Source organism: Gopherus evgoodei, chromosome 14 (assembly GCF_007399415.2).
Source record: "Gopherus evgoodei ecotype Sinaloan lineage chromosome 14, rGopEvg1_v1.p, whole genome shotgun sequence".
Lineage (NCBI taxonomy): Eukaryota > Metazoa > Chordata > Testudines > Testudinidae > Gopherus > Gopherus evgoodei.
The window spans coordinates 6,463,555-6,523,339 of record NC_044335.1 but is presented as its reverse complement, the minus strand read 5'-3'; the positions used below and the strand labels follow the sequence as shown (position 1 = coordinate 6,523,339).

The 59,785-nt window shown below is 43.4% G+C and overlaps 1 protein-coding gene across 1 annotated transcript; it reads right to left on the bottom strand.

Annotated features, from left to right (window-relative positions):
- Nucleotides 1–7,240: 7,240 nt before the first annotated feature.
- On the bottom strand, nt 7,241–42,398 carry CHRNA4 (cholinergic receptor nicotinic alpha 4 subunit). Its single transcript, XM_030533646.1, is given in 7 exon segments — nt 7,241–9,277; nt 20,299–20,477; nt 20,480–21,678; nt 33,951–34,060; nt 34,158–34,202; nt 40,308–40,459; nt 41,914–42,398. Coding segments are annotated over 7 exon segments (1,872 nt in total). The 5' UTR covers nt 41,975–42,398; the 3' UTR covers nt 7,241–9,151.
- Nucleotides 42,399–59,785: the final 17,387 nt, after the last annotated feature.

Sequence of the window (59,785 nt, the reverse complement as noted above, 5' to 3'; positions counted from 1 at the left end):
ATGACAGCGGTGGGAGGGGAGTGGGGAAGGGAGGGAAGCTCAGTTAGTGGTTATTTCTCCAGGATGCTGTAGCTGTATTCATATAAACCATTCTTCAAAAATAGTTATCCTGCTTTTAGCATAAACTCATTGCACTGCAACTGAAAGCCTCACAGAAGGAAACTTTTCCATACTCTGTGCCAGTAGCACAAGTCAGATTCCCGACCCTCAAGGGAGATTTTTTTTTGGCTCAGCAGGAAGCAGGTCCAGGACTGGAGCTCCAGAGTTCTACAATAATACAAATCAAAAACAATGGCAACACATGGATTTCTGTTAATTAGGAGCCAGATTATAACGCACTTACAAGTGAACAGTCCCTTATACCACAAGCAGTTGCATTGAAGTCAGTGGGGCTATTAGAGGAGTAAGGCATTACACTCTGAGTACAGGAGGGTGGGAAACTTTTGAGATTTTGGAATTTTTTTGCTCTGAAATGAGACAAAATTGAGACCTTCAAAGTTTTTCAAGAAATCCTCCCCTAGAATAACCAGTAGCCTGGTGATGATGGCACTCACCCTGGGATGTGGGAAACCCAGCTTCAAGTCCCTACTCTTTATACCACCTTACGGCTGCAGTTCATGCTTTAAGAGCAGCAGGGTAGGAAATCGTTCTTGTACTGTGTTGGCTATTCTGTGGTTGGGGTGCAGGGGGTGGGAGGTGTCTCCCTGCTGTTAACTAGAAATTCCATTCTGGACTAGAGAAACCTTCCTAATGCAGGTTTCATCAAAACAGATTCTTTCCTGCAAAGTGTTTATTTTCCAATGAAAAAACACATTTACTCAAAAAATTCCTGACCAGCTTAAGTGTGAGTGTCTCAATTCAGTTCTAATTTGTAAAAGTTATTAACTGGCCAATGACTACATTTCTCTAGCTATGTACATGCAGCATTTCTTTATGACTGACCTGTGTGACTACACACTGAATCTCTACATGTCCTGATTTCCAACACAATAAAACAACTTTATTTGGGATATTTCCCATGGAAGGGGGATCACACAGCTACACAACTAATAACGGCAGGTCAAGAGAGAGAAGAAGAGGGATGGGCAAGCGAGACAAAGGTATTCCAGTGAGATCAGAAAATTTGATGAGATAGCTAAAGCTGTTCCAGATGGTAGGAGCTGCAGAGGAGAAAGCTCTCAAACCAACAGTGGCAAAATGATATGGAGAGAGAGAGAGAGAGGGGAGTTTAAAGGAGCAGAGGGGGGCAGTGATGTAGACAAGGGAAAGCGTTAAAAAAGAAACCCATCCACGATTTTGCCTAGTTACTTTTAGCTGTTAATGAAAATAGATGCCACTCACTCATCTCTCTTTGGGGAGCACAACCAATCACTTCCCCTGCTGGACTTTCCTTTAGTAACCTTTGTACTTTTCTGGCCTAGTTTGTCATTTTTAAAGTAAACAGCTGTTAAAAATAATCCCATGTTTTACAAGTGCAATGCTGAAAACTTCCCTAGCAAGCTTTTCCAGTAGGGACCTCATCCAGCAAAGCTTTAATCAGAACTAATCCTGTCTCAGGCAAGCAGCTCCACTGAAAGAGATCAAACAGTGAATTTGACAGGTGATTTTATTGTATAGCTCACTCAAAGCCTAGGTTTCACAGCAGAGTGGGACTATAGCCTGATCTCATTTGGAGAATGCTGAAAGGTGTCTTGTGGGGACAATCTCTTGTCCTTGTGTATGGGAAAGTTTTAATTACCACTTCACTCAAACAAAAGAATTTAAAAAAAAAAAAAAGACTTTTGCTAGCTTGCTGGGGCCTCATGGTCTTCCCATGCACAGAGCCATTTTTTGCTAAACCCCATCTTTCTAGCTGCATGATATATGCTAAAGAAACCCTGGTTCCCTGTGGTCAGCCGTTTGAGGTCACATCTTTACATTCACTTTCTCCCAAGCTAATGGGGCATTTGGGTTGTGATGTTTCATTTGTGTTTTTAGGCATAGTTTGATGCTGCATACTGCAGTTGGGCACTGGCTAGAACAGAGATGCTTTAAAAAATATTTAGTCAGCTTAATTTTTTTCATTGCTCCTACCCCCAGTTGTTGGAAAAACTAACTCTGCTGTTCTCACTAATTCCACCTCCAAACCAGCCCCCCGCTACTCCATACTGTTGTTAGTGCCACATGCTGCCTTTAATAAATGCTTTTTCCCCATGGCATCCCAGTGAGAGTAAATAAGACTGCATAAAAAAAGAGATTTCAAGGAACTAGAGGTGAACAGCACTTTGGCAATTGCCACAACCCCACTTAATGGGGCAAAAATAGCCCACTTTTACTCCACACTCATAGGTCACAACAAAAAACTCCTGGCATGTGTGAGGGTTTGCCATCTGTTTAGAAAAGAAAAGAGGAATACTTAAATGGGGGTAGAGGAAATGAAAGAAACACAAAGAATTCACCAGCTGGAAGGAAGATATTGCAAGTAGCCATTAGTTATAAAATGGCTACCTTAAAGTCTGTGTTGGCTGGCTCTGCCCAATTTAAAGGACCAGAAGCAGAAAGGCATGCTGGGGTGGGGAGGAGAGTTCCTATAAGAGGGCAGCACTGATGTGGGGGTGGAGTCAAAAGGAGCTAGGTAATTAGAGAGGAAGGTCTGTTAACTGGGTCTCTGCTCAGAGTGGTCCCTTATCATTATATTACATTGTCTATGTACTTCCTATTAGAGGCATGTCTGTCTATGTAGCACTCTCTTAGTGCAGTTCCAAGGTGTTTTATCTAATACCCTTTAGAGAAAGAGTATGGGAAGGGAATTGATGGAAGCTTCATTGATTGGGATACTGGACAATGTGTGCGTGTGGCTGGGGAGGATGACGTGGCAATAATTGCCAGATGGTATGCAAATTAAAGTAGTAATTCAGGAGGTCACAAGCAGACTAGATTTCCAGGACCTGATTCATTCTTACTTTTTTGTAAATTAGGAGTAAGTTCACTGGAGTCAATGCAACTGCACTAGTTTAAAAGTGAGTGAGAGGCAAAACCCTAGATATCTGTTTGACTGACCACAAACTCCTTAACAGGGGTAGTGACCTGCTCTCTCTCATGAGGCTATAGCCAAAACATTGAGACCTATTTTGGAGACGGAGGAGGTATTGTGTGTGACATATCAGTGTTTCTTTTGAGTACAAAAGGTTTAGCCACACCCTACACACTGGTCATTTTGCCTTAAGAGACTCAAAGCAGTGTGTAGTGCTACCACTAAGTTACCATCCTGGATTCCTATTTTTTTTCCCTTATATTAATTTGCCCAGCCAATATGAATCAGTTCTGAGCAGGGCCATTAAAAATATTAATAGGATGGCTGGATTCATCTTCTGAGTTTTTCATATGCTAAAAAATCTCTTTATATTTCATCTCATCCATTACTAGGCAGAGGGGTTAGAATAACTCATTATTCTATAGTTATATTCTGTCTGATGTCCTAGTTTTATTCTGGTCAAACTCTTTAGGAAAGTTCTGAATGTCTCACATTACTGCTCTGGATAAATCAAGCAAACCTGTAGCAACCTGTGCAGTGTGATGAGGTACATAGGAAATCCAGTGGTTGGAGTTGAATCCTACTAGCTACGTCTTTGGTTTTACCTGGACACATGTCAGCACAAGTTAATGATTTTTTGAACTTAAGGATTTCTGGGCAGGATGTACAGACTCAGGATTTTCCCCTTTCCCTGCACTAAAAACTGATACAAAGTATCCTACATTTTCAATGAATTGCCTGAAGCAGATAATGTCAATTACAAAACTGAGAGGTGGGATGGAGAAAAGCATCTGTGTGAAATGCATTCTTCATGGGCACTCTGCAGGGCTTGATAGAATCATGTTGTTCTGAGTCCCAGCAAAGATATGACCGCAATCCTAAAGAATTTATGGCCAGTGTAAAGAAATGGAGTTACCACTATCTGAAGAGTCTTATGACACCAGCAAAATGGGGAGAGACAGTGACCTGCATTACAAAACCCCTAAGGGATCTTCAAAGGCACTTGAATTTCTCCCAGAATATAAGCAACATGTTTGTAACAAGTTTAAGCTGTTTCATTTTCCACTTTTTTGTATTTTTTATTTTTTTGCCACCTTCCTGAGGCCGAAGTGCTGATTCCTAAGGGTGTTCAAATGTTCTAGTGGCACTGGCTGAAGTGTTGATGTGAGTCAAAATATTTGTTTTATTCTGCACTGCAGGACAATTCTGTGACTGAGATTAATTGAAGTTTTGTGTTCCTGCCAGTCACTCCCAATTCAATTTGCTGTAATAGCGGCATGATCCCCGTGAGACATCAGGATTTCAGCCACGTGCACTGGGCAAAGTCACACTATCCGCCACTTTTGAAGTGCACTTAATCAAATGATAGTCTAGGAGAGCTGAGAGAGTTTGGGAATTCCCATCTGGTGAGCAAAGGGACCCCAAAGCTCAGAGGGGTTAGTTCCTGAATCCCTGCAGTGATCCTCTTGTCTGTAACTGGACTATTGTTCCCTTAGGGAGGCCTCATGGTCTGGTATGGTACCCTGGCCTCCTAGGCTGAATGGACAGAATTGAAGCTCATGCATACCAGCAAAGCCCCACGATCCTCCCTGTTGAAATTTAAAAGGGCCCTCCTTTATCCTTTTTTAAAATCCCTCCTTTAAAGCTACATCCAATGTGATCCCTACAACTCACTCCCGCCTGGTTTCGGTTGAAAAAGTGCCTTCTCTTTTTCTGCTGTGCTCCTTTTGTTACCTGCAACCCCATTTGTCCGGCTTGTCCACTCGTCTGACACCTTGTCTGTGTGCTGTCTGGGGGAGGGGCCATCATCTTTGTTGCCAAGGAGAATGGGGCCTTGATCCCCAGTCAGCCTGCAACACAAATACATCATCATTCCTGTTGGTAGGCCTGCAGGCCACTACTCCTAGGAGAAATGTGAAAGCCTCTTGGAACAGCTGTGAATTCTGGAGTGAGTTAATATTCCTTGGAGGAAATACTCATAGAGGAATGACGATGTAAGCTGATAAAACTGCTCCCAGACCATGCTACCTCCGCTGCCTAGAATAAGCCTGAAGTCTGGCACTCCATGGGCAAAGCCAGACTTGTGATTGACTGTCAGGCATTTCCTTCCTATGCCCTCTGAGAAGCTAGAAGAATATAGATTTCTGGGGAGAGAGGGAAATGTACACAGATGTACTAAGAACAACCAGCGCTGTTCTTAAACATTTCCATTATGCTACGTTGCCTTGAATGGAGGTGCACCCATTTGAATGGTCTCGTGGGTAGCTTTTCTATGCAGAGTCTGCTTGAAGCAAACTATCTGATGGCTAATTACGTATGGGGAAATTATTAGCAGAGATACCAACTTAATGCATCAGTTTTCCTGCAAGGGTTTATGGAAGCAGAGTGGTTGGGTGCAGATGTCTATTACAAGTTCATGATGTGAAACATGACTTTAAAATCGCCACAGGTCATGGGATTAAAATTCATTTAACTCAGAGAGGAAAGAGATCGGAGGATTTAAATTTTCAACCACCTTCAGTGTGACCTCTGATTTTGTGCATCCAGTTTTGAATGTCCAGTGTGTCTGTCCCCAGGTTGCTCAGTAAAATTTGTGTGCAACAATCAGGGAGCTGCATGACGTGCCTTTTACTGAAGCTGTAGCCTGTGAATTGTGCAAAACTGGGTGTGCAAAACATGATGGAGGAGCAACCGTGAGGGAAAACACATTCCAAATGAGAGCTCTTTGGTCTCATTGAATTACTATTTTGTAATTGTATTAGTTAAGCATGGTGCAAAGCTGAAATCTGTAGCTGTAGATGATTGGGAAATCCTTGTCTAAGTTTCAATATATTCCACTTGCAGGTGAAATTCATCCCTTTTGAGATTGACAGCATGAGTCTTGTGCACTACTTAAGTCCCACTCAAACCCTATTGCCGTGTTTCTCAAACTGGGGTCGCCGCTCATGTAGAGAAAGCCCCTGGCGGGCCGGGCCAGTGTGTTCACCTGCCCTATCTGCAAGTCTGGTTGATCGCGGCTCCCAGTGGCCGTGGTTCACTGCTCCAGGCCAATGGGAGCTGCTGGAAGTGGCATGGCCCGAGGGACATACTGGCCTCCGCTCCCAGCTGCTCCCATTGGCCTGCAGCAGCGAACCATGGCCAGTGGGAGCTGCGATCAGCTGGACCTGCGGATGGAGCAGGTAAACAAACCGGCCCAGCCCGCCAGGGGCTTTCCCTACACAAGCGGCGACCCCAGTTTGAGAAACACTGCCTTATTGAGTCTGCGGGATTTGGGTCTGTGGACTTAGTGTTTCCAAGCCCACGCTTGAGTGTCCACACTGCATTGTAAACCTGGGTTTACAATTGCTGGACCTGGGTCTCCCAGCTGTGCTAATGTGTCCACGCTGCACTGCGCAGACCTTCTGACTCAAGTCTGTGGCTTGACCTGCGTCCACACTGCAAAATGCCAGGACTTGGAGCCAAGTCACAGCAGCATTCTGGCGCTGAACCACACCCCTTGCAGCATCCTAGAACCTGGGTCCTGAGTTCTTGCTGCCCCAACTCAGACTGATTTATGTGCGATGGAAGTGGAGCTTGGGCTCAGACCTGAGGCACAGCCTGAGCTTAGTATGCAGTGTAAACATACCTGAAACTAAGTATAGGACATGCATTGTGGCTCTGCCCATCAGTGAATTTCACCCTTTTGGTAGAATTAACTAGGGAATTGCAGACGCGCACGATCCTGGATAATTTTTCAGCTCACAGATCTGAGAGCACACTGAATGACTTGCATCTGAGTTCTGAGTGTGAGTTGCTGGTGGAAAAAACATGAAAGGATCTGTCTGCATTCAGCCTCTGTATCTTTCTTTGAATACAATTTTCTCTGAGGTACAAACTGCAAAAAAATAAAGTCCATCCTTTTATTGAACTGAAAGTATTTAAGGGCTTAGGTTTTAACACTGTCAATGGGACCTTATGAGGCTTATCCATGGGGTGCCTTTTTTCCCACCACCTTACATAGTTTGAGAAACCCAAGGGAAAGGAGAGCGAGACCTTCTGAGACAAAATGTGCTCCTCATCCCATTACTCAATCCCTCATTGAGTAATGGTCTCAAGTTGCAGTGGGGGAGGTTTAGGCTGGATATTAGGAAAAACTTTTTCACTAGGAGGGTGGTGAAGCACTGGAATCGGTTACCTAGGGAGGTGGTGGAATCTATTTCCTTAGAGGTTTTTAAGGTCAGCCTGACTTATAACATCCCCATCTCGCCACTGATGAAGTGGGGCTACCAACAGCGTGGTTGGTCCTGTGGACAAATGGGGACTTGTGTTAGACCACAACATTCATTTCAATTGTGACATAAGCCCCAGGTCTTCAGGGGTAAAAAAGTAACCACTGTGGCAACTCAGCCACCTCATTAACTGGCTTCGCTGTCAAATTACTGAGCCATCCAGCCTTCGCTGATCCTCCTGTGCATTCAAAACATAGAAACCATCAGGTCAAACTAAGGCCATTGGCTCTGTTTTGCACCAATGAAAATCAACATGACTCCTCAATAATGTTTCCTTTGAAGATTGACCATAGCACTGACCAGTCTCTGTGCCTGACACTTCTGTAAATTGATCCAGCTTCAGAAGATGCTGTTGCTGAACTTGACATTCCAAAATGGTGGGTTTTGAGCCTTATCATATGTTGATGTTTGTGCCAGATGCAATAAAATCCATGCTCCCTCCCTACGTCTATTGTGGCTATTCAAATAAATGCTGTATTTAAGTTCTGATAACCCACTAGGACTTGAAACTGCTGATAGTGCCAGCATGCACTAAAAGGTATATTTTTTAAACTACCTTCAACTTGAAACTTTGCAGGCATCCTGGTGACACCCTGAACCATCCAAGACACAGTCTTGTCAGATTTTCTCAAGTCTTGGCGGTTGTTAAAGTGAAGTGCATGTAGAAAGAGAACCTTGATACAAAGAGGAAACAGTCCTGTATAACACAGGCCTTCAATAACATTGACTCTATCTAGATGGACATTTACTTCTGTACATAGGTCAGACTTGTCAGAGGTAACTAATGTTCATGGGTAACCAACGTCTCAATTGGGGCATCCAGAATGGCATTTAGGAATTTAGTCCATAATGCCTTCTTTAGCTGGCTCAATGCCAGTCCAAGCCTCCATATGTGGGATCTAGGTATCCTGTTCAAGTGTCTGCATTTAACAACTGGCCACTATGTATGACTGCCTCCCCTTCCCTCATATACTACTCAAAGCATTACTGCACAAGTGCCAAGCATTTCACGCTTTGCTGACAGACACAGAGACAGAGTCCAGCTTATAGGCCTTGTGCAGCAGCCGAAGTCTGTGAGCAAGCAGATGTCCAGGAAGAAAAGCAAACCAAGCCAAAGGCTAATGGGGATGGATCGAAACACACTTTGAGCCAAATCATGAGGTCCTTGCTTAGGTTTTATGCAGTCCTTGCTCAAGCCAAAATCTTACTCCTGCAGTTTTGCATGAGTAAAGACGTCAGCGCTTGGCCCATACACTTTGATAAGGGTGCCGCTGCTGCTGCTGGGACTTTGATCAGGGTAAACTGTCTCCAGAGGCTCAGAAGGGACGGGCTGATGCACAACCTTTGTGATCCGGCCATCTGTGACTACAGCTGCTCTGCCTGACGCACAGACAGTCTCTTGCCCAGAAAGCCAAATTTGAAACTTTATTTATTAAATGGCTCTTACAGGGACACACAGTGCTGGACTGTTCCATCCTGATGGCGTGACCCTACTACGTAGGACATACTGAAACCCCTCAAGACTAATGGGCCTAATTGGCCAGGGATAAGTCTGTAAATAATGCTTTGGTTAGTACTGCTTTAGGGACCAAGCTTGCATTCTTACATTGTAGCATATATGTCAACAAATGCCACCATGCTATGTATAAATTTTAATAACAATTTCCCCCTTAAAATAGATATAGAAGATGAGGATGGCTTGACGAATAATGTAAACTTGGAAGGTGTCCCCAGCACCCTCTGAACAATTCATGCGCAGATACATAGTAAATTATTCAATGAGACTGTCTCCAGCTCTCTCCTCTTGTCTCCTTCCAGATGGACTAAAATCCATAGAATGGGATGCACTTTGTTCTTTCCACAGCTATTCTTAGATCATTCCTGCCAGCCAAGGAGGAAGGAAGAGACCAACGGTGCCCAGTAAGCAGACTATGATGAACATCCAAAGGAAGATTCTGTCAATCACCATTGCAACGTACTTCCAGTCTTCCTTCACCTGGGAAAACAGAGAGGCAAGAGATGTTACTACGGCTCTTATGGTGAAAGGACAATGTCTCTTTTTTACCTAGACAGAGAGTGCCTGTTTTCCATTCAAGCACCTCGTACAATGGCAGGAATTCATTCTATTAAATATGACCAAGGGATGGATTTTCAGACAGTTCTGATATGCCTAGTTTGCACATGCAGTTACAATTGTGCACACACTGCATATGCAAATAGTTCATTAGGCTTATTTGCACATGCAATAACCCATTTTCCATGGGCCAAAACTGTAGGCTCAAATTAGGCAGAGATTTAAACTGGGGGGAAATGTTTATATCCCCCCCCTGCTTAAACATCTTCACGAAGGCGTTAACACATCCTAATCCATCCCAGGAAGCCTTTGCTGAGTCATAAGTGAAAAAAGCCAGCAGGTAAGAGAAATGATCATGCCTGTTCCCTTTTGGCCCACTCTCATGTGGCTGTGGAAGGATTTACCCATCTTCTCCTCTGCCATACAGAAACCTATTTGGCCTCCCCAGAGAGAAGGAGTTAATGTTCCTAGATGAACATTTCTTGGAATAAAGACCCACATGTACATCACAACCTTGTCTACTATACTGCAGCCATGATTTTCCCCCCAAAAAAGAGGTCTGAACAGACTGTAAAGTCTTGATTTATATGGATGTGCCCATTAACATTTCCTATAATATTCTGCTTGCTATTTGATATTCTCACCATATTGCAGGACTCAGGGCTGAAATATGGCAGTTTGGCTTGTTGTTTGCTGTCAATTGTAGTGCTGGTGACAGGCTCAACCCTACAACCCTAACCAATGAATAAGACATTAACACTGCACTGCTTCTCATCCATCAATCTCAATGCACTTTTCAAAAGTAGGTAAGTGTAGTTATGCCCCTTTTCATGGATACAGAAACTGAGGACTATTGAGGTTAAGTGATCTGCTGAAGGGAATGCAGCAAGTCATTGGCAGAGGTAGGAATAAAACCCAAGTGTCTGAAGTCTCAGCACTCACCCATCTCCACTGTCCTAAATCTTTGAAGAGTTAAAATGATACTGCAGCATTATTTAAAAAGGGGAACAGAGTTAAGGCGGAGCTGAGTGCTTTGGAAAATTCCTCCTTTGGATTACCAGTGCTTTATCGAGCTGGTCAGGGCCTCATGTCAGGAAAGAGGTGTACTGGATACCTTCATGATCTGGTGAAGGGGACGTGAGATCTTGCTTTGATTAACTTCAGTATTTACTACTTCATGGAACTAAACTATGGTGAAAAGAGCTGTGGTTTTAACCCCAGGTTAATCAGTAACAACTCTATGTACATGACACTGTTTTAAAATAAATGTTTTTACAAGTTGCTGTGAGCAATTATTAGTACAACTGAAACAAAAAGTGATTGGTAGGAGACCTTAAACGAGGTTGCTCAACGTTAAGGGATTCCTAAATTTGCTGGAAATGCTCTTAAGCAGGTTGACGGTAAAGGAAGCTATTCAAGTGCCAACGAATCCACCATTTCAGCTGAGCAAGGATCATGGTTTCACTGTCTTAGTGACATCATAAATATCATTCTAGTTACCATGTAACACAATGTTATGATCTGACATACAGCCAAACAAAACAGCTCCCATGAATGCAATGGAGTCACTATGTTAAAACATCTCTATCACCTTTTCTTTCTACATTAGTCATGGTTTCACCAGAGAGTTTTAGTTTGTCATAAGCTACGAAGTTTGCAGATAAATCATGACATGTCATAGACTGAATGAAAGTTTAAGTTTGGTGTGGAATACATTGTGATGTTTGTAGAGCTGGTAGAATTATTCATTTTAAATAAGTTACCTGCATTTAGCTCCTGTTTTGGCTCACAAATCCTTTGCAAACTAATCATGAATCTTCAGGTATGTTTATAATTAATAAATGTTCACTGAATGGCGCATGCAAAAAAATTTCAGCCTATGGCACACTCGTAAACTGTTCACATCTTTGTTTATTTGCTATTCCTATTACTTGCTTTTGTTGCTGTGGCAAATTGCCGGTACTATTTTGACAGGTCTTGTGCTTTCTCTTCTTTGGGGAGGGGTCAGGGCACCATTTCTTGCCCCTGCAGTGGAATGTTAACTGCCCCACTAGTGTCCTAGAGGAGGGGAGTGGAGAGGGAGGGACCTGGGCCCGCCCTCTGCTCCAGGTCCCAGCCCAGGGGCCCTGAGGATAGTGGTAACCACTTGAGCTGACACTTCCTCCCCCTGGGCTACTTCCCTCTCCTGCCCTTCAGCTTGCGGGGGGCTTCCTGCCCTCCCTCTGTACAAGCCGGGTGCCCCTTTACCTAGGGTCTTGGACTTCTTAGCTCACCTCAGCATTTCTCCAAATTGTTCTCTCCTCCAGCACCAATTCCTCTCTGCTCCAACTCCCACACTATCTGATTGAAGCAGGGGGTTTTATCATGTGACTGGCCTCAGGTGCTCTAATTGGCTTCTGGTGCTCTAATTAATCTATAGCAAATTTCTTCCCCTTACAGGGAATAAGGCTCCCTTCTAACCCTCTCCTGCTGCCCTCTGGCCATGCTGTATCACATTGCCCAAATCATCCAGTATTACTTCTGCAATCTGAATGGACAACCAGCTTTTTACATAGGAGAATGATAAGAAGCGAATAAGAAATAACACACGTTTCTTACATTGTTCTTTGTACTAAGATTCGTGAAACATCAGGGATTCATAAATGTTCTCACAAATGGACACTGGAATATTTCCAAACAGTGGTTAATTTCATCTCATTGTTAGCATCAGATAGAACTCATCACATTTATTCACATGTTCCTAAATCACTTTGTGTCCTCTTTGCCCAGTTCCAATATTTTGTGACATCAGATGGTACAACTCTGCAATGAGATCATGGCATGTAATTCTCCAACTTGAGTTATTTGAGAGGAGCTTTTTTGTTTCCTTGTGATGGATCATCTCCCTCAAACAACTTTGAGTGGCCCTCTAAAATTAGCCAAAATACAGGTCAAAATCTGAGTGCTAGAGGTGCACAGTTGAGTGCATGTTGCTGATGATCCAGCCACTAGAACAAAACACACAAAAATAACTTGGATTACTACTGCCTACACTTTCATAGATCTCAGATCCCTTAAAAGGAATAAAAAACTGTGCATGGAATCTAACATATATTTCGGTGACTATATATATTCATTCCCCAGGAGTCCGATTAAAGTGATATCAAGCAGTCTGCGAATAAATTCCATTGGGCAGTTAAAATCCTTGCTCGTACTCACTACTGAAATCAGTTCAAAGGGAAGAAAACAAAATATTTACATTTCATGAGGCGGACTGCTCTGAACCCAATCCAGACATTATACAGGCCAGTTTTAACCCCAACCCAGACTAATAAACCTGACTCAGTTGCTAGGAGAGGAAATTTGGGTGGGCTCCAATTTTCAGGTGGATGGGTAATGACAGATTGTGTTAGTTCAGCTTCTCCCATGACACCACACTGTCTTCCTTGCCCTGGTGCCCCCAGCCACAGGGCTTCACCGGCTGAGCTGTGCATGGGCATGAGCGGCTCAGAAAATGGCAGGGCAGAGCTGCCGGAGCGTAGCTTTCTGAAGGACAGGCGCATAGCTCCATCCTGGATTTCAGGTGCCTGAGTGATGCTCCAGGCCAACATAGCAGCACTAAACCCCTCTCAGATTTGGGTGGGCCTGGAGGCTAGGTGGATGGGTCATGGCCCACCCAGGCCCGTTGCTACGCTCCTAACCTGACTAGAGGCAGATTACAGAATGTAACCTCATGAAGCAATGATTACTGAGAGGAGATGGGGCCTCTAAAGCTATATAACTCTCCTACTGTGCACGTGCCCAGTCCATCCACCAGACAAGTACCTCGTACACTATGCTGACAAATGAACATGACTGGCTGGTATGCTTGACCCACTGCTGTGGGAGGTCTGTTTAAGACGACATGCTGGTGATATGTGAGAGAGAAGGATGCAGAAGTAAAAGGGCGAAGCACCACAACTGAATTTGGCACAGATTGTTGATCAGATGGTTTCAACTAATTATATCCTTCCTACTCGTCAATGGGTGAATGGGTGTCAACATAGCAGTAGCTACTCCCCCGCCTCGCTCACCCCGAGCCTCATCCCTGCCATTAAACAGGCCCATTTCAGGCTCAGTCCTGCCAGGTATTGAACGCACTGGCTCTGATTCAGCAAAACCTCTTAAGTATGGGAGCTGTCCCAGCCACTTCGATGGCAGTAGACATATGATTTAAGCTAAATATTCTTAAACGCTTTGTTGGACTGGGGCCAAACTGCTCAGCACCTTGCACAGTTGAGCTCTTAATGGTGGTATGAAGACTGTTTAATGCTCAGAATCACTTTCAAATACAAAATTGAGTGAATAAGTCTTGATCCTGCAACTACTGGAAGCCAGGGCAAAATTCCCACTGAGTTTGGGATCAGGATGATAATTTAGACTATGAATTTCATTTCCCGCCCCCCATCGTTCATCAGTTGTCCACAAGCAACTCATGAGATTCTCTGATTTATTCATTATTTGATGACAGCCAATGTTGGACTCTGAATTGGATTGTGATGCTCATAGTTTGATATTCGACATTTGTCCTATGTGGGAGAGCTAGAGAAGTTCTGGGGGATTGTTTCTGTTTCATAATTTGATTTTAGATTTTAAAATCACAATTTTAGGTTGGATATTAGGAAAAGCTTTTTCACTAGGAGGGTGGTGAAGCACTGGAATGTGTTACCTAGGGAGGTGGTGGAATCTCCTTCCTTAGAGGCTTTTAAGATCAGGCTTGACGAAGCCCTGGCTGGGATGATATAGTTGGGGCTTGGTCCTGCTTTGAGCAGGGGGTTGGACTAGATGACCTCCTGAGGTCCCTTACAACCCTGATATTCTATGATTCCATGATTCTATGTCTTATGTATGTAACCAACAAAGCACAGATTTTGACCTTCACCATCCAATGCACAATTGGAAATCACTTTAGCAAACATTCTAGCATCCAAGGTAAAAATGAGCTTGATGTAGTTGTGCTAGTAAAGCGTTAGGTGCGTGATTTGTTCCAGGAAAGGAAACATGAGGGGGTTGTAAGCAGCCTAACTGAAATTTGCTTCTAAATTTGATTGTATCTTCACTGAATACTCAGCTCTTCTGGAAAATGGATTTGCATCAAATATGGTCAATTGGCATTCAGCACCACAGAGAGCACAGAAGAGATAAATGAGAAAGGATGAGAGGAGACCAAAAAAGAATAAGAAGAAAGGGAAATTAGATGTTTTTAACTGTGCTATAGTCTTTCCCTCTGACTGAAATTCCCCTTCAGCCTGCCCTCTATACAGCAATTCCCATGCAGTGCAATCTATAGAGACGTCACCAGCAACTTGCACACAGATGTCAATACCTGGCACAGAACCACTGCTCTGGATTTTACCTAGATTTAACAGGCTCTCCCAAGGTTGAGGGAAAGGATTAGGGGATATAAAGTAGCTAGATCTCCCCATCAAAGACTCCCTCCAGGTAAGAGGGAGTTCACAGGTGAACCTATCTAGCCAGTTACTATGCCAGCTCCATTCAGCCCCTGGCATATGGGATTGGTGTGAGGAAGAGGGATGGAATGTTGATGTGCTCCAGGGATCTCTATCTGGCAGATGGGCCATTGACTGTGGCATAAGTTAGAGCAGTCCCAAGAGTGTCTGCTATACGCTGTTAGAAATAAAGCTGGAGGAAATTCTGCAACCCTCTCCCACAACAAATAATCATTCCAATTTTATTTTTAAATCACTTCATATCACACCTCCCTTGAATTTGCTTTCTACCATTAACCTTGAAATGAGTTTCCTGGCAATGTTGTCAAAATAGTGACTTTTAAGCAAATATTGCAGAATATATGCAAGAGGCAAATATCCAGTTCAGAAGTGTGAGTATCTGTGCAGGAACTCTGATTCTAAGAGTCAGGATCACCCAGTTAGGATTCAGGATCACAAACAATACCATGGGACATACAAGTAACTCAGAACAGCTCAAATTTAGTGTATTGAATCCTTACAATGAAGAGTTGTGAGAAACCTGTAGGGCAAGAACTAATGGAGACTTTAATGGGCAAGTGATTCTACATTATGAATACATTTTGAGAAAAAGAAGGGTTTCTGCAGACAATGTAGCCCTGATTCAGCTGGGTACCTGATTATAAGCCTCTGAGTGTTCCTATTGACTTCAGTGGGAATACTTGTGTGTAGAGTTAGTCAAGATGAGTTTAATTACCTTGGTGGATCATGGCCTTTATGAACAGAAGAAGCTGCAAAATGTGTTGAATACACTTTTGGTTACAAATTATTCACTCATTTCCAACTGAATATTCACCTCCCTAGCCTTTATGTTCTTTAAAGCAATCGTAAGCATTTATTTGGGTTGGGGGGGGGAAGGTTCTGAATATTTAAATGGACTGGACCATTAACTATTCCATGTTGCAAAAACCAACCTATCATTTCCAAAAAATAGGAACAGTATTAGAATCTTCAGCCAATGGAAAGATCTGGTGGTTTGAATATGAAGGCTCTTTGTCTAACCGTTTTTATTTCACTATAATGCAGAGGATGGTTTTCCTGTCACAATATAATGCTACCTTCCAAGACATGTCAAACGTTTGTTCCTGAAACAAGTATCCTAAATAGTAGGCAAAGAGCAAGTAATGCAGGCTACCAGCAGCGCATCATTTTGGGATACTAATTACTGGTAAAACCTTCATTTGTTGAGAGGAAATAGTGTATTTCTCAAGCAGAAATGGATATCCCTGTGATAACATGAGTGTCTGTGTTTCCAGACCATGCTGTTAATGCATAGGTGGTAATGAAAAGGCAACCTGGTTATTCTAGCTCAGGTTTGACATACAGCTTCTCTTGCTCATCACAGTCTGTAAGAAATCTGATGGCATTTCTATTATATACTGGAGGTATTCAATTTTCAGTCATTTCCCTAAGTGTGACTCTGTGCCTGGATTTGCATGCAGACACGTTTTGTAACAGACTGCTGCTTCCTGGTTTCCTGTTTTTCTTTTGATTGGAACATTTAATTAAATGAACTATTTACTTTTAATTTAGAAATATGTCTCTTGTGGCAATGATACTAAACAAATAACAGCTGGGAGTTTAAAGAGAAACATTCTCCATTGCAATGATGTGCAGGTCTCTAAAAATACTCAAGCATAGGTGCAGTGTCTCTGAAGTAGATAGGCTTGGGGCAGCTGGTGCAATGTTCTGGAAAGCTAATTTCATGATAAATTTCAATGCTTTTGATTTTTTCATCCCAAGTCAGGATGAAAGTAAACGTTGAAATATTGGATGGTCCTATAGAATCCTCATGTTTCCATCAGCTCTACTCCCAAGAATGAATCTTCAATTCACATTTGTAATATCTCTTTCTGCTATTTCCTTTCTGGATTCAGAACAAGAGCAAACCACAAAATCTATTGGGGAAGTGCAGAAAGTCAGTGGTGATAGCTCAGCTGCTCATCCCTAAAAAAAACCCAGGGGTACAGGTCTTCTCCACTAGTCCCTTCTCTTCTATTTTCTGAGGGAATTGCAAGAGTCGCTAAGGTGCTAAACTCTGGTGAAACACGCTTATTTATGTAGCAAGGAATAGAGAAAAAAAATAAAGCAACTTAACATAGTAGATTTGGCATCTATTCCCAGGGAAAGCTAAAGAATCAGTGGTCCTTAGGGTCATAGTTTTCCGATTTGTTTAAGTTCTCATGCTGGATATTTTTTAACCACTAACCCATTAGACTGGTGTGGTGGAATATTCATTTACAGAAGACAAAACTGTTCTTTTCTCTAGTACATTGACAGTCATGATGAGGGCAGCTCTCCCCTGAAGATATCGGACCATTTCACAAGGGGAAAGTGTCACATGGCATCAGAGGAGAAGGCACGCACTAGTGATTTTCATCACACACTGTCTATAATGCAAATGAAAAGGATGGATTACAAGGGATCCAATATAATCACTTATTCAATACTATATTTATACTGATAAGCTTATAAAGAGATTTACATGAAATGGAAGGTATCATTGTTTTGGTAAAAAGTGGGGAATTATGTCTCTTATTAAATCATGGGAAATATATGGGCCAAATTCTATTGATGTCAATGGAAATACTTCTGATTCACATTGGAATACATAAAAGGAGGATTTGACTCATGTATTTTTAACTCACTGTGGCACAGCTGTGGCCCAGAAGAGAAGAGGGATGGTCCAGTGATTAGGGCACTAGCCAAGGACTTGGGAGTCCTGGGTTGGTGTCCCTGCTTCACCAGGGACTTCCTAGGTGACCTTTGGCAAGTCACTTAGGGCTACACGATGCCTTAGTCTGCACTAGTTGGGGTGTGAATTCCAGTGTGAACCACAGTGTCACGCATTAACTGGCCCGTGTGGACCCTGCTGGTACACACTAAAAGTTCCAAGTGCATGTTAGTGTGGTCCTGTTTCAATACGCACTAGGGAACTTTTACTGTGTTCCAGCAGAGCCCACGTGGGCCACTTAGTGTGCAACACAGTGGTGCACATTAGAATTTACACCCCAGCTGAGTTAGACTATAGCACCATATAGGCAGCTCTGAGTCTTTCTGGCTCAGATCCTCAGGACTATTTAGGTTCCTCTCTCCCATTTAACTCAATGGGGTTTAGGCACCTAAATATCTCTGAGGACCTTAAAGACTGTGAGGCACTCAGATACTATGGTAATGTGGGCAAGGGGTATGAGGACATGTAAATACCAGAGGTAGCAATATTTATTATTATTAGGATTCTGGTTCTTTGTCATTTATGTAACTCTGTGCTCAGCCTGTACAGGAGACAAATATAAAGCCAATCATACCCCACGGAGCTTACAATCCAAAAGAGTTAATGGAGATCAATGTACAAAAGCACCACATGTTGCATTGAATTAAACCTTTAGACATTGACATCAAAAGCATAGCCTTAATGTATGTTTGCTACAGCTGATCAACTCCAGTAGCTTTTTCTACCAATGGATGAATTTTCTGGTTCTAGTTATAGCAAGTGATTTTTTCAGGTGATCTTACCCATCACATTCCCATTGCCATCAACCGGTGAAAGAACTACAATAGACGGGAGTTAATATAGTATTCATGCACACGAGAGGTTGCTACAAATAATGGCTTGACACAAACATAGGTTGTGCAGGCTCTGGGTAAGCCTTCCCACCTCAGACCTGTCCTGGCCTAACCATGCTATTCCAGGTCTGATCTTACATGCGGCAGTAGTTGGTTGTCTTCCCTGTGGAATTGTTCCAAATTCTGTTATGCGAATAAGGAAATTATGGGACAAATCACATTTCTCTTGTGGCTTTAGCTAGTATTTGAACCCACGTCTCCATCAGTGAAAGAGTAGGGTTTGATTCCCCACTCCCTTGCCCCTTCGCCATAGCCATGTACAGAGAGTAGATGTAAAATGCTACTAATGCTGGTCTTTACAATTGCTTTGCACTAAGTTTACATGGATGTAAATAATTACCCAGGTTCAGGACAGTGGAGAAGCAGAGAAGCTCCTAACCTCGCAGTATTACCTGGCTGTCATATCAATGAACTACCGTGGTGCTTCCCTTTTCCAGATTATCCAGAGTCAACACTTACTAGAAGACAGAGGGTGATAACTCCCTGTCTAACAGAGGCTTAGCTGCAAAGTATAATGTAGTCAAGTTCCCAATCAATGAGCAGCAGAGACTGCCTTTGAGTTCTCCTTTTTGCTTTTTTATCTGATGCTTTTCCCTTCCCAGATCCTAGGATCATGGGTTACTATGTTCTGCAACAGCTGGGACCTGTTCCTTTGAGGTGCTGAGCACCTTCAGCTTCCACTGAAGTCGATGGGATTTACATGGCCATAGTGGGTCAGAACAATGGTCCATCTAACCCAGTCGTCTGCCTTCTGACAGCGGCCAGTGCCAGATGTTTCAAAGGGCATAAACAGAACAGGTCAATTTCAAGTGATCCATCCCCTGTGGTCCAGTCTCAGTTTCTGGCAGTCCAGTGGTTAGGGACACCAGAGCATGGGGTGTGTCCCTGAACATCTTGGCTAATAGTCATTGATGGACCTATTCTCCATGAACTTATCTAATTCTCTTCTCAATCCAGTTATACTTTTGACCCTTACAACATCCTCTGGCAATGAATTCCATAAGTGACTGTGTTTTGTATGAAGAAGTACTATTTTATGCATGTTCTTAACCTACCACCTATTTATTTCATCAGGTGACCTCCTAGATCTTGTGTTATGTGAAGGCGTAAATAACACTTCCCTATTCACTTTCTCCATCTAGCCATGATTTTATAACTCTCCTATCAAACCTCCAATTACGGTGCTCATCCTCTCATGGGAGGTGTTTAACAACTTGCAGGACCATAGGTCAGGTGTGTAGAGCTCAGCTGAGTTCCATCCAGTATGATTTGCTTTCACCAGGTGTTCTGGTTCTTTGCTGTTATCTATTAGAAAATGGTGTCCAGATCTCTTATTTACGGGCAAGTGAAGCTATAATTCTGAGCTGCAGTACGCTAAGCTTAGAAACAATGGTTATTTAACAGCCCCAGTGCCAGAGGAATAGCACAGTGCATTCCTAAACAAAGCCAATCTGTTGAAAGCTACGTGGTAGCTGCCAAGGTGAAAGAGGAATGACAGATGTGGTTCTCAACAATAAGCTACAAATGTCTCCTGTACGGTCGATCATGAATAGGCAGCAGCAACAGGGGAAGCACTACTGACCTAACCTCAACCCTGCAAGATATGGCAGGGCCCTCAATGCTCATGGCTGATCACAAGGGTATAACTACAGCTGGTTGAGATGTTTCAAAATTTGAAAAGCTTTCCATAAAAATGTGGACATACAAAGGGGTGGAAGGGTTTGTTTGACCTGCTTTTCAGCCAGTTCTAGTTACATGAGTTGTTTTGTCTGACAATCACAATGGGTGGCAGGCAGCCAATTGTACTACTGAGAAATCCGCATCCTCGGCTCTCAAGTGGTCTGCAATGTAATGGACCCCCTCCACTGCCAGCTTCAAGGCAGGGACATCAGAAAAACGTGTTGCTCTTTGGTGCTTGAGAGTTTTGGTTCCTTGCTCCGAAGAGCTGGTTGCCACATTCTTTTTACACTTGCATTTACACTGGGGGCATTTTCTTTGGGGCTGCTTTTCATCAGATGATACCGCTGAGATGCTGGAGAGCCACTGGTCTGGCCGTTGGTCTGGGACGACTCCTCTTGCAGATAGCAGTACTGGATGCTCCTGGATCTGCAGCGGATGCTCCCATCCTCTACTTTATTTGGGCTGCACATCTGCTGGACACTTAATGATCTGCTCTTGGAGATGGACGTGGACTGGGTGTCACTCAGGGGATGGCAGGGGGGCTGCAGGGAGGAGCAGCTAGCCTGTGCTGGCTCTTGGTGTAGCACAGAGTAATGGAGAGAAGGTGACTTGCCGACAGTCTGGGGTTTGACTTGCTCCTCAAGATGGGCACAGAGGGAAGAGGTGGGTGACAGTTCTTTGCTCTGAGGGCTGTCTGAAGAGGATATAGTAAACTTAGGCTCCACTTCGGTCTCGGACCAAAGCTGCGGAGAGGAGGCTATTTTGTGCATGGACTCAATCAGCTTCTTGCAAGAGTTCTTCACCACCGAGGGCCGTTGCATGAAGAGGAGGCGTGGAACAACATTGAGAAAGATTCGCTTCACCCAATCGGGCATGGTGTGGGTGCGGGGGGATCGGTGGTGCACGTTGAGCACAAAGACAGTGATGATGATGGACAAGGTGACAAATATCATGGTGAAAAGCAGATACTCTCCAATCAAGGGGATGACCAAGGAGGTGGAAGGGATGATCTCCGTAATGAGCAGCAGGAACACGGTCAGTGACAGCAGCACTGAGATACAAAGGGTGATCTTCTCACCACACTCTGAAGGCAGGTAGAAGACTAAGACAGTCAGGAAGGAGATAAGGAGGCAGGGGATGATCAGATTAATTGTGTAGAACAAGGGCAGCCTCCTGATAATAAAGAAATAGGTGATATCAGGGTAGATCTCTGTACAGCACTCGTATTTCTTGATATTGTAATTGCCCACAGCATTGATGATGACCCATTCTCCACTCTCCCAGTAGTCCAATTGGTCCACATGGCTGTGCATGCTCACTAAGTCTATCTTGGCTTTGTCATAGGTCCAGGAGCCAAACTTCATGGTGCAGTTTTGCTGGTCAAAGGGGAAGAAGGTGACATCGATGCTACAGGAACTTTTGTAGATAGCAGGGGGCATCCACTTGATTCTTCCATCATAAAAAAGGTGGGCTTTGGTCAGGTGGGTGATTGCAAAGTCCCCATCTGCACTAAGGGGAAAATCAGATAAAAAGGAAATTAGAATCCATTGCTTTAAAATTAGTTCACAGGCCTTGCAAAATATGGCTCACGCTTTCAAAATTTCTGGGATGCTGTTAACTCCCTAACTCTTGCCAAATGTGCAAGGGGATATTTAGTGAATTCCAAGACACTTTTTCTTTTTTGCATTGGCACATATGAGAGCTATAATGGTGCATGAAAATTGGGTATGTGTAGTAAAGCAAGTGGGTTATGAAACCTATTTGCATATGCAAATATCTGATTTGCAGGTGCCAGCTTAGGCAGGCAAACGTCAGGTCTCACCTTGTACAAATCAAGCACTTAAAATCAGAACTGACTAGGGTTTATGCTTTACAGCTCATCCAAAAAAGAAGCCTTCCAGCCGCCAAGTGCCCGCTAGCACAACTGTGGCATTGGTTCAGACCAGACACAGAGAACTGTACCCACTTTTTAGTCAGTAACAACACCTCCTGCTGTACCTAGATTTTCCTTGATGCTCTTCCATCTACCTCCTGACCAGGCTTGAGCTTGTAGGTTGCTTGTAAATCCTACAGTGCTGGTAGCATTATGCCATCAGGTGGCATGGCTGCACACTATGCAGAATGGGATTAATTGTGACGGTTGCTATATGGAAACCTAGGGAGAATATCCTATTAGTAATAGAAACCAAACTCTTGATTCCCCAGTCACTGAGTTCTACACATAGGCTAGAGCTTCCTTATTCAGCTAACACTGACACCGGTAGGCTTCAACTTCAGACAGCTGCAATAAGGAACCATTGTTCAATATGCTATTGTTATGTGGCAATAGTTGGATTTTTGCAGGACTCCAATTTCCTTATACAGCAAGCTTAAAAGCAACCAGGGAGTGTCTCCAGGCAACAATAGGAAATCCATAATTATTATGGAATGAAGTTACCATATTAAGTTGCTCTAAAATATAAATGCTTGTCACGTCAAGGTAACTGGGGCGATGTCCCCATTTAGACTTTGCATAATTTGCAATATTGTTGTATTTCTGGTTTAGTGTGTTTTGGTCAGTCTTGAATTTTCTTTGGATCACAGTTGACCCTACAAAATAACTACTGGAAACAGGCCAGAGCTGAGCAATTCAGAACAGGTTCCAGATCCAAAATTCCACCATGTCTGTGGTTGTTTGGACCTGAGAAGTTGGTCTGGGACCATCTCTACTAACAACACAACAAAGTTTGTGATGAAGTAATCCAGTGGTTCCCAAACTTATTCCGTCGCTTGTGCAGGGAAAGCCCCTGGCGGTCCTGGCCGGTTTGTGTACCTGCTGCGTCTGCAGATTTGGCCGATTGCAGATCCCAGTGGCAATGGTTTTTTAAAAAGTTACCTTTTCACCAACATTTTCTTTCCTCCTGTGGCAGAAAGTAGTGTGCTGCAGACGGGCACTGCAGCATGGGCTGTCGCTGCTCATCTCAATGCTGTGGCTCCTGCTGAGTTTACTTCGAGAGCTCTGTTTCCCTGGCGGGGATGGGCTTACAAAGATGTGGGTCAAACCATTTCTTAAATTGTTCAAGCATTTCAGATTCACCATCTCTGTCTCACTAATAATTCCAGCTGCACCCCCGGCAGTCAGAAATGAGCCCCAAAGAGTCTTCCTTGAGTCACTTCTCTCTCTCTGTCCTAAAGATAAACAAAAGATCTAATCCCCGCACACTAGGCTATTGTGCCACTGCTGTCACATCTCATCTGAGCACTGAAGCAATTGAGCAGGACTGAGGGATCCCTATCCTGGATCAGCTCCAGCTGGGGACACATTGGCTGGAGAAAAACCAGTTTCGCTCTATACCAGATTTAATACTGTAGTTCCAGTTTTTAGCAGAAGATTTCTCCTCTCGGTTTTTTGTTTGTTTTATTAGCTCCATTGCTTGCCACTGGTTTGCATCACATGAAGTTTCTTCCTTGGTAGCCAGCCACAAGAAGACATACCAGTGTCCAAGCCTGATCACTGTCAGAGTGTCATTGTTTCCCTCATTGGTTTCACTGCCACCTTTTTTTACTACTATCTAATCCAGAATGGTAAATAGCAAGATCACATTTTCAAGCAGTTGTGCTTCTGAATTTCCACCTGCTATTTTTAGGGGGCATTAAAAAAAATGGCCAATCTTGTTTAAAAGTGATTTAAAATGCTATTTACAATGTTTTCCCCCAAATAGGATTTCATCGAAAATTAGGGCTGTCAATTAATTGCAATTAATGCAAGCAATTAACCCCAAAAATTTAATCACCATTTAAAAAATTAATCTTGTTTAATCACAGTTTTAATCGCACTGTGAAACAATAGAATACCAATTGAAATTTATTAAATATTTTGGATGTTTTTCTACATTTTCATATATATTCTATTCTATGTTGTAACTGAAATCAAACTGTATTTTTCAATTCACTTCATACAAGTACTGTAGTGCAATCTCTTTGTCGTGAAAGTGCAATTTACAAACCTAGACTTTTTTTGTTATATAACTGCACTCAAAAACAAAACAATGTAAAACTTCATAGCCTACATGTCCACTCAGTCCTACTTCTTGTTCAGCCAATTGCTAAGACAAACAAGGTTGTTTACATTTATGGGACATAATGCTGCCCGCTTCTTACTTACAATGTCACCAGAAAGTGAGAACAGGCATTTGCACGGCACTTTTGTAGCTGGCATAACAAGGTACTTATGTGCCAGATATGCTAAACATTCATATGCCCCTTCATGCTTTGGCCACCATTCTAGAGGACATGCTTCCATGCTGACAATGCTCCTTAAAAAAATGTGTTAATTAAATTTGTGACTGAACTCCTTGGGGAGGAATTGTATGTCCCCTGCTCTGTTTTACCTGCATTCTGCCATGTATTTCATGTTATAGCAGTTCTGGTGATGACCAGCACATGTTGTTCATTTTAAGAACACTTTTACTGCAGATTTGACAAAACTCAAAGAAGGTACCAATGGGAGATTTTTAAAGATAACTACAGCACTCGACCCAAGGTTTAAGAATCTGAATTGAGCTGTGGAGCATGCTTTTAGAAGTCTTAAAAGAGAAACACTCTAATGCGGAAACTACAGAACCCGAACCACCAAAAAAGAAAACCAACCTTCTGCCGGTGGCAGCTGACTCAGATAATGAAAATGAACATGTGTCTGTCCATACAGCTTTGGATTGTTATCAAGCAGAACCCGTCATCAACATGGAATGGTTGTTGAAGCATGAAGGGACAAATGAATATTTAGCTCAACGGTCACGTAAATAATCTGGGACGCCTGCTACAACAGTGCCATGAGAATACCAGTTCTCACTTTCAGGTGACATTGCAAACAAAAAGCGGGCAGCATTATCTCCTGTAAATGTAAACAAATTTGTTTGTCTGAACAACTGCTTGAACAAGAAGCAGGGTCTAAAATGTTACATTTTTATTGTTGAATGCAGTTTTTTTGTACATAATTCTACATTTGTAAGTTCAACTTTCATGATAAAGAGATTGCACTACAGTACTTGTATTAAGTGAATTAAAAATACTATTTCTTTTACTTTTTACAGTGCAAATACTTGTAATTAAAAAAATATAAAGTGAGCACTGTACACTTGGTATTCTGTGTTGTAATTGAAATCAATGTATTTGAAAATGTAGAAAACATCCCAAAATATTTAAATAAATGGTGTTCTAACAGTAAGATTAATTGTGTGGTTAATTTTTTTTCATTGCTTGACAACCCTATTGAAAATATAAATACCTGACCACTAAATTTTTTGGCCATAACCTTAAATGTTCAGTATTTGGCCCAAAACTAAGTTTTGTGGGTTTTGTTTAAAAATTTTCAAGTTTTTTTTGTTTGTTTGTTTTTGACAAAAAGATTTTTTTCCATGCTATTCTACCTTCAGTTCAATACCTCCCAAAAGATTAATGACATCAGGCAATGGTACTATTGCATTTTAGTCTATTCTGACTGAAAAATGCAATGTTGATATTCAATGACTTGAATTTTGCTCTTTGCCTGGGCATTTTCCTTCCAGTTTCCTGACTAGAACAAATCTTTCTGCCTGATTTTACCTTCCTGTAAAACCAGACTGAGCAATGCAACATTCACTGTGTGTGACACTTCAATACACACTACTGTTGTTGTTGTCCTTTAAACTTTGATAAGAAACTGGAATCTCATTCAGCATTTAATGAGATCTCTGAGGCATGAGTAAATCATTCATTAATAGAATAGTACGTTTATAACTGGACTCACATCACAGCTGAGTGATTATGCTAATAATGGTCCCTCCCATGTAAGCATCATTCAATTGGCTAGGTACATTATTGCAGTACCAGGTATTAGTTAATAACAGAGCCAGGTTACCAGGCTAGATGGCCTGACCTGGAAAGGCAAACCTTATGGTCCATTAGGATCCAACGCCTCGGGCAGCTCACAGTTGAGTTTGTGCAATGAAGAATGTTATGCCTCACGGCATTTTAGGGAGGATTGGGTGGAAATTTAGACACTGAAACATTGGAGAGAAGAACATGCAAATCCTTTCACCCTAATGAAGATTATGGGTCCCAGGGGAAGGAGGGAGGCGTCCTGAATATCTCTGCTGCTTGCACACCGGGGTGCCATTCAAGAGGAAGCCCAAGAGCAGCACCACGTTTAAGAGGCAGTAGCGATGGAGCAGTGCAGGTGGCTAGAGCCCTAATGCCAAGACGGCTACCTCTACTAGGAGGTTCTCCAGCCTACCTCTCTTGCCTCTGAGTCCACAGAGGAGGAGAGAGCAGCTTGGAATCCTCTGGACACCTCACTGCTACCAAAAAAGATATAGCAGGTCCCAAGACTCTAACATGCTTCTCCTAACTGACCCTAGGCTGACCAGATGTCCTGATTTTATAGGGAAAGTCCCGATTTTGGGGTCTTTTTCTTATATAGGCTCCTATTGGCTCCCACCCCCTGTCCCAATTTTTCACATTTGCTGTCTGGTCATCCTAACTGACCCAAGCCTCCAAACCTTCCAGGATTCACCCATCACTAGGTTTATATGAATTTACAAGCCAGAAGCTGGGGAGGAAGGACAGAGAGGGGAAGAGACAAGAGGACATTGCTTTATTTCTCTGTTCCTCTGATCTCTGCCTTAATTTCTTCATAACAGAGTAAAAGCACCAAATTCTCTCACTGGATATTGGGCTGAGCATTATGTTGGTGAATGCAGAGTGGAGGACACTGAACAGAAAAAAATTGGCCAGATACTCTGCCAGGGGAAATCAACTTCAATGGAGCAATGCTAATTTACCCCAGATGAAGTTCCGGCCCATAGTCATTATTAAAAATACATCTGAGAATAATAATATTTGCTCATCTACAATCCCCTCCTCAGAGTTACGTAAAGCCATAGGGTTTCAGTCAGACACCATCTCTTAGGAGCAGTTTACCAGTCTACATATTATAGACTATTTTCAGACCTTTTTGTTACTAGAGTTCGATTCCATCTTGAGAAGTGACTTCGGAGAAGTAGTTTGCAATGTTGTGGCCACCATGTCGGTCCCAGGATATTAAAGAGACAGGGTGGGCGAGATATCTTTTAGTGGATCAATTTCTGTTGACAAGGGAGACAAACTTTTGAACTTGGACAGGAATCTTCTTCAGGTCTTGAAGAAGAGCTCTATGGAAGTTCGATAATCCCCCACCTTGTCTCTGTAAGAGTAGCACTGTTTGGTTCTACAGATATCATCTCTCAATTATTTCTACACTGTTTCTGTTTTTTTTCGACATAGAGATAGAAAGATCATTTTTAACTGCCTACCTTGCAAACTCCGCCTTGGAGCCAAGAGTCAGGCAGGTTCTGTTCTGGCTCACTCATTATCACCAGCAACAAAAGGGCTGCAAGACCTAAGTCTGCTCGCAGTGGGATTTCATGTGTGCAGGGAGGAGTGGAGTTCGTTCCTGCAGTTGGAATTTAGTTAACAATTCAGCTGAGGAGTCGCTAACTGGAACTGTATCCAGCTCCTTTTCCCTACCGCTGTCTTGGCTGAGTGAGGCTAATTGGGGTCTGATGCTATTGCATTGGCTTCAGTGGATTTCAGCTTAGACTCATAGTCAAGTTAGCAGGTCTGATTCTGACTACACATTTGGGGATAAACATGTTCAGTAAGAAGGTGCCCTTTGTATATAGTCATTTCTCAGATAACAACCATATTATTGTCTTGTTCAATGAAGACAATTAAGCTGCAATATAGTTTTATAACCGGACAGGTGAAAATCTTCCAGATATACTGGCTAGTATCAAAAACAAAAGTATTTTCAAGACAAATAATGTAGTCAAGAACTCTTAATTGTTCAGGCCAGAAAGGCCTAAATATCTGTCAGTAATAACGCCCCGAAGTCTCACTTTCGTCTATCAAATACTATATCAATATTGGCAGAAGAGAATTGTGGCTTGTTACAGCAGTTGTCCTCTGTAAACATCTTCTCATTGTTCTATACTCCTTCCAGATTTCATTTCTAGATTTAACTTCACTTCAGAGTCTCCTCTTATCTTCTCATTTTATCTTTATCATAAGGTGAATTGAATTGAAATTCAAGAACTGTGTTGTTCTGCTGACAAATATCAGCCGTGCTTCATTAAAAAGCTCTGCTGATGAAGATCCTTTTGCCAGCTTCTCTTTTCCTTGTAGTTCAGATATACATCAGCTCATCAGATTAAATGTTTTCAGAATGCATATAAATGAGGCACAAATTTATTTTAATTTGATATACTATTTTAATTTAAACAGTGCTATAGAAGTCTGAAAATTAGTTCCTTACATATATAGATAGATCGTGGCTCCCATTGGCTATGGTTTGCTGCTCTGGGCCAATGGGAGCTGCTGGAAATGGCAGCAAGTATGGCCTCTGGCCCGCGCCGCTTCCAGCAGCTCCCATTGGCCTGCAGCGGCAAACCGCAGCCAGTGGAAGCTGCAATCAGCTGGACCTGCGGACGGGGCAGGTAAAAAAACCAGTCCAGCCCGCCAGGGGCTTTCCCTACACAAGCAGCGACCTCAGTTTGAGAAACACTGTGTTATCATATCCCCTCTCAGTCTTCTCTTTTCCAGACTAAACAAACACAATTTTTTCAGTCTTGCCTCATAGGTCATGTTTTCTAGACTTTTAATCAGTTTTTGTTGCTCTTCGCTGGACTTTCTTCAATTTCCCCACATCTTTCCCGAAATGTGGTGCCCAGAACTGGACACAAAACTCCAGTTGAGGCCTAATCAGCATGGAGTAGAGCTGAAGAATTACTTCTTGTATCTTGCTTACAACACTCCTGCTAATGCATCTCAGAATGATGTTCGCTTTTTTTGCGACTGTGTTAAACTGTTGATTCGTCTTCAGCTTGTGATCCACTGTGACCCCCAGATCCCTTTCCGCAGTACTCAATCCTAGTCAGTCATTTCCCATTTTGTATGTGTGCAACTGATTGTTCCTTCCTAAGTGGAATACTTTGCATTTGTCCTTATTGAATTTCATCCTATTTACTTCAGACCATTTCTCCAGTTTGTCCAGATCATTTTGAATTTTAATCCTATTATCCAAAGCACCTGTAACCCTTCCCAGCTTGGTATCACCCACAAACTTTATGTGTATTCTCTATGCCATTATCTAAATCACTGATGATACATATATATGCATGTATTTTCATGTCTAATTTGTGTGAAGATTTAGTCTTTTTTATTCTTTGTTCTACCTGTTATCTCAATTTCAGCAATTTGAGGACAAATAAATAATGAACTGGCTGCAACTTCTACCTGCTTCTTTAACAGACTGGTAGACACAGACTATGTCATTCGGAGATATTCTTCAACTGCCAATGATATGGGGAAATAGGGTGACCAGATTTTATAGGGACTGTCCCGATGTTTGGGTCTTTTTCTTATATGGGCTCCTATTACCCTCCACCCCCTGTCCCGATTTTTCACATTTGCTGTCTGGTCACCCTATGGGGAAAAATACCGTATTGCCCCAGTAGTCAGAGTGTTTCCAATAATTTTAGGGAAGATAATTTCTGTTCCAAATGTCCTTCAGGTCAGTCAGGAACTCTGTCTTATTGCATGGGCCTCATCAGTCAAAAAAAAAAACACCAAAAAAAACCAAAGTTTTCAAAAGAAACTATCAATTTCTTGATTTATATTAAGCCATCTACCAGATCATCTTATAACTATGTACAGAAGTCCTTTGTGTCTATATTACAACTGGAAGAATTCATCAAAACATTTCCTGATAATATTCATTGTAATAAATATCTGAACTCATTTCACATGTGATCATGTCCCTTGTGTTAATTTTCTCAGACTATTTTACCAAGTGCTTTTAGCTGACAGGAATTTTTTTTAGAAACAACTAACTTTAGGTGAATATTAGTATTTAGAGAGTGAATTTTGAACTCCTAAGTGCAAATATTCATACCAGAAACTTCCTTTCCAAGTGTTAAACTCATCTAATTATAGAACAGAAATGCTATCACATGTTCAATCAAAACCATCTGGAAAAGCTTGAATTTCAATTATCAAATATTCTCAATGAACTGCTCAATCTGCAAATCCAAGGGCACAGTCCACCAATGATTTGACAGATCTACGTAAGGCTAGTGTTCAGAATTCTCCACTCACAGTCATTGATGATAGCATGTTGCATGTCTCACACAGGTCAAAGAGCTACACATGGTGGCAAAGCCGTGGAAAATCAGAACCCATGAATTATTTTTTGAAACTGTTTGAGAAATAATTTGAATAGCAAATACATGTAGGGAAATTGCAAAATGTTCATGGACAATAAACATGTCAAATAAATGTATTCACTACAAATGATTTGCTCATCTTTATTGAGCTTTGGGTAAGCTACCTTCACAACCATTAAAACCTCAACTATGGAACATCTCGCCTTCTTGAGAAAGAAAATAAAGGAAAGGAGGTTTTGTCTTTTCACTATGAAATCATGTTCCTCTGTTTTACATATGCTTTGTCAGATTCAGTTGAGACAATTTACAGAGTCCTAGAGCTTATCTTATCAAGCCTGCAAAATCCAACCGCATATTAATTTCCTCCTAGGATATTAGTTTTGTTTTAGATTCCTTATGAATGTTGACAACTACATATACTCTGCAGGCCAAACTGGCCAAATTTACTGACTTAATCTGGGCCCCCAGAGTACATAAATTGAAGCTTTTGACAATAATGAGCTCAGATAAGAGAATCGCTGACAACAAGGGGTATGACTTCCTTGAAGATGAAAATCTCAATTTAATTGCAATTGTATCATTTCTATCTATTCCCAGAGGTTAAAAATAAGGAAGACTTCTATGTGGACTCACAGCCAGAAGCTTCCTCCCCCCTACCAAGCATCTCATCCAAAAGAAGAATATCAGAACTCTTTTTGTAAGCACAGTGGGGCCTTCCAAAACGATTCACATTAAAATGGTGAAACACTGAAATAGGACGATTGGGCCTTTTCCGCTAAAAGTTCCGCTAAACCCCCTTTATACCACTCTGGCAGGAGAAAGGGGCCTTATACTAGCCATAAAGTATTGACACCTACTTTAAGGTCCCTTTACACTGTCAGAAAGATAGCATGGGAAAAAATCCCTATAATCATCCTCCAGCCCACTCACGGTCCTGCAAATCCCTTCTTGAAACTTCTCAGCCTTAAAAAACCCACATGGTCAGGCAGCTGATGTCCAGTGCTCTCTTTGTATTCCTCCTGTTCATTCGTTGTAACCTCCTGTAGTCTCTTGCCTTACACTTCGATTGTGGACTCTTTGGGGCAGAGTCTGTCTACTTGCTCTGTGTCGGTACGGTGCCTACCACAGTGGGGTCCATGACTGGTGTGACTGCAATTCCAATGATTCATTCTTATTAATCATAAATTGGTCTTTAACGTAACGGAGAAGCAGGCTCATTATTTCTTATTCCATTGCTAACATTTTCAGGCTCTAATCCCATTCCATTGGTAGCTGGGTTTGCTGCTTTTTCAGGGGCTACCTGAAAAAGATTTGAATGTGGATATTGTATTTTTCTGTGTCTGGCTGGTGTAGAAACAGGGACTCCCATGTGCATGTGAAGGTTGACAAAAAAATATGCGCACCTTTCCTGGGCTGCAGTCTAAGCCACTGATAATCTATTAGTGTTAGCTTGTGCCTGCTTTTAGGATAAGAAAGTCTGAGTGTCCATGAATTAATAATTACATAGGGCTAATCTTCAGAGGTGCTGAGCACACAATGATTTCAGCCAGAGCAGCAAGCTCAGCACTGTTCAGGATCAGGCTTGTGAAGAATGGAAAAGATTGTTTCAATAGGCTGTAAAGCGGCACACCCTCTGGATTTATATATTTACCTCAACCCATTTCTTAGAGAACGTACCAAACTGGAACCATGCAACTGTTAATTGAAAATGAAGACAGTTCCATTGTCAAAACTCAGTCACAAAGTGTTGCTTGTTTAAAAAGCCATTTCTGTTCGCCGTTCCAAGGGCACATTCGGCCAGGGTTGCCACGCAAGGCTATGTGTCCTCCAACAACCAGAGCTCGGATATTGCAAGTACAATAAGTGAAGATGCTCAGAGACCTTGCTAAGCCTTTAAGACCTCAGCCAGTGACAAGTGACTTCATTACAACGAAAGCAGCCAAGACAAAAATGGAAGAACACAGGGAAAAGCAGTCCAGATTAAACATGCTTGGGAAGAACAGAAGATTCTGTGCTTCATATAAAGCATTTTTTGTACCTTGTAACACAGCTGCTTCTTCTGTGCTTTCGTTAGTAATAACATGTACAGGTTGTCTAAGAAGTTAAATATGTGATTGCATGCCTAATCTGTGTATCCAATCAATGCTATTAGCCCACAGAGACTGCTCCACCAACAAAGAACTGGAGAGAGCACTGCATCGGTCACCCTGTTTCATTCCACCCTGATGTGCCCTCAGATATATAGGGAGCATGCAGAGGATGTGAGGAGCTAGGGCCATGTGCTCCAGCTGGTATAATTTACCACAGCCTTTATGCCCTATGTTATGCCAAGTCACATGGTATTGTTTCTAATCTCTGATTAGGCAACTGAAACTTTTAGAAGAGGAGAATGATTAATAGTGACTATCGAACCCTGGATGACACACTTTCCTGTGTGAATTTTTTGGAGAAATAATAATTCATGTTAAAACTTGTGATGCTTTTAGGACTCATGAGGATTGTCATCAGTACCCGGCAACCATCTGAATCGGCACTAACAATGCATAACAGGATCTCACAGTTCACAGCCAAACAAATTCAGTGTTTTTAGTCTCAAAAATATTTTAAATTATTTTGGCAGAGTTGATCAACATTCCCTTGCAATCGGGAATGTGTGAAAATCAAACTCTGATGTTCTCATCACCCATATAAGATACTTTTGAACTGTGCTGATATCTCTTCTCTCTGCCCTTGCTACTCCTCCTTTGGATTCTAGCCCTGGAAAGCCTGACACTGAGCTTGCATAGGGCTCGCTGAGAAACAAATTTGGCTACTACTGTCCAAAAGTGTCAAGTAAAGAAAGCAACCAGCTTCACCTGCCATATGTGTCCATATGACACCCAGATTTCACACACGCAGATCCAGCTGCAACAGTTTATTTACAAACAACACTAGAGGTTTCTTGGAACAATCCCAGAACCTGCATAATGATTCCTAAACAGTACCCAGTCCAAGAAGCTGTAGGTAAGTTTGCAAATAATTTCTCAGGAAACACTCGTCCCTTCCTCCGAGCACTTTCTACAGAGAACCACTTGGGTATAAGTTAGAGGACATGGCACTGTTGCCCAGGAAGGAGAGGTTCTCAAGTGAAACCAAGACCTTAACTCGTTAGCAGTTAGAATCGATAGTGTTAGGGTCCTTTCTCAGCCAATTTTGGACAGAGGGTACATATGACATTCTCCCAGAATATTATCCGAGTATATTTAAAGGATGTGCCTTTAAAACAAAAACAAAACTCTTCCCAAACAAAACATTCCACTGCATGCACAGTTCTCCCCCTTAGGAGAGGAAGAGAGAGAAAGAGAGGGAGAACAAACCAAATGTGACAGATGTCAATGATGTTGCTTAGCGTATGACTTGAAGGTGCTCAGATACTACAGCAATTATGGTAGCATAAGACCCTGGATAGACTAGAATAGTAACAAATAGAATAGAGAGAGAAAATTACAACAATCTCCCCAGAGCAGAGAGCAGAGTAGATTTTTAAAGGAACACAGTCGCCTTCCTGGAGCTCAGACTCACTTATTGTAGAGAACAATATCCGGCCTCCAAATGAGTTCTGAAGGGATGCGAATGGATGTAACGTTCTCATATTCCAGAGGATCCCAGCGCAACTTGTAGTCATACCACTCCTGAGGGAAAACAGATCCATTACCAGGGACTGGGAGGAGTTAGAATTGAAATATACATGGAAAACAATACAAGAAAACACCTTTTGGGCTCACCCACCTGCTTCACCCACATGTTCGTGGTCATCATTTGATTCTTCTCATCCTGAAGAGAAAAAGCCACACGTTCAGAAAGCAGAGGCATGTTCACTGTAGGCCATTTTTGTAATCAGAAATAATCTCAGCAATAAACATATTTTTCAGCTAAAAAAAGCAGATGGTCCTGGAGTTTAGCATGGGATAGAATGCACCTGTCTGATACCACCCAACAGCTGAGGCTAAGACTAGGCAGTTTGGCAGATGATCAACTTGGATTTGTTAAATAGATTTTCCTAGAAATATGTGTACTAAGAAGACTTTTGTTTCGAAGGACATTATAAGGCCCAGCCAAGATGAGATCAGCACCGGGGTGGAGGGAGGGCAGGAGAAGAATCCACAGCCCTTACCACAATGGGGGTAGGATTGTTACATTTGTCCATCACTCCTCCCCCAGTGGCCTGCTGAGCACAGCTTCATTGAGACTTCCAAGGAAGCTGTCCTATTGAGAACCAATCACTTACCACTTGCAACTTCTCCCTTGGCAGGGCAGTACCAATCTGTCTGCAGACGTGGGCTGGGTGCGGGTATCTGGAAATGTCCCCTGCACGATTTACCTTCGAACATGTCCACAGACAGTTCCCCAGCACTTCCTTTCCTGTCTTGTTCTGACTACTTGGAAGTGATGCTTGGTTGCAGATCTGCACTTTCCCTTCTTGAATTTAAGGCCATTATCGATAGGTCTCTGCCTTTAGCTCTGATGTGCAACTCTCCTCTCCAAAGCGTGTTCTAAAGAACACACTATAGTACTGTGCTGGGAAGGAAGCTCCGGTGGTTAAAATTAGAATCAAGGCCCCGCTGGCCCCTAGCCCTTGCTTCATTCCTCCAGACCACGCAGTTTTTCACACATACCTATCACAGACCATAAAGAAATTCCTATAGCAAATTGGTAGCTTTCAGATAGCCTTGTAGTGAGAACTGGTGGTGGGTTTACCTGTATTCAGAGCTTGACACTTTGCCCTGAAAGTGTAGACTCTTAAGTTTTTCTACTAGTTGTTTGTTCACTTCTAAACTATACGCTTTTCCTGACTTAGGGGATATCTCTCAGCTGCAATGATTGCTCACACAACCATTGCCATTTAATTTAAAATGTTCTTCTTTGGAAAACAATTCATATTTTCCTAACCCCTGCTTGTCTCTTTCTCTCATTTATAAAAAATGAATTTAGCACTGATAAAAAGTGACAGCTAAATTGGCAGCTGTTGGACCCTGAAACCCTCTTTATATCCACAAGAGATGCAATGCCAGGGAAATCTTCCCCTTAGTGTCCTGCCAGATCTAACCTGCAGGGACCGTCTAAAGAGATGGTGGCTCAGTCTCCATTGCTTGTTCAATCCTTGGCTTTTCTTATGGAACTGCCAATAAAGGTGCCAACTGGTGCCACCAGTGAGAATAGCATTTGCAAATGGGACATCTGTCCATGGGGATCTTTCATATTGGTCACTGAAAAGCCATCAGGAGGTGACAACTTTTGATTGTTACCAATTTGGGCTGGATTTGAACTGGTCAAGAAGAAATTAAAGGCTTTATATCCTCTAATCTCTTGAGTAATTCACTCCTCTCAAGACCTGTTTCTGAGTGCAACACAGCTTCATTCTTTTTTTTTAAAAAATCTGTCTTGCATTTTTTTATACCTAGAGAGAATTAAGGCTCCAATTCTCAGAAATTAACGTGCATTTTGTGCATCTACTTTGGGCATGTAAGTACTAGGTTGGTTGTTGCTTAGATTCCAGTATAATAAGGACCACAGGTAAAAATTTCAAAAGTGCCTGAGGGACTCAAGAGCAGAACTGGTCAAAACTTTTCAACCAAAACATTTTTTTTTTGGCAGAAAAAGTAGATTCAGTGATGCCAAAATGTTTCACAAATTCATGTCCATTTCGCTGAATTGTTCATTCTGAAAAAACAAACTCCAAATTCTGAAAATATCTACGTTTCATTTTGACATTTTTTAATGAAATGTTTTGATTTTTCAATTCAAAATGGATTTTCATTTAGATAATTTCTTTTGTTTTACTTTTTTTAAGGGTAAATGTTTTAAAGTGCTCTAAACCACAATAAAACATTTCATTTGACCCAAAACAATTTTTTTCAACTTTTCAATTTGCCAAAAATGTATAAACATTTCATTTTTGGTTTGACCTGAAATTATTATTTTAATTTTTCAGAACTTCTAGTGAACTGAAAAATCCATTATTCACCCAGCTCTACTTAAGAGCCTAAGTCCCACTGAAAGATACTTATGCTCATAAGTCACTGGGGTCAAGATTTTCAAAAGTGCCTCAGGGATGTCAAGGGGAGTTAGGTGCTTAACTGTCATTTTTGCCTTTGAGAATTGCCACCTTGTGCACTTTGGGAAATATTTCCTTGTATAAACACAACAGATATTCAGTTGCAGTAAACGCATAAGCACATAGCTGGTTAGATGTATATTTGATCATTTCTGTGTGCATTTACCACATTTGCACACACAAACGCAGTAAGCATGTGTACATGGCCAGCTGCATGTGCAATTAGTCCTTTGTCTGCACAGTTAGCATGTCTTAGTGTGCAATCAAGCAGCGTTCATGTGCATTTTGTATGTGCCGTTCTGAAAACTTGGGCATCTGCAGTATTTACATTTCCACAAATATGTTAACTTAAAACACTACAAATTCATTTTAGTGACAAAACTATGTGAGTCATTCTGCAGACACACAACCTGATGATATCTCTGATGATCTATACAGCTCTGTGTGTGTTTTGGGTGACAGGCTCTTTCCTGTGCTAAACGTGAATGGAGTGTTAAGTTACAAAATATAACTATGTATAAATAAATGAAATCCAATGCAAGGCATGCAGATTGCTCAGCTATCACTAATACAATTTAATTGAACTGTTTAAAGTTTGCTGGTTTGCTTGCATGCTAATTACAGCTTCTGTGTAAATACCCAAAGAAAAGTGCTTTGGACTCCGTTCGGTTCTCACAGTTTAAGGTGCTGCAGCAAAACTAATGATTTTTGTTTGTTTGTTTGGTCTCCTCATTGGCCTGGCTTCAAAAGAGCTCAGATGTCAGTACTTTTTTGAGCGAAAGCAGCTCACTATTAACAGAGGAACAGAGGGGCTGTGGTAGCAACACAGCTGAGGATGAAATTTAACTGCAAAGTCTCTTTTCCCAAGGTGAATATGCTGCACTCCATGCTACCCAGCAGAGAGGGGCGTAGGAGGTAAATGGGTTCTATCTAGTCTGTTCGGAAACCCATGTCTCAGGCTCATAGTCACTTAGTCCAGTACCCAGGGCCAGCTCTAGGCACCAGCATCCCAAGCATGTGCTTGGGGCGGCACTTTTCAAGGGGCAGCACTCCAACTTTTTTTTTTTTTTTTTGGCTTGGGGCGGCAAAAAACCTGGAGCTGGCCCTGCCAGTATCAAATTGACCTCAGCACAACAGGGTGAAGTAAGGATACAGCAGGACAGTGGATTTGATACTGAGTTTTCTGGCTTTTGTCAGACCACGTCAGGATTTGAATATTGATCCTGTTTTGCTTTCTTTGACCTTCTGCCATTGAGATGTGTCTAGAAGAGAAGCGAACTCCATTGAAAAGGGAAGACTGCGCTTTTAACACCATGTCTGACAATCATGCTACGTTTTCTTAAGAAATGCTCCTGTGGTAAGAAGGGGGATTATTAAACAGACACTTAGCTGGACTGGGAACATGATACAGGAATCCTATCAGGGAAAGGGTTATACAGGAACTAGAGAACCTTACTGAAGGAGAAGGGGAATAATTAACTAAATCTCAGCTGCTTTACAGCCCTGCATGTCGACTGCAGTTTTAAACACCAGAATATGACTTTTATAGGTTATATTCTTCCTAGGTAAGACAAGAAAAGCACTTCAAAGCACAAGTATTGATCTCACTGTCCATGATTGGGCAGTTGCATAATAGAAAGTATCTCTTACGCCACCACAATCGTTGATGTACCATCTTTAATCTTATCAATTATTTAGACAAAATGCATACAACCTAATACCACCAATGACAGATTTGGGCTCCTCAGCCTTTTTGTTCTGTGTGTGTACAGCACCTTGCACAATGGGATCCCGGTCCATGACTAGGGCTCCTAGCTGCTATCACAATAATCATATAATAATCAATGCCAAGCTCTGTTTTTTGAAGTTGTTTGAGCAAAGGCTTATATATAAAAAGATATACAACCCCTCATGCACATATGCCATTCATTTCTCAATACCTATATTAAATTGTATACTGCACAGATATCTTTGCCACATATAAATGTGATAAATTGTGAAACCATGTGCATCTATCACTAATCTACAATCCTCTCTCCTGTACTCCGACCACTAATCTAGTCCACCTGTGACTACCTCTAACATCCCAAACATGAATGCAGCTTCAGAGAACTACCCTTCTTTGAAACCACCCACCCCAGAACCATTTTCTAATTTCCACCCAAAAGTAGAATTTACCCATCTAATTTACAATAGCATGAGGCCCAATATGGACTATATTTAACCAGGGAGACGTTTAAGGCCTGAGATCTCATGACTCATGAAGGCTAGAAATTGGACCTTCTTACTACTGGAAAAGGGATCGTCTATTCTTCTCAACAGAACTCTGCAATCTGAGTGGAAGAACCATAGGGGTCAGGATAACATTATGGGTGGAAAAACGATTACAGGTGTTTTAAGAAGTCTGTAAATTGTATTAGCTGGAATATTTATCTGAGTCACATATGGCTGAACCCATGAAACAGGCAGCCTAGCTTCTCAGAGGGAGGAATATGAAAGTTAGCATCAATATTTCTTTCTCATCCATTTAAAAAATAGTGATTCTATTACATAGGTGGCACATAGAGAGTACATGATGGTGTGGTATGGAATAAAGGGTTAATAACACTCATCTGGAATGATCTGTAAAATTTATTTATAGCTTTACTGTTTGCGTATAAGCACAAACTCATGCCAATCATTCTTGTGTACTACACTACACCATTCTGTATTACCTTTCTTCTCTCTCTGTTACATACATAAGAACATACTGCACATATAGTTTTCTATTTAAGAAATAATTCAGACAGCTTCCAAAAATGTAACGTTCAAAACAGGTATGCATGCACACAGACACACACACTGGCATGCAAAATTAGTTATCTGAGTTCCATGTGCAAACTGGTACTTGTGCATACCATCATGCTAGAAGAGTAAACTGCAGATTTTTGTGTGGGTGTAGAATCATGCACCTGTTTTCTTCTTTGAAAACTGAGCTCCAAGTGCCATAAAATCATGTCCTTTAAATACTACACCAATGCATACGCCTGACTTATAGTAAAGATCAATCCATTTTGTATGTCATCTATATTTTGTATACATGTCAATTCCCTTTGAGAAAACATGCAGGAATATTTTCTCTCAACCACTATGCCTCAAAGCAGCAGAAGGACTTTCCATGTGAAGAAAGAACTTTGGGATCCTTGAATAACCTAAGTAATAGATGTGTAAATTATTTGTGAGGATTATGTATTATGAATTCTAATTATAGATCAAATTCTAAACACCTTCCTTGTTTCTTACTCAGCCAAAATTCATTCCCTCAAAACTCCCCTTGAGCTTAATAGATCTATGGATTTTATACACCTCTACTCCGATATAACGCTGTCCTCAGGAGCCAAAAAATCTTAACGTGTTATAGGTGAAACCGCGTTATATCAAACTTGCTTTGATCCACTGGAGTACGCAGCCCCTTCCCCCAGAGCACTGCTTTACCATGTTCTATCCGAATTTGTGTTATATCGGGTTGTGTTATATTGGGATAGAGGCTTACTATGGACTTTCCCTTGGTTTCAGAAAGGGCATCACATTTTTTACTATAATTAATAAATAAATAATACAAGACCACCAGATTGCACATCTTGATGAGCAGTTATCTCATGAGTTCTCCCATTAGTTTCAATAGAACTTATTCATATGGATAACTGTTCTTCAGTGTCAGTAAGATATTCATATTCATGAAATAAGTCCGCAAAAACCGCACACGCTGGCTTGCATCTGGAATCACTCCTCACCCATGACCCCTAAAATCTCCACTGCTTATAGGTACAGTCAATTTTACTTACCACGTCAATGAGCTGCGCGATGGACAATCCGAAATGGACGAGGACCACGTCTGAAATGTTGGCTACAGGTCGGGACCACTTGTTATAGCCAGAGAAGAGTTTCTTCAGGAGTCTCTCCTCTGCGTGGGCTCGGGTTTCCACATGGCTGCACACTGCAGGGAAAGAGTGAGACATGAAAGTGTGAAACATTTGTAAGTTAGGAAGACAGGAGCAGAGACATTTGGTGTGCAGGAGAGGAGGGGAGTGCTTCATCTTCCTCTCTCCTTGAATAGACCCCAGCCCTTCTGTCCTTTGGCAGAGCCACTATGATGCAAGTCTTACTTATATATGTACAGCACCTAGATACCGTGGTGATGGGCACAAAAGAAACGCAGACAGATAGAGGAGGAAAGAATATAGATGGGCATGACATGGCAGTGACATCCCAGTGACAGGACACTCCAGTGGGAGTGGCCTGCACCTTTCAGCATCTACCATGGTTAGTTCACAATGTGGCATGGAACAGCATCTAGGAACTGTCTTGGGGGTGGTGAGATTGTTAAAAAGCACTTGAAATACACTGCCTGGACTGTTCTCCTGTTAAATTGTTTCAGCCTCTTTGTGGATGCCAAGCAGTCCCATTCTTGAACAGCTGGGAGAATATTAGCAAGTGTCAGGCTTTGAAGCATGGAGTGGGGCATATGAAAGGGCTACTTGCTCTGGACAGGGCAAGAAGAGGTGTTCGGAGGGAGGAGGGGAAATAGGACCAGGACATCAGTTCAGGGATGTGTGTGTGTGCATGTGTGTGTGTGTGCCAGAGAGAGAGAGAGTCTGTGATTATGGAGATTAAACACATCAAAAAACGACCATCAGACCAAATTTCAACCCCCTGAGCAAAGCAAGAATTTACTGGACCAGTAACTCGGGGCACTCCCGGCTACAAGATCTGTGCATCTGTAGTACAGACAAAGGCGACGGGGGTCTGGTGCGGGAGTTAGCTCAAGAGCACACAGACCCCCTCACTGATGACTTGGAAAGTTGGAGGCTGCAGAGACTGGCTCCCCCTTCACTGGGGTGATTAAAAATTAAAGCGTCGAGGAGGCAGCTGCCAGGAAAGGTCTCTGGCCGGTGCTGAATGTGCACAAAGGCGAGGGAGGCAGTGGGAGATCTGGGGCGAATGGGGGACTCAGCCCAGGGCTCTCCCGCCCCTCTCCAGCTCCCAGGCACCGTGGTCCTTAGTTATTGTTTTGCCTGCCCTGGGTTACATAAAAACGGGGCACTAGGTGAGCGCCTAGCGCACATCCCCGTCCGTCTGAGCTGCAGCTGGGAGGCATAGTAACCCACCGCCTTTCACCCGGGGGAACCAGCCACCAGCGAGGGAGCGCAGGACTCGTGCGTTTAAATCCCCGGGGGGGGTTAACCCTTTCCCACCCAAGAAGCAGAAAATAAACACAAAGCAAGACAGTATCGTGCAGGGGGGGGGCATCCTCGAGGGATCGGATGGAAAGGAGCAGGTGGTTCTTTGCGTGGGGGGGGGGGGTTCCTTGCTGCAATGGGACAATCTCCAGCTGGGGAGCAGTGGGGGGGAATTGACCAAGGTCGCAGGGAAACCTGCTCTGAAACTTACCGGGGAAGACGTTAGCACAGAGGAAGAGGAGAAGGTTTTCTTTAGAAACCAGAAAGCCCATCGCGGAGCAAAGCTCAGTTTCTAGACTGCAAAGTCCCCGTTGGCAGCAACTTTTCTTCTCGGAGTCTCGGGATCTTCCAGCTTCATTCCCTCCAACTCCTTTCTCCCTCACACGGACACACCGGGTTCTTGGAGGGGGTGGGAGGTTTATTGGCCTCCTGCTCACAGCAATTTCCAGCTCTTCCTACTGGGAGTTTTTCTCTTCCCGAGGACACAAATCCACGCAGTTACTTTAAGGGGTTCACAGGTGCCCCTGCAAGCTCTTTTTTCAACTACACACCCGCCTTTGATATTCTCCTCCCCGCTTTCTCTTCCTTAGTTTGTTTGCTGCCTGATTTTCATAGCAGAGCTACTGCAGTTTTCCCCTCTTTGGTTTATCTTTGCTCAGATTGGTCGCTGCTGATGGTCCATGCAAGCCAGTGAAAGCCCTTGGCAGAACAGAGGGAGCTGGAACAGTGTGTTTGCATATTTAATCCGCTTGGACCTGCCCACCTCCTGTCTAAAGAAGGGGGAGGAGAGAATCCGTGTACTTCAGCAAACAGCCTGCAGGAAAGGGAGACTTTTAGAATGGGGGTGATTCTCAAAGGCCAGGGCTCCAGACTGGAAGGGAATTTGGTTCAGCCGCAGTCTTTATGGTGCCTGAACACCAATACAGATCTGTATGGAGCAGGCCCAGATCTCCAGTTAATTATTATTTCTTACCCCATAAAATTACCTTTTGATCAGCAGTTCTTTACACTGTATTTATTTTGAAAGCAATAGGGAAAGTAAAGTGTCTGTGGCCTGACCGTTTTTCATTCCTTGCATATTATGATTGTGCAAGAGACCCATAGTGCTAGATGCTGTTCAAACATTTCATTAAAAGAGACAGTCCCTATCCCAGACAACATCCCAATCAAGACTGCGAGTAAGGGGCCCACTTGAATACAACTTTATGCTGCAAACTGTCCTGCTGAAGTCAATGGTGCTACCTATGGAGTAACGGATTATTTGCTGTGAGTAAAGGAGTTGCAATCTGGCCCTAAACCAACTCACTGCTTCTAATGATTTCAGTGATGTTCACCAGAATGCAGAACTCAGCCCATTCTGTTTCACTTTAAGCTTGCCCCTGCTATGATGATATGATTACTTCCACAAGCATAGGAAATGGATTGTATTTGCAGATGTAGCTAATTACTTCCACACTGTAAAGTTAATCAAAGTCTGTTCTAATAATAAATCCATAGTTTTATATATATAGTTTCCTTTCTCCCAAAGCATATCAGGTGCCTTTTAATGTAACACAGAACAAAGATAATACCTAGGTCTTTTATAGTATTAGATTATGTGACTGACAACAGGTAGGTTTAAAGCAACCCAAGACACTGAATCTATTCTAAAAGCACGAGTAAAATCAACATGCAATGGCATACTTCATAGAATCATAGAATATCAGGGTTGGAAGGGACCTCAGGAGGTCATCTAGTCCAACTTCTCTTCTCTTCTCTTTTATACTACACCCATCAGTGTGGCATCTGAACATTATGTGCTTCTTCAGAAGGGGGCTAATTCCATGGGCTTCCTCTGGCAATAATATATGCAAAGAAAGAAGTGAGAGAAAATTACAGAACAGAATGTTCCAACACTGCATCATATATTACTTATTATTCCTTCTCCAGGATCAGGGTTAATATTCAAAGAACCTGGCCAAAGATTCTGGCTTGCTACTCATGATACCTCCTGAATGTCCAGTGCTTCCAAGCACTAAGCACCAGGCTTCCTCATTGGCAGCAATGGAAATGAATGACAGAACCCCCACAGGATCAGGCCCTGATAGGGCCAAGAACTCGCTGTGACATGCACCCTTAGCCAGCTGGTGCCCTTCTTAGTGGAAATGTGGTCATTAGTCTATGAAGCAGCAGTAATTTCCCAATGTCTCATTCTGGACTAAGTTGCCCACAGAAGAAAAAGTCAGCAAGAGTCTATAATATTGACACCTGCAGGTACTCAGGATTCTGATTACTCCACTGTTTCCTTGTAAATTCCTCCAGACAATCAGACACAGTCATTTATCCCTTTGGAGAAATTCAAAACTCCTTTATTTTACCTGGAAATTGCATATTTTCCTCTAGTGTTTAGGGGAAAGGGTTGGAAGATCTCAGCCCCATACCTAGGTAAAATTTTTTCTATCTATCACCTAGATACCTATCTGGCCCCCCTCCCCATATTATCTGAGCAGCTTAGAAACATTATTGAATTTATCCCCACAACACATTTGTGAGACAAGGAAATATTATCTTCATTTTATAGATGGAGAGTGGAGGCACAAAGAAATGTCAGTGATTTGTCTGGGGTCATGTAGAAGTCAGTGGCAGAGGCAGTCACTGACGTCAGGTCTCCGAGTCCCAGCTCTGTGCACTAACCAGGACACCAGACTTCCCTGTATCATGTGTCTTTTGATTCTGAAGAGATCTGTGAAGGTTTCTGCAATTTCCTTGCACATGTGGCTTTACATTGAAATTCTTGCGGTGTCTGTCTGCGCAAGGTGAATACACGCAGGTAAACAGGGAAGTCAGTGATTTCAACAGGTTTAGAGTTTCAATCAACAGATACCAAATATGACTGGTCTCTTCAAATTCCCATTTGAGGAAAAAATGGGACACTAGGCCAAGATTTTTAGAAGAGGCCAGATTTTTAGAAGTTGAGTACTTACCACTATTGGAAAATCATGCTGTTTAAGTTGTGGTTGGCATCTGAATATTTATTATGTATTTATTTGTATTACTGCAGTGCAGGGGAGTCCTAGTCATTGACCAAGTCCCCTTGCGCTAGCTGCTATACAAGAGCAGAACAAAAAGATGGTCCCTGCCCCAAGGAGCTTACAATCTAAGTATAAGAGGAGACAACAGATGAAGACAGACAGGGAGTACAGGGAAGCAATGAGACTATATTGGTGAGAGGCAGTAGCTGAACACTCAGAACTTGAGGCATCCAAAATCACAAGTCACTTTCGAAAATCTTGTCCATGAGTGATACAGTCTCCTTGGCTACAGGAGTTTAAAGTTGATTTAAACTACTGTAGAAATACTCCATCCATCTCCAACACATGTCACAGTCCATGCTGCTTAGCTATGGAGCAGGCTAGCAAGTACGGCCTTTGCGTTAACCCTATAAATAATTTTGATTAAAAATGGATTTCCTTCTTGCAGAGATCAATCACACCTCATCATTCCCTATAAGTGAAGAGTTTATCCCCCTTCCCTCCTGCCCTGTTTTTATATGATGTGGGGAAGGAAGTACATTTTACAAGAATTTCTGCACCTTGAAGTGACCTTGTTCAATCTCATTGCCAATTCCTTTCTCCATCATTGGGCCATAACAAAATTTCCATACACTCTTGTATGTATTCGGAAGACAAAGTTTTCTGCTGGAACTCAGCATGCCTGGGACAAACTATGCACCTTTGAAATAATGATTTTAAATGAATTTCAGTTGAAAAATGGTAAGGATCCCACCGAAAGCCTGATTCTAGTCTAATCCAAGGATGAGAGACTGAGACTGACATTATTAATATCTTTATTTGTTTGCAAAGAATTTAGACCATCACATGGTTCATCTGGGCATTACAAATGTATGGCCAGCTTTACTGACACCGAAGCTATTTGGGGTTAAGAGCTTTGCCAAATGTAATTGAAACAGCATTTTCCCCCTAGCTTTTAATCATCTCAGACTTGAGCTGTGAGCTGGATGGCACAAGTGATATACAAGCAGTCAAACCATAATGTCTTCTGTTGATTTACTGGAATGTATTGAATAACAAGGAGATATTTAATCTTTAGGACTCAGTAATTTCAAAACCGGAATGTATCTACTCTGAACATGCCTGTTCTTTGCCTGAGCAGATCCTATGTTAAGAACAGACTTCATTAGACCACTGATCTGGTCGAAATTAGTCTGGTACCCTGCCTCACTCAATAGTGGCTAAACATTAGCATGTAGCAAATTGTACAATGGTACATGGGGAGAAAAACGTATTTCCTGCTCCTTGCAGCTGATCATTTCACACTCTGAAGCATGAGATTGGATTTACTCTCATCACTTGGCCTTCAAAAAAGTATCTATGATGGTGGGGGTGGGGGGAGAAATCTTAGCAAGTAGAAGCATCCTGGCTACCTGAATTTCTCAGGGAGACTGAAGAACATTGACATTTGACCTTGTGACATTGACGTTGAAGCTAAGGCATGTGGGTAATTACCTACTGCCGCTGTATTCCTGGCTGTGAGTGATTGCTCATTCATCTTCAACTTCTCCCTCCCTCTCTCTCCTTCTCCTTCCACGTCCAGGGTCTCAACTTGCCATGTTTTCCCTATACAATGTTTCTGAAATATGTCCCTACCACCATACTAGCTGTTACCCTAGTTATCTCCTACCTCTTACCCTATTGCAGTAAACGTTTGACAATCAGAAGTTCCTGGCTATTTAGCCAAGCAAAATACTGCTGGTCACATTTTGAGCCATGGCCTCTAATTCTTTTTTAGCTGATGTTTGCACAGAGTGCACTGATTGCACCGTCTAAAGTTGATGTGAAATGGAGGTGTTGAGGGTACATCTACACGGCCGGCAGCAGCAAGCCTCCCAGCTCTGGTCAATAGACTCAGGCTTGCAGGGCTCACATTAGTGCTCTCCAAGTGCAGGCCAATGGGAGCAGCTGGAAGCGGCAGCCAGTATGTCCTTTGGCCCGCGCCGCTTCCAGCAGCTCCCATTGGCCCGGAGCAGTGAACCACGGCCAGTGGGAGCCGTGATCGGCTGGATCTGTGGACGGAGCAGGTAAACAAACCAGCCAGGCCCAGCAGGGGCTTTCCATACACAAGCAGTGACCCCAGTTTGAGAAACATTGATCTATACAGTCTGTATGTATCTATATGGAGAACAAATATTTACTCTTCAACCAAGCAGAGAAAGGAACAACACAATCCAAAGGCTGGAAGTTGAAATTCTAGCTGGAAATAAGGTATCAATTTTAATGGTGAGGGTAATTAACCATTGGAACAACTTACCAAGGGTCATGGTGGATTCTCCATCACTTGAGAATTTTTAAATGAAGATTGGATATTTTTTCTAAAAGCTCTGCTCTTGGAATTATTTTGGGGCAGTTCTATAGCCTGTGTTAAATGGGAGATCAGACTAGAAGAGTGTTTCTCAAACAGGGGTAGCCGCTTGTGTAGGGAAAGCCTCTGGTGGGCCAGGCTGGTTTGTTTACCTGCCCCGTCGGCAGGTCCAGCTGACCGCAGATCCCACTGGCTGCGGTTCGCTGCTCCAGGCCAATGGGAGGTGCTGGAAGCAGTGCAGGCTGAGGGACGTACTGGCCACTGCTTCCAGCAGCTCCCATTGGCCTGGTGCAGTGATCCACAGCCAGTGGGAACTGCGATCGGCCGGACCTGAGGACGGGGCAAGTAATCACATCGGCCCGGCCCGCCGGGGACTTTCCCTACACAAGCGGCGACCCCTGTTTGAGAAACCCTGGACTAGAGGATCATAAATGACCTGACCTTGGGATCTATGGATCTCTGCCCTCCATCTCCACTAAACACCCTCTTACTGAGAGAGTCCCTGTGTCTCCCTTCCTCTCTCCTGCCTTTGTGCCATGCTCCATGCCCTTCATATCTGGAGCAATGTTAGCATAGGCAAGGCTCCGTCACACATCTCCTTCAGAAAGCCCCTTTCAGCCCACCCTGTTCTATGACGAAGATGAAGTCTAGTTATGAGGATCACTTGTCACACCATTTCTGCATTGTGTTGCCCTGCAATCATTGTTGTTCTCCTTTAGCACAGCTTTCCTCTTGGGAAACACCATGTGAGCACTCTACAAAGAACACCTACGAGAACAATGAGCACCGTAGCTGCGGTTACTTAGCGAGAGATCCTATAGGCCTGGAGGGGCAGAAAACACCAAAGGAAAAGGAAGAGCTGCAGTTCTGTTTCATAGAGTTGGCAGAGGAAATTCACTCAAGCCAAGCTGCTAGATGCTTCCCATTTCTCTCAGAGGCATGTCCCCATGCCCCAGAGCCACCAGTACTTAGAACCCAGAATACTCTTGTTCAGGTTCCTTCTTCTAAGCCCTTCTCAAAACCTCCTTCTTGAAGGCAGTTTCTCAGCTATGGGGTGGATTTTCAAAGTCACCAAGGACAGAGGCTTCCCACTCCCACTGAAAGTCTAGGAGAGTCGGGGGCTTAACCCCCAGCCCCAGTAATCTCATGTAGTAACAAAACACATGCACACAGGCTCCCAATGTAACCCTCAAGACACATGCACGCTCCCCTCAAGGGACTGCACAATTAGATTGTCTTTGCTTTTGCGCTCCCTGCTTTGCTGTCATTTCCCGCTCTCATCTCAGCCTGCATTGTGAGCTCTCCAGGGCAAGGCCTTCATCTGTATCTGTTTAGTAAAGCATTGTGCATATCTTTCATGTTACATAAGTAATAATATTCCCTCCATGCAAAGTCTGTTAACTTGGGCTTCACACAAGGGAAGTTTGGAAAACATTCTCCTGGAGTTCAAAGCCTTGTTCCCTGAAGAGACAGTTTTCTTTCTTTTCCTCCCTTCATTCTTTCCTCACAAAGAAGATTTATCTTCCGCAGCAGTCGATTGCTTTGTCACCAGCAAAGAATTCAGACTTCAGGTGAGAAATTAGCAGCAGGAAACAAAGTCAACACTTCAGGGAAGGAGATCCTTGTTCAATGCAAATGTGCTGAGACATAAGCGATGAGGGGAGCGGACTGCAGCGGGCTGTGGGTACAGAAAGGTTTCTAAGCAGAATGGGTGCCACTCCTCATCTGGTGTCAACCAGAAGAGTATTGTTGACCTCACTGGAGCGCCGTTGATTTACACCAGCTGAGTGTATCTGGCCCAGTATTTCTCTTAGTGTGGCCACAAGGCATGAGTGGATCTTGAAGGATATTCCCGAGAGAATCAAACATTGTCCCAGGCAGACGAGGCTTTTGTATAGAAATAAAAATAGCTGTGCTGAAATGACTCGGCGTTATTTCTATTACTCCAGAACAACTGGGTATTTGTCTCCCGTGGAAGAGGAAGCACCAGTGTGGAGCCCAGAGCCAATTTTCACTCAGCCCTTAACCAGAAGAACTGCCATTGACTTCAGAGAGGGCTCCCTACCCAGAACTGAGAACAATCAAAGAGCCAGATCACCTTAGAAATACCCAGGGGAGGGGATCTGGGAGAAGCAGAAGACCTCTGGGAGGATTCCCTTGTGGAGCATCCCTCCACATCATTCTGTAAGGGGTGGGGAAGTGGGGCTGCCCCCGCTCCCACCAATGAGCTGGGGGTCAGCCCCAACTGTGAATCCCAGGAGGTAGGAATCCTAGTGCTCCCTGACAGTACAGTGCCAATGGAGTCACACTACCAGTGCCTCCCCTCCCTGTACCTGTCCGTAGATGGGGGTGTTTCCCTGCAGCAAAGGTCACGGAGCACGTTCACGTGCAGGGGTGGGTGGGGAAGAAAGGAATCCACCCCAGCCTACCCTGACCTGACTCAGCCTGAGGCCCATGACTACCCATGTAGTACCCTGAAGGGAACTGGTCCACGGGTTCCCAGGAAGGGGGCAGATGTACCTAACCCCCAGTGGGAACTGACCTCATGTGGGAGGGGTGAGGAGAGTATGGCTGTGTCCTAAGCAAATAGTAATAATTGGGGAAGGATGATGTGGGCTTGAGCAAGGATCTCCTTATCCTGTAGCCTTACATCAGTAATCTGTTGTAGTATAAATGGTTTAGAACATTGGTTTTCAACCTTTGGCCCACGGACCCAGGGGGTTCACAGACTACATCTAAGATTTCCCAGGGGTCTGCACCTCCATTCAAACTTGTTAGGGGTCCGCAGATGAAAAAAGTTTGAAAACCACTGGCTTAGAAACCTCACATGACATGTGATTAAGCCAATCAGAATCCATAATATTCACAAGTATTGTTCTTTTTAAGGAATGATGATTTTTTTTCTGGGTGGCTGGAATTTCATCCATTTCATTTTTATACCTGATTATATACTGAAACATTTTCATCACAATGCTCAGTGTCTAAGGACAAAGACAGTAACGCAGCTGTACAACAACAGATTTCAGTGTCCGCTTTGAGCCCATGTCCAGACTACCCCGCCATATCGGCGGGTTAAAATCGATTGCTCGGGGATCGATATATCGCGTCTGGTCTAGACGCGATATATCGATCCCCGAGCGCGCTTACATCGATTCCGGAACTCCATCAACCCGAACAGAGTTCCGGAATCGACACGGAGAGCCGCGGACATCGATCCCGTGCCGTCTGGATGGGTGAGTAATTCGATCTTAGATATTCGACTTCAGCTACGTTATTCACGTAGCTGAAGTTGCGTATCTAAGATCGATTTTCCTCCCCTAGTCTGGAGGAGGCCTCAGAAACCAAGTTTTCATTGGTGAAAAATAGCCAGTTATCCAGCAATATGACTGCCTGGCACCAATTCCATCTGATATCATTTATAGGATGCCACTGTACATGCGCTAAAGCTTTTTATATATGTCATCATACTCTCATCATGCCCATAGAGCTCCAGCGTATTATTCCCCTTTAATAATTGCTGTAATTATGCCCCTCTCATTCTTGGCTTCCAGAAGAAGCTGCCAGTGCCCTTCGAGATCACAAAGAGTGTGAACTGAATTTCTTCCAAAGCTGCGTTCATTCCAGCATCATGCCAGCTATGAAAGATGCAGAGAGAATTTCCAGCTGATGCAGCAGCAGCAGAGTCAAGATAAAGATCATTTACCCTCCGGATAAAGGTCTGGTTTTCACTGCCCTTTCCTGCTTGTTAAAGTACAATTGAAATATTTTGTACTATGCTCTCTTTTTAGGGACAAACATCAGGAAGGATGTTTGCAGCTAACTGACTGGGGTAGTGGGACAGCACTCAGCCGCCAAGGAAGAGATTGACACCTGTTGCAGAAAGAAAGGGAATGGCTAATAGTTAAGGATTGACACGGGTCTTAAAATGTAGAGGGGTTAATCTCTGTGCTCATGTTTGGGTGAGTGCTTGTGACAAGCCTATAACCAGACTAAAGTATTTGCCCTTCTCTTTATTTCTCCTCAGTACAGTTTGCATCGCAATGAACGTGTTATTAACACAGTCCTTTCAGTGCTTGTGAAGCTGACAGCCTCTTAGTGAAGGTTCTCAGCCATGCCCAGTGCAAGAGGGTGTCCTCGCTGGCTTCCTCCAGGCAGCTCTGCCAATGCACCACAATTCTGACCTACAGCAGCCCCCGCTGTTCCAGTCCTGGGAGCATGTGAACGATTATGAAATATGTGACAGATGTGTGGAAAGAATAAATATAAAGGCCACTCTAGGGCAAGATCACTAACTCTCTCGTCTGTCTGCGAGCTGATTAGGATTCGAATCTAAGTGCAGGGGCCCTAGTGCATTCGCCTATTGCGCTGCCTTACAATCTGGTAAATTATTAAGGGTGCTCAGCACCTTGCAGGATTAGGCCCTGTAATAGAGTTATGAGATCGGCACATTGTATTTACAGCTCTCCAGGGGTCAAGTGGTACCAGGAAGGGGGAGGAGACGGAAAGCCTCCCTGCACTGCAGCCACTTTACGCAACATGGCACAAACCATCTTTAAGGCTATGAGAAGCTTAATATAACAAATGAGACAAACCTCAAAGCCTTATTTGTAAATGTCAGATATTATAAATGGTGGGGGGAGAAGGGGAAGAACAAGGGAGGCAGCTTTAGCTTCCGTTGGGATCTAAACTGAGGGATTTTAAATTAGAGAACAGAAGCATAGCTCTCTAGACAAGTTTGTTCTCCAAGGATATCTTTGGTTTCATTGCTCGGCTTTGTAGATCTAAATTAGGCTCGTGTCCTTCCCAACCGAAGGGCAAATGCTGCCCAATTTATTCACTGATGAAATCTGGAGCTGACTGATTGACACAGTCCATCTTCTTCACTCCCTGGTAATCACTTAGCCACAGGCCCCGCCTACCCTACAAATACAACCTTGTCAGGGAGCCTGACTGCAAACTGCAGTGTAGGCAGTTCTTTAACCCTAGCGCGTAACTAAGTTAAAGCCCAAGTCTTAAGCCCATTTATGAAACATTATTTGTATTCCAGTAGCCCAAAGGACCCAACCACCATTGTGCTGGGTGCTATTAAGGTGACAAGATAGCAAAGGTGAAAAATCAGGATGGGGGGAAGGGATAATAGGGTCCCATAGAAGATAAACCCCCTAATATCGGACGTCCGGTCACGCTCAGTTCTATACTTTCTAGAGCTGGTCTGAACATTTTGTTGTTGTTGAAATCTGCCAATTAGTTGAAATTGCAAGGATTCAATGACATTCCACTGAGAACAAAGCAGGGCGGGAGTCCAGGTCTGCAGCACCTCAGCAGGTGGAGCTCCCAGGGTTCCCAGCTCCCACATCCATTTTTCCGAGACTATCACAATGGTCATTTTCATTCCAAATCAGAACAAAACCAAATTTCCAAATCGTCCATGGAATGCATTGAGAGTTCGCTGCCAAGCTCTGCTATTTACACATAGTGAGAGGGAGTCCCGGCTCTGGAGGAAAAGTGGCCCTCCCAGGGGCACATAGCAGATCAATGGCTGAGCCAGGAGTAGAACCTAGGACCCCTGACTCCCATCTCAAATGCCCTAACCACTAGACTTCACTGTCTCCCATAAACATGGTTAAGTTATGATTTATGCTACAGTGTGGTCCTTTATAAACCCGGATAGGGGACAATTATGATGTAAACCAGCCCTCTGATGTGGTTTTACTGCCTTATCAAACCTGGTCTAAAAGTGCCAAGAACAGTTACAAGTGCTTCAGGTAATTTAGTGAGGGCTGTGTAAAGGTTTCTGGGGACAAAAGGAAAAACTTGAACCCTTCCAAATATTATCACTGGGTGGGGGCAGGGCATGCGGGTTTGGAGAGCGAGCTCCTCACCCCACTCACCCACAGCAGTAACTCCTGTCCCAGGGGGCTGGGCCCAGCTCTCCGCTCCAAGTGTTGTGACCTGACACAAAGGGTTGCAGCATCACTCCAGTTTAGCCCAGCCACCCCCTCACCATGATGGAAGGGTGGCCAAGCCAAACCTGAGAGGCTCTGTGCACCAGGTGACAATGCCACTCAGTTTGGGAGCCCTCTCAAATGGGGGCCGGGGGCAAACTGCCCCTTCACAGGTGGCTCTGAATTTAGCAGCATTACGCTATAACAATAGAGAGGCAAAATGAGATGAAAACTTCCCACTTGGGCCTTTTTACTCTCTGGGCAGGCCTACACTACAGATGTACATTGGTAAAGCTGCACGACTGTAGCACATCTGGTGAAGATGTTCTAAGCTGACGGGAGAGAGCTCTTCCATTGGCTTAATAACTCCACTCCACAAGAGGCAGTATGATGTCCATGGGAGAAGCTCTCCTGCCAGCATAGTGCTTTCCACATGGGGGCTTAAGATGGGGATATTTCACACCCTGAAGTGACACACTTATCCCGAAGTAAGTATATAGTGTAGACCCAGTGTTCCATACACACCTGAGCTGGGTGTGGCTGTTTGGCCAGGTAACCCCAGCACTCCCACTTTCTCAGATGCTCTGGCTCAAGGTTCCCTATTTCCTTTGCATCCCCTTTAAACAAGTGTGTTTAATGGGGAGGGAGAATTGTTTCATGCGTGGAGGGTGGAGGAAGGAATTAGAAAAACAGGTTTCATTTCCTACTCTCACAGAATGGCCGGGGGCCTGTCTTAGGGTATGTCTACACTGTCTATAGTAGCAAGCCTCCTAGCCCGGCTTGACTCTCCTCCCTAAACTTCAGAGCCTGAGCTGCAACGTCAAAGCAGTGTCTACACCAGTGTTTCTCAAACTGGGGATGCTGCTTGTGTAGGGAAAGCCCATGGCGGGCTGGGCCGGTTTGTTTACCTGCCCCGTCCGCAGGTCCGGCCGATTGTGGCTCCCACTGGCCATGGTTCTCTGCTCCAGGCCAATGGAGTAGATTATATGGATTTTCCATGGGCAAAGGAAAGTGACGAGGTAGGTAGTCCCAAACCCCTGGCTAGGTCTAACAGCAAGACAAGATAAGCACAGTAGCCAATAGTCAAAGATAATCTAAAACCATGAGCGGAGACATTATGTAAACAAGTAACATACAGGTAGCACGTCAAACAATGTATAACATGTATATGTTGAAGATATATATGTTGAATTCTGATTTGGGGTCCATAGGAATCAAGTAGCCCTTCTGATTGCCAACAGGTACATACCTAGGGGTTGAAACAAAAAGACAAATGAAAAGTACATGGCAATAAAGATTGTTTTTCAGGTGCTCATTTGTGTTTCTAAGGCAGGCACTGGCAGGACCGGTTTCCAGGGTTTCTCGCGCCCTAGGCTCACGGCCATTTTGCCGCCCCCCGCACGGATCCTGCTGCTCCAGTGGAGCTGCCACAGTCATTCCTGTGGAGGGTCCGTTGGTCCATGGCTCCGGTGGAGCTGCCGCAGGCATGTCTGCGGGCGGTCCACCAGAGCCACGCGAGCAGCCGACCGTCCGCAGGCATGACTGCGGCAGCTCCACCGGAGCCGCAGACCAGCAGACCCTCCGCAGGCATGCCTGCAGCAGGTCAACCAGAGCCGCCTGCCATCCCCCAGCAAAATGCCGCCCCCTGAATAATCCTGGCGCCCTAGGCGATTGCCTAGGCTGCCTAAATGGTAGCGCCAGCCTTGGGCACTGGTATGTGTGGGAAGCAGGAGGGAGGATATCATATCTCATACCAACATGCTTGAACCCTTTCCATAAACTCGAGGTCGATGTGTGGGGAGAACATCTCTTTCTACAGAAAGAATGGACACAGGCATAATAGGCCTCTTTCATTCCTTTGTTTCATTTGCAGCTTTAGATAAAGACACCAATTACAGCTCCCCACCTGGCTTTTTGCTGACCAAGCTTATCTTAGCAAAAAGCAAAGTTGTCTTTTGTTTGCTCTGCTTCTCTTAACTAATATTGTTTGTTGTCTTCTGGGCCTCGGGCCTCTTGACCAAACTCTGGACTTTGGGCCTGTAAACAGAGCTGACATAGTCTATCAGACTGTTACATAAACAGCACATGGATTTTGGCCCTTCAGGCATGGGTTAAAGTTTTGAGTGAGACTTTGGCTCAGGTCGTATTGTAAATTGATGTGCCCATTGCTAATAATGGAACTAAAAAAAAAATAGAAAGTTTCATTTTTTTATAGACTTGACAAGTTGGAAAGTAGAAATTCTTCTTACCATCTGAATCTTCACAATGGGACAAAAGTTTTTCTGCAGACAACTGTGGCTTTCATTTGCCAGTACCAAACAGTTTACTGCCTTGGTTTTATAGCTAGTATATGCTATGATCTTTGCTTCGCAAGTCCCAATGCAGAAATCTCAAGATCACCTTCTTATTTGATTCCAATGCACTATTGATAATTTTCCCTCACTCTCAATTTTCAAACAGTGGAGAAGGAAATCTATTGACAGAAAAGAAGGCTGGCAGCTGGTTTGTGTATCTGTCTGTATCCATAACTTGTGTTATTGACACCTTTGGTCTTAAATCAGCTTCCTGTTGATTCATACATATGCTTCTGTCATTTCAGTGCCCTGTGGGAGGAATCATCTCCCATCTGTTCCTCCCACAGCATTCTGAATCTCAAGGTCTTTGATTGATTAAGGGGGTGAATTTCAAAAATACAAATGATTAAGTACCTAATTCCCATTGGCTTCTGAAACTGCCCTCTCTGCTTTGATAATCTCCCCCCCAAAATCCCAACCTTCCTCATGCCTTCAGAGGAAGATTTATCCACATTCTGAATACATAGGTCCAGGCTCAGGACCAGATTCAGGTACGTATACTTGCATTGTTTTCAGGGAGGTTTCTCACAGATTAAGGTACTATTCAATGTGAGTCAGCATCATCAGAACCTGGCTTCTAAATTGTACCACTCAGTTATCATTAGTTCAGAACCAAAGGCAATTTTTGTGTGCGTGTGTGTCTGTGCGCGCGTGCATGCACAAGCCACTATAAAGGGAGGGGAAATGGCTCAGGTAGTTCTGTGCCCCTGTAATTCTGCACTGTTGAAACAGTCCATTGGTGCAGAGGTGCAAGTTAGAACAGCTCTATTTGGCCCCTGACACAGGCTGGGCCCCCTAGTGCCCATACAGCTGGTGAAAAAATGAAGGTGACACCTTACCAAACACTTCAGGCAAACTCACTGGTAAAGATAAACAGTTACACAAATGTACTGACTACAGAAGATAGATTTTAAGTGATTATAAGTGATAGGCAAAAAGTCAGAGTTAGTTGCCAAAAGAAAAGAAAATATAAGCACGCAGTCTAAACTCTCAACCCTATTAGGCTGGGCAACATCTAGATTAAGCAGTTTTTCTCACTCCACTGGATATTTCAGTTCATAGTACACAGAAACCTGGGCCAGTCTCCTCAGTCTTCTCAGTGTTGCTTGCTGTGTCCTGTTTTATACCCTTAGTCCATTTATACACAAGTCCAGGCATGTCTGGGGGGCATTGCTGAGTCCCCAGGCAAAGTTGACCAATTCCCCTGGTGGGGTCTTATGCAGGTGAGTCATTAATTTTTAACTCCCCTGCTGCACGATAGCTGTTGATGGGTTGTTTGACACCCCACCTGGGCACTGGTTACTTTCCTTGCTGTTGTCTCTGGGGAGCTAATATCTGGCTGATTCCCCAATTTATAGAATGTTTTAGTGACAACCAGGAACCCCTCCCATTGGCATAGGCAGTGTCTACACTGAAGCACTACAGCTGTATAGTTTCAAGTGTAGACAAGCCCTTAGAACATAATGTCATTTGGATACTCTATTTTGTATACTGTCCCCAAAGGCTGGAGGCCAACAAATGCACTACACCAGTGTTTCTCAAACTGTGGTCACCACTTGTCTAGGGCAAGTCCCTGGCGGGCCGGGCCAGTTTGTTTACCTGCCCCGTCCACAGGTCTGGCTGATCGTGGCTCCCACTGACCGTGGTTCACTGCTCGGGGCCAATGGGAGCTGCTGGAAATGGTACAGGCTGAGGGACATACTGGCCACCATTTCCAGCAGCTCCCATTGGCCTGCAACGGTGAACCACGTCCACTGGGAGCTACAATCGGCCGGACCTGTGAACGGGACAGATAAACAAACTGGCCCAGCCCGCCAGGGGCTTTCCCTACACAAGCGGCGACCCCAGTTTGAGAAACATTGCACTATATAGTACCCTATACCTCCTCTAATTCTTTTTTTAAAACCACTAAATCCACCATGAACATCAGCAATTGAACTCCAGACATTCTGCAGAGTGCAGGTGTCATGCATCAGGAGAGAAAGGAAAAGTGACTCCCTGAGCTGTCTCCACAAAGAATTACAAGCAGATAAATGAGCTCTGCAAAAAGACCATTGTTAGCAGCACGGCTTACACTACCTTTAATTATTTCTCATGGAGGCCTAGCGGAAGCAGTTCAGCACAGTCGAAGGGGAGCTGATTAATTTATGCACTGCAGCAAACGGTAAAGTTTATGTTGAGCAAGATCAATAATCCCTGCCGTCTATTTGGAAACTGCTCACAATCGAGAATTTGCAAATCAAAAATCTTCTTGGTCAAGGTTGTATTACTGGAAGAAGGAAAAAAAATAAATCAGCCAGCTAGAGAAGATGTAGCTATACCCGTTCCTGCAACTGATATATGCGGATGCAAGTCCTGTGGATGCAAAACTATGCCCGTGCAGGGGTAGCAAGCTAAGGCAGTCATTCAATAAATAAATGATGGTATAATGAAAACATGGAAGCTATCATAATAATAAAAAGTTGATTAACAGAGTTGCCAGAAAGCAGAGACATTGATTATAATTTTGTGCAGGATAAAAAGGCAACAATAAAAGCCACAACAGAGCCTAGCAACACTGTGGGCTGTGCTTCCAGTCCCCCATTCAGCAATGCATTCAAGCACTGACTGTGAAGACATGGAGATCTCAGTTCATGATTAAAGTTAAGCAAGAGATTAAATGATTTGCCCAATAAAGCCATGATTGTGCAAAGACTTATGCACGTGCTTAACTTTACACACTGTGAGTAATGCTACTGATCTCACTGGAGCTACTCAAATGGTCACACCCTGGAGCCATTGAAATCAATGGCAAAACTCCCATTGGTTCAATGGACCTGCAGGGTGTAAAGCGAAGTGTGTGAATAAGTCTTCACAGTATCTGGGCCTAGGGATGGACTGAAGCATATGCCTACGTGCACTGCTAAATCAGTATGTCCAACAGGCCCTAGAATATAGGGGCACACCTGTTTGTATACACAACCACGTTTTTATACAGACCAACGGGTATATGAGAGTTGGGTAGTTGTTCATCTAACAAACCAATGTCCACACACAGAACTTTTTGCATTGTTGAATAGCTGCAGGGGTGCAAAACTTAAGCAACCACACATTTTGTAGATGCAGCAGAGAGGTTAGCTGGACATTTGAAGCTAACTTGTGCTGCATGGCATAGATAGAATGCTTGGCTCATACTTCTATACCAGGGATTGGCAACCTTTGGCACGCGGCTCACCAGGATAAGCACCCTGGCGGGCCGGGCCTGTTTGTTTACCTGCCATGTAGGCAGGTTTGGCTGATCATGGCTCCCACTGGCCACAGTTCGCTGCTCCAGGTCAATGGGGGCGGTGGGAAGTGGCGGCTAGCACGTCTCTCGGCCCTCACCTCAACGGCCGCGGCTCCCCTGTCGACTTTGCTTCCGCCTCTCGCACTGCTGGAGTTCCGCAGTTGGCGGAAGAGTGATCAGGGATCGATTTATCGCGTCTACACTACACGTGATAAATTGATCCCCGATAGATCGATCGCTACCCGCCAATCTGGTGTGTAGTGTAGACATACCCATAAACAGTTACAACAATGTATGGCCACATGCGGGTTAACTGAAGGCAGGAGGCAAGTGCAGCTGACACACAGCAGCCCCTAACAACTCTTCAACCCATACAACTCTTCACCGCCACCCTTAAAAGACATTTTGTTTAACTTTCCAGCCTGCCTCAAATCACACCCATCTGCAACACAGCCAGTGGGGGCGGGGAATGCCTTTTACAATCTATTGTACCAACCGAGTGTTCATAGATTCTAATGCCAGAAGGGACCATTATGGTCATCTAGTCTGACCTCCTGTATAACACAGCCCATAGAACTGCCCCAAAATAATTCCTAGAGCAGAGCTTTTAGAAAACATCCAATCTTGATTTAAAAATTGTCAGCGATGGAGAATCTACCATGACTCTTTGTAAATTGCTCCAATGGTTCATTCCTCCCACTGTTACAAATTTACACCTTCCTTCTTTTCAGTCTGAATTTATTCACTTTCAACTACCACCCATTGGATCACGTTAGATCTTTCTGTGCTAGATTGAAGAGCCTATTCTTAAACATTTGTTCCTTGTACAGACACTTAGCTTCTAATTAAGTTGCCTCTTCACCTGCTGTTTGTTAAGCTACATAGTCACACTTAAACATCTCCTAAGGGAGCCATCCATAGCAAAAGGCTGATTTTACTGGACGCACACAGCCACTTGGTCTCATTTCAAACTTCGGCCTAATTTGTTGTGAAGCAGCCACTTGTCATGTGTGGGAGAGATAGAACTGTGCTCTCCTGGTATTTTTCTCCTGCCACATCTTGCCTCCAACATTTCATGCCAGGGCCATGGAGACTCAAGGCCTTCAGTAGCACTGATGTTTTGTCACCCTCAGATATTTTTTTCAGGTGATTAAATATTTA